General features: G+C 35.3%; 4 protein-coding genes and 2 long non-coding RNA genes across 6 annotated transcripts in view; 4 read left to right on the top strand and 2 right to left on the bottom strand.

Moving 5' to 3' along the window:
- Nucleotides 1-3,108: 3,108 nt before the first annotated feature.
- LOC123663074 (zinc finger BED domain-containing protein DAYSLEEPER-like) lies at nt 3,109-4,065 on the bottom strand. Its single transcript, XM_045597812.1, has one exon. The coding sequence runs from the start codon at nt 4,063-4,065 to the stop codon at nt 3,109-3,111; it is 957 nt and encodes a 318-aa protein (XP_045453768.1).
- Nucleotides 4,066-4,073: 8 nt separating this feature from the next.
- LOC123663019 lies at nt 4,074-9,711 on the top strand. The gene is made up of 2 exons (XM_045597764.1): nt 4,074-4,303; nt 8,701-9,711. Exons 1-2 carry the CDS (start codon nt 4,081-4,083, stop codon nt 8,937-8,939), a joined length of 462 nt encoding a protein of 153 aa, XP_045453720.1. The 5' UTR covers nt 4,074-4,080; the 3' UTR covers nt 8,940-9,711.
- An 11,159-nt stretch (nt 9,712-20,870) lies between these two features.
- Nucleotides 20,871-24,618, top strand: LOC123663022. The gene is made up of 3 exons (XR_006744604.1): nt 20,871-20,936; nt 21,061-21,119; nt 24,470-24,618. It is a non-coding gene; the product is annotated as an uncharacterized LOC123663022 (long non-coding RNA).
- Nucleotides 24,619-24,993: 375 nt separating this feature from the next.
- On the bottom strand, nt 24,994-26,925 carry LOC123663072 (piggyBac transposable element-derived protein 4-like). Its single transcript, XM_045597811.1, has one exon. It carries the CDS (start codon nt 26,923-26,925, stop codon nt 24,994-24,996), a length of 1,932 nt encoding a protein of 643 aa, XP_045453767.1.
- Nucleotides 26,926-35,202: 8,277 nt separating this feature from the next.
- On the top strand, nt 35,203-35,583 carry LOC123663071. The gene has a single exon (XM_045597810.1). The coding sequence runs from the start codon at nt 35,203-35,205 to the stop codon at nt 35,581-35,583; it is 381 nt and encodes a 126-aa protein (XP_045453766.1).
- Nucleotides 35,584-60,618: 25,035 nt separating this feature from the next.
- Nucleotides 60,619-60,948, top strand: part of LOC123662920 — an 835-nt gene continuing 505 nt past the window's right edge. Inside the window, exon 1 of the long non-coding RNA XR_006744573.1 lies at nt 60,619-60,727. This is a non-coding gene — a long non-coding RNA (uncharacterized LOC123662920). The remainder of the gene's footprint in view (nt 60,728-60,948) is intronic.

The raw sequence follows: 60,948 nt of genomic DNA, 5'->3' as shown, positions 1-60,948 counted from the left end.
TCCAACTATCCGAATAATCAGTTTACGGCAAACTGAGTCACTACGCCTGGCGAACATCCAATCGCCGCCGCCGACTGGAACCGGTTTTGGTGGGAGTCGGCCGCTCACTAAAATAGTCGGCGCGCGTAACGCTGCAAACTGCGTACAGTGAGCGCAAAACTAGCAAACTGTGAACACTCCATTTGAAATATATGGAAGGGCGTACTAAACCGATACGCCGCTAACTCAGTCGGCGGCTAACAGTTTGCCTACTGGGGACGCAGCCTAAAAATCATTGTTAATTTTGCAAGAGCGGAATTCTATTTTTAAAAGGACAATAGAAAAAGAGAAAAATGAATTTAGACATAGGAGATTAGGATTAGGAATCATGATTAGATAGGTAGATTGGACATAAGGCACTTATCTTTGATCTTGTGAGCTGGCTGTGTCGGCCGCCACGTGGTGAACTTCCGTCGTTACTCGTAATATTGAATTCCCGCCTGTCGTCCTGTCACGGTCGCCATTATGTCGATTCATCGAGATCAATTTGCAATTTGATTAAATGAAAGAGGATCGAACTGGAATCTTATATTAATAATTTTCAATACAATGGTGAGTCTTGCACGATGTGATGAAAAGAGGGAAATAAAAGGGAAAGAGGTCCATTTTACATAATGGCCGCGTGATTTATCTTTTTATCTTTCTGTCACAGTTTATATAAACAACTTCACACCGACGACCGACAAATAAGGAACGGCCGTGCTATTGTAGTGTTGCTATACGAAATAAATGGCAGACGTTCCTTAACAGTTATAATAAAAATTACACAGACATTCCAAGTTCTGGAAGGTATTCACAATGTTCTTCATCATCTGGTTCGCCGATATTTGTGCCTTCTAAAACACTTGTGTAAAATAGGAGCTCATTAGTTCCTAATGTTGAAATCCAATCTTCAGCAAAATGATTGGATAATAATTTCTTGACATCATCAAGTTTTAGAGCAGAAACTTTGTTTTGAAAAGGGGGTACATCTCTGATACCAAATTCTGATATTTAGAATACACTTGGCTTAAGTATACTTTTAGCAACTCCTAAGTAACTTTTATAATTAACTTCTCCTCTGAGAATAAATGGTCTTGGCTTATTTTTCACTCTAGTTACACTCTGCAAATTTAAAGTGATATTGGCCTGGGGGTTTCATTATGTCTTTCGAATAAGACTTCCAATCTTTAACCGAATAATCCACGCCTATTTTACGGATAGTGCCATAACATTCGTAAATATCTATATATTCAGAAGGATATAAAATAACTTCTTTAATTTTAACATCTTTTTCGATATATCCGAAAACTCTATCAGCCGGCATAAATGAATGTCCAGGTACAGGAAATATGAGTTCCACAATTTTCACATTGCTTGGAGCACAAAATTTTTTAACCAGTATCCAACCATATCAATCATAGTACTGTTTCTATTTTGAGAGCCGCATCCAACGGCCAACATTCGCATCTTCTTTATGCCAGTGAAATCTGTTTCTGAAAGAAAATTAAAAACAGCAGAGGCCACCACGTTGGGCGCCATTATAACGACTCACAGTTAGGCGTTGTAGCGCTTCCCGTTACAGGTCAACGTCCTCTTTTAACTCGCCGTTGCTCCCCACTAGTCGTCCAAATGCCCATGCCTATTTGCTTCTGTAAGTCTCTCCCCTGAATATTGTTTTTTTTTTGACCCTCCACTTGTGCCCCAAAGCATAGGTTCATTACAAAATTTTCGGAAGGACAAAAAATTGCTTGGGTCGCTATTGTGTCCCCACTGCGTGAAGATATCGTCTATATATCAACGCAGGAGATCGAGGTTGCCCTGCTGTTCCCCGGACACCCACTTGTCGATGTCCGACCAGACGCTTTCCTTAGTGTATGGACTCTTAGATCCCAATGTCTCCAGATGCATGGGGAGCATGTATGCTGGCCCCTCGGAGAATACCTTTGGAAAGGCCCACTTGCTAATCCTATTAAGCGACTGTCTCACGAAGTCGTCCTTTACACCGAAGTTAACGATTTTGGGCGTCTAAGAGAACGCCTGTATGTAGTTCCGTTGTATCCGGTGACATAGCCCCAGCAGAGTTCTGGCAATGAGTGTCTGATCAGAGGACTTGTATAGATGGTATAGTATGAAAAGTCCTGAGCCAAAAGCGGAGTCTGCTAAGGGAAACCCGGTCTTACTTTCTGCTCGGAAGCGAACCAATGCGTCTAATTTATCGACGTTAGGCTTGAATGGTCCAATGTCACGTAGAGACTTGAGCAATTCGTCGTCGACTACCACACTAGTGATGGGTCGTCGTCGCATTTTCCGTAAACGAGACTAGACCGTTCATGGACGTTCATCGACTAGTCGAGCAACTAGTTGAATTCGTCGACTAGTCGACGCTGCGACGTGACGTTTTCATCGAGTTCAAATTAAACTGTATGTTGATTTCTACGAAGAAACGGTGCAAAGACGTCCGTCGCTCTTAACTATGCTGTCTTTTTCGATGTTTTATGGACATAGATCAATTTGATGAAAAAAATTTGATCTTTCCTTCATGCTTTAACAGGCTTAGGACTGGCTGAATATAGATTAAAATTATAATTCAGGCGCATTTAAAAGATCAACTGATTTTACGTACATGATTAATTTTTTTTTTATTTTCTTTTTGTATTTTTTTACTTTGTCACTTTGTATTTTTGTTTTTGCATTTTTTTTTCTTTTTGTATTTTTTTGCATTTGAATAAATGTACATGATTAAAAAAAAAAAACTTATAATCCATTAAATCTGTGGCGACATCTATCGCGCGAAATACGAACGACTACAAACTACGTAATTAGAGAAAACTGACGTATGCTACATCGCGCTATCAGAGTTTTCAAAGTGATTAAGTATATATACAAGACCCCGACAACAACCGTTGGGCCAGTAGCCCGCCAGACATAACACCCGTCTGGCCGGAGGATCCTCCCTTTTCTTCACATCCCCTAAAAATCTATCTTTAGGAGAGTTAACGTTTTAAAACATTATCTGCTCTACCTTTGCAGTAATTAACCTTGTTCTTCTTTCATTTGATATTAATCCAGTTTTTGAGAACATTTTTTTCACACGGGACAGATGTCGCCACAACGTTTGCCCGGGTAATGAATAGTTTTTTTCAAATTTGGATATACGAATTGGTGTCTTTTCCACCACTCGAGAGGGCACGACAACTTTCCATTTTTGTCCTTTCTTGGTAACAGCTCGTCGGCTAGATACATGTCGATCTCTTTAATGGCTTTTGAAAGAGGTGTTCCCGAAGAAGATGTTGAAGCTACCATCTGGTCAAAAATACCCCATGGACTAATAATGTTGCCAGTAGATTGGGAGACAGTTTCAGCTGTATCCGCGACTGTAGAAGAAGTAGTAGGTCCATCTGTTTTTTCTTGGTCGGCAATAATAGCAGCAACTAATTTTCGGACTTTTTCTTTAGTTTTGATTGCTTCTGATTGGTCTGAAAAACCTTTCAGCTTAAATCGCGGGTCCAAAAAAGTAGCTATTGAAAACGTTCCACTCGTTTCAATTTGGCGAAACTTCTCTTCTAATCCCGCTTTTAATAAAAGAACAGTATCAGTCACAACTGGTCCAAAATTTGGTTCTAATAATTTTTGGCATGTTTCTTTCAGACATCGTGTAACAATAATTACTGAACTGCCGGTTAAATATTTTTCGCCACTCATAGAAGCAGTTATTTCTTCGAATGGTTGGAGAACCATGCATAACTGTTGGTACAGTATCCAATCATCTGGATTTATTGTAGGCAGCCCCCGATCAGCAAATGCCAACGTCGCACGAATAGCTTTTTCCAGCTCCACAAATCTTTTTAACATAATGTAGGTGGAGTTCCACCTGGTTTCAACTGCTTGGCATAGTCTTTTTGGGTCTTGACCTTGTTGCACTTGGTATTTATGTAGCCTTTCTGCGGCTACCGTACTTTTTTTAATGTGTGTTACAATTTTTTTCACTTTATCGACTTGTTGTTTTGTTAGCTGAATGTTCAGGGCATTCCACATATAGGGCATGTTCCACAATTTATAATGGCGTCGACGTCAACTCCGAGGCGAAACTTGTGTTTTCATGAAGATGATATAGACAACGAAATACTGATTGACGAAATAGAGTTGAGACTATTGCTCTACGACAAATCCTTAAAAGATTATTCTAATAGCAATTTGAAAGCCAAAGCATGGGAGGAAGTTTGTATTAAAGTATTTTTCAATATTTGGGGAAACCTTTCTACACAAGAAAAAACAGAAGCAGGTAATTTAGATTATGTATTTATTAATCATTGTTTTGTACAGACTACGTCAAAGTTAACTTAGACCTCGAGTAAAATGAGTCGAATGTACACTCTTCCCGAATTTATGTTAGGTATAGTCAGTATAAAAATTAGATTAACATACAGAGTTTTTCCACAGTTAATTAGTGAAATGTGAAAACAATTTTGTAAAAAGTAATACAAGTGAAATAATATATCTATTCGGAAGTGGCATTTGTGGCATAGTGGGATTTGGAGTTTGTTCGTTGTTGTTTTCTTTATCAGAGTATATTTAAATTTTATCGTATTGCCAAGGAATAGCACCTTGTGGTGAAATAAAGTAAGATGAAAAGTAGTTCCGTATATTCGCGGCTAATAATGTTCTTTCAGTAGGGTTTGTAGAAACACTTTCCAATGGGCATTCATAAGCGGTGTCTATAAATGTAATACCATCTTTACATCGTACGTAATTGTGTAAAATGCAACAGGCTTTTACGATTATATCACAAAAATCTCTGTGAAGATCGAGAGGTCGATGTAAAATTCGCCACTTATTACTGAGTATTCCAAATGTACATTCTACCATACGCCGAGCTCTTGTATGGCGATAATTATAAACTTTCTTTAGTGTATTTAATGACTTTTTGGCATATGGTCTTAAAATGTTTCTTGATAGGCCAAATGCTTTATCAGCTACCACACAAAAAGGCATACTTTTTCCATTTTCATCGTTTGGTAAAGGGCGATCATTGGGTATGTTCAATCGATTCTGTTCTAACCTTTTACCCATATGTGACTTCTGGAATATACTGGAATCACTTGCTGCTCCATTCGCACCGATATCCACGTATACAAATTTATAATCTGCATCAACCCATGCCATAAGAACAATTGAAAAAAACTTCTTATAATTTAAAAATTGTGATCCACTATTATCAGGCTGAGTAATGCGAATGTTTTTTCCGTCAATTGCTCCAATTACGTTTGGAAAGTTCGTTCTTTGATAGAATTGGTCGGCTATATTGATCCAATCTTCTTCACTTTTTTCTGCTATGTAAATGGGCTGCATTATATTCCAAATTTAAATACATGTACATTTTACTATTTCTCTGATTGTAGTTGGTCCAAGCAAGTACTCGAACGAAATAGAGTAAAAGCTTGAGCCACTGGCTAGATATCTGTAACAAAATATATTGTTGTAGATAATTAAATAACATCCATACTTAACCTTCCGTGCACCAGGTGACTAAAAAGCCTGCCCTGCACTAGGTGGGGTGTGACATACCCAAAAATGTAAGATGTCATAAAACTAGTATGTTTTAATTATTTGAGTGTTTTGTTTATGGAATAATATTTGTATATTGTAATCAGTAGGTTTAAATGAAAAAACGAAGTAATTTATTATTTTTATTAGTTTTATCAATAAAAGAACAAAAACACAACTTTTTTTAACTTTAAGAAAACAACTTTTTTTCCCTATACACTAATTTAAAATGGCACATGTAAATTATCACAATTCTTTAAATTTAGGAATCAACAATTAATATACTACGAACTAAACTAGAAATAAACGTAATAAACATTAATTTTAATTGAGATCATTGGTATCAAAATTGCCGCACTCTTGACAAAAAAAATCAGCATGCTCCATACATATTGGCGTGTAACATTTTTTACACGAGTATTTGGTTTTTCTATCTTTTTTTCGAGGACATTTTGAACACCTCTGCATCGTATTGGGCTTTTTTGCAGGAGGCTCTGATAAATTTTCAGATGGATTCCCAAAATATCTAGATATTCTGGTACGCAGGTCTTTTGGAAGTTTTTGATTTTGTCTTCTTGTATTCAAGTGTTCTTTTACTAAAGAAATGCCTAATTCACGAATGAACTTTCCTCTTAAATTTGTTTTATTTTTCTCTATTCCGTTGTTGAACATATGTATAATCATACCATTTATTCCGGCATGGTTGAGTAAAGCAAAAAATATCGTCAGTGGCCAACGTTTAGAATTCCGTGATACATCATAAGTTCTACTTAACTTGTCAACCATATCAACACCGCTTTTGGTGTGATTATAAAACGTTATCACAGCAGGTTTTTGTTTGTTTCCAGTTGCAGAATCAATTTCTTTGTCATGATGTAATGAAGACATCAGATATACCATTTTACGTGGCCTTGGAACGTAAGATACTATGGTAATATCTTTTTGAAATCCGAACATTGATGAATTTACTTCACGATTTTTCTTGAAAACTGGCGGAATACAAGTTTTATTAGCGCGTAAAGTTCCAACTACCGTAAGCTTATGATTTTTTAGTAAATTTTCTGTAGTTTCATAACTGGTAAAAAAGTTATCCATGGTAACATTCCGGGATGATCGTGATACGCATTGTACCAATCGATCCACCAGATCATAAGGCTTGTTACTTACAGCAAAAGGACTATTTTCAGGCTGTTTTCCGCAATATATTTCCATGTTCAAAGTATAAAATGTCTTGCTGTCAACCAAAGAATAAATTTTTATACCATATTTAGCAGGTTTTGAAGGTATATATTGACGGAAAGAACATCTTCCCCTAAAAGCAACCAGTTCTTCATCTATTGTGAGATTTTCATGCGGAATATAAGCATCTTGACATTTTTTTATAAAAAGTACAAAAATATTTCTTATTGGAGCTAATCGATCTGTCTGAATTCTCTCACTTCTTGTGGCTGTACTATCAAATCTTAGGTTGTTCAATAAAAAACCAAATCTATTTCGACTCATTGTATCGCGAAAAATGTCCATCCCAGTGCCATCAGTGGACCATAAATCTATTGTACTTTGACGACCAGAACGTACTAAACCTGATATAAAGAGTAACCCGAAAAGAGCTTTCATCTCCTCCTTTGTGGTTTCAAGTTTTTCATGATCACTAATAGTTTGCATGCGTATTTTTTCATTCGTACAATTCACAATCACGTCAATCATTTCGTCAGTGATAAACAACTCAAAACACTGAAGAGGTGACATCTTGTTTCTAGCAACCGTTTTCACACCGGGTAAATGAGTTATAATATTTTCAGTTCTACTCCGAATATTACTTCTGTATTGCTCTTTTTGCCATTTTGTAACTCCATCTTTACCTGTATAATATGAAGTTCTATTTTGGCGTAGTTCCGAAAGTGGTATATCGTCATCACTGCCCGACTCTGAACAAGGCAACTCAGCTTCAAATTCGCTATTTGTATCACTTTGGATGCTCAAATGATCGGAGTCATTTTCAGATTCTTCCTCAAAATTCTCATTTTGTGACTCAAACTCATTTGTTTCATCTAAAAGTGCTCTTAATATATCTGAGTCTGTCAATTTAGACATATTCTTTTATAAATTGAAATCTGTAACAATTAATACCAATGAAAGACACTTAAACAAGTAATAAAAAACCAAAAATCTTCAATTATGCAACATACCTTTATAACGACGCGCTGAACGAGGTGGGGTATGTGATGCCCATGCGCACTTAAAACGCGCGTAACTAGCTTGGCGGCAGTCACCGGACTAACGTAAATGCGCTAATCGAAGCGGCAACATCGCATCTCCAGCTACTCAGAACATGTACTGCCGCGCTTTTATAGTTTTCAAATAATTTTGAATTATCGAGGACTGGGGTGTGTCACACCCCACCTAGTGCACGGAAGGTTAATATTATAAATGCGAAAGTAACTCTGTCCGTCTGTCATGCTTTTACGCCAAAACTACTGAACAGATTTAAATGAAATTTGGTATACAGATAGTCTAAAGTCTGAGAAAGGACATAGGCTACTTTTTAATGCGAAAAAAAGGGTGTAAGGGGTTGAAAGGTGGGGATGAAAATTTGTATGGAAGAATAATCTATGATGTTCGTGTGTTTCGTAACTGTCAAACATTTAATCATTGTATCGTTTATTGTTAAAAGTTATCTTTCTTTCTTTCTTTTTTACAAATGAATCAAATACGAAAAATAAGGAAAAAATTTTTAATTGATTGGTCTCATTGCAACAAACATTCCAGATTATTCTGTCAATCCAATTAATATTTTCGTCGCGAAAGTGTAAAAGATATGTTTTATATATCTTAAGCTGTACTAGTCTATACTAATATTATAAACCTGAAAGTTGGTTTGTTTGTTTGTTTAAACGCGCTAATCTCAAGAACTAATGATTCGAATTGAAAAATTCCTCTGAGGTGGAAAACCTATTTAAAGAAGAAGGTTATACTTTAAGAAGAAGGAAGGCTATTTTTTGTCTCAAATCAACGCGGGTAAAACCGCGGGGCACAGCTAGTGTTATATAAATGAATTAAATACAGTAGTACATTAAATGAAACTAACATTCAAATAAATAAATAAAAATTTCATAATATTTTTGCTTTTTTCAGAAAAAGTAGTACAAAAGCGGTGGAAAAACATCAGAGCTTGTTTTTCAAGAGAACTACGAGAGCAAAAAAGTACAAAGACTGGCCAAGCAGACAAAAAACGTAAAACATATAGATATTATGAAAACTTTTATTTCTCCTCCCGAGTATGGAAACGAGAGATGGTACGGGAAACTCTATGTCTAATGCTGATAAAGACGATGAAGATAAATCAGAGGAAGAAGATGAAGCATCAGATATAAATAAGCCAGAACGTAAGAAGAAGAAAGGTGAAGGAAAGAAATCATATGAGGACCGACTCATAGATATTCTAGAACAGAAAAAGGCTAGCGATGTCAAACTTGTTGCAGCATTAGAAAAAAAATGAACCTGATAGTAACGATAGAGAAAAATGTTTTGCACTCTCTCTTGTCCCTTTATTGAAAGCTGTTCCTGAAAAAGACAAGATAAATGTTCAAATTAAAATATTACAAAATGTTCAAAATCAGCAAACTCGATGTCAAACGTCGCACTATTCACAATATCTTCAGGGAAGACAAGTTTTGAGACCAATTATAAATCAACCGTCAACATCACTTAACTATTCCGGTAGTAGCTATCAACGAAACTACGCTCAAGTTAATTCAAAGCATCACATGATCACACGGCCCAATAGTTCTCTGTCGTTACCGTCTTCAAGTCCTCGTCCTCAATAGCAATATGACCAGCATTCTGTATCATTACCACCTCCCAGCCTTCAAACCCCATCCTACATTATATTATCATCTCCTGAAGTATCTCTGTCTAGTCCTCAAAATGCAAATGCACCATCACCTGTGTAGTGAGAGTATTTCAGTCACTGGTGTCAAACTTCACATATGAATCCGGAGATTCTGAAGAAATATACGACATTTGTAATGAATATGGCATTAATCAAACTAAATAACTTTTTTTAAATAAAAATTGTGATAATTGTTTTCCTTTTACCGCCTACTTCATTTCACTATTAAGTATAGAATAAACCTCAAAAACTTACATTTTTTTTTTATTTTACTCACCTTAATGTTACAGCTAATCTCTTTTCAGCTGGGATGGATAATCTCATCCTTGTGTTTTTGTAAGTAATAGTAGGCTTCAACAAAAGTAATAATTCATCAAAGCTTGTGACACTCATTCGGAAGTATCGAAAAAATTTGTCTGGATATGTACGTAGGTTAGCAAACATGGTGTAGAACTTTCCACTTATCAGCCTATCACTCCCAAAGTGGGTGCATCCAATACCATTTATCCTTACATTTTTTTCTATTTCTAAAAACGAGTGCACAGACAACCGTCTCCTCGAGATCCATCTTATCGAATGCAAGAAAATTTCGTTACTGTCATCGCAAGTGCGCGCAGTCACGAAAAGTTTGGTGACGTGACAGAGATAAGGAATTTATTGTCACCCAGACAAAAATCACAAGTGCGCGCTTGCCCTTAAACTACTAGGTGATTATATCGGTGTCCTGTAGTTTGACCATAACTATACTAATTTTAAGTTGAAAAAATTTTATCTAATAAAAACCAACATACTATTGTTGTTGAAAGACTAATAAAGGCGTCATTAGCCTGTCAAGTCAAATTAAAATTAAGTAAATTATATTATGTGACTGTGTCTATTTTTAAAATAATATTTTTAAATATTGTTATGTTAAATAAAGGTCTTAAAAAAAGTGTAAAATACATTATAAAAAAATAAAATATGTACTCACCATTACTATTAAGTTTTATTCCTATTTCGTTCCATCGCCTCATCCTTTTTCTGATTGTCACTATACCTTTTATCACTTAAATCATAAAGGTATCTCGTACAAATTCTATGAGCTTTTCGTTATCCATTGTAATCTCGTACAAATTCTATGAGCTTTTCGTTATCCATTGTAAAAATGCAAAATAAAAAAGAAAGCACGTGTACGCAGTTCCGATACTCTATTCACACTGCCCGGCAAGGAGCCACAGACACGTACTGACATGAACCGCGCAGACAAAATATTCTTTCCGAGAATACTGGCCGGGCACGACACGTGTCTGTAAGCGTCTGTACGGCCGTGTTACGATAAATATAAATACGTTAATAGTTACTGTATGGAAGAATATCATTTTGTCTGCCACGGCACGTGTCTGCCACACTCAATGTCTGTAGATATAAATCGACCTTAAGAAGTGTGTGTCTGTGAGCAGGGATGTCATAATCCAAGAAAACTTAAAGATTAACATAGATGATAGGATATCGGTTTCAGTGGGGGAAATCTCAAAAAAACAACAAATTAAAAGTGAAATCGATGAGTCTGATATAGTCAATAGTATAGAACTTGAAAATGATACTAACCACACAGATATTACTGACCAGACTAATAAATCTATACTGCAGGATGTAGATGAGACTCCGGCCCCAGAAGAACCCAAGAGGATCAAACGACCACCACAGCGTTATGGTTACTCAAACTTGTACATGCAGTCAAATGCTGAGAATCAAAGTGATCCAATTATTATTCATCAAGCTCTACGAGGTCCTGACAAAGATAAGTGGACTGCTGCGATGGAAGAGGAACTTCAAGCATTTGAAGAGAATAATGCCTGGGTAGTGGTGATGGAGGTGCCTAAAGGAAAGACTTTAGTTCAGTGTAAATGGGTTTATAAAAGAAAGTTTGATAGTGACAAAGGTGTTCGATATCGTGCTCGTCTTGTGACAAAGGGCTTCACCCAGAAACCAGGAATAGACTATGACGAGACATTCTCACATGTCGTGCGTCACAGTACTTTAAGATTGTTATTTGCACTTTCTGTACAATTAGATTTAAATGTTACTCACTTAGATGTTAAAATTGCTTTTTTAAATGGGATTTTAAATGAAGATATTTATATGGCTCAACCACAACTTCATTTAGATAATAATAATAGTAGAAAAATTGTTAGATTAAATAAGGCTATTTATGGTTTGAAGCAGGTGTCAAGATCATGGTATGAAAAAGTTGATCAGTGTCTAATAGAATTAAGTTTTAAGAGAAGTAATGTAGAACCATGTGTATTTACAAAATAACATAATAATGTTAAAGTAATTATTGCTTTGTATGTGGACGATTTCTTTGTATACTCAAATTGTAAAGTAGAAACAGATAACTTAATTTCAGTATTGAGTTCAAAACTTCCGATTAAAGATCTAGGACAGGTAAGGCATTGCTTAGGGATGAGGGTAAATATTGATAAAAATAATAATGTTTTCACCTTAGATCAGGAATAATATATTGATCAATTGTTAACTAAATTTAATATGTTAAATTGTAACGAGGCTAGTACACCTATGGAGTCAAAATTAAATATTGATAAAAATGGTAATGTTAATGATACTAATATACCATATCAGCAATTAATAGGTAGCCTGATGTATTTGTTAACAAGGCGTGACATAGCCTTTAGTGTTAGTTTTTTAAGTCAATTTAATTCTTGTTACACCAGTACTCATTGGAATTATTCTAAACGCATTCTCAAGTATTTAAAGAGAACTAAAAATTATTGTATAAGGTATATAAAAGGAAACTCGGAGTTGTTGGAATTTGCTGATGCTGACTGGGCTAATAATAGTATTGACCGGAAATCATATACAGGGTATTGCTTTGTGATGTCAGTGGGTGTCATATCATGGGAAAGCGGAAAACAAAGAACTGGCTCTTTCCACTATGGAAGCTGAGTACATGTCAATAGCAGAGGCATGCAAGGAATTAATGTATTTGAGAGTATTGTTGTCTAAAGTCACTAATCAAGATGTATGTCCTATTACCTTATACAATGATAGCCAGAGTGCTCAAAAATTTGTTTTTAATGATACTTTAAGTAGGAAAAGTAAACTTATAGATATCCCTTATCATTTCCTAAGAGATGCTGTTAGTAGTAATATTATAAATATTCAATATGTGTGTACTAATGATATGCCAGCTGATGTTCTCACAAAGGCACTCGGTGTGATAAAGCATTACCAATGCATTGAAGCTTTGGGAGTTGTTAATTTGTAAAGTTAAGTTTCATGTGATGTAGTGGGGGTGTTAAAATAATACATCAAATGAAACTAATGGTGCCATCTATTGGGGATGTTGTAGAATAATTCAATACTGATTGTAATTTGTTGAATTGATTGAATGATTTTTATTTGTAACTCTTTCCTTTAATTATAAAAAAAAAGTTCGCTGGTCGCCACCATTGTGTTAACTTGTTAATCATTATTATATTATAATTATTACTTACTCTCAAGTAAAACTTGAACTGTAGCTAATAACACCTTACCTCTAGACTTGTTCTCTATACCTGAAGATTTAGACGCTGTCTCGACTGGATTATCAATTTTAGGCTCGCGATCAACATGAATCAATGAATGACGACGTTCGCACCTTTTACAACACGAAGATTAACGACAATTTATCACAGAGTGTGGCCGAGCAAGACAGTTAAAACACAATCTAGATTTTTTAAATTAAATTTTGTATGTCTTGCACTGACATATTCGAAAACATTTTGCAATTGTACATATAATGATAACTACTACTTAAAACACATTTAATTTGGTTATTATTAATTTCATTATGTTGCATTTGGTTATTGATATTTGTATGAAACGATTTCGTTTTCTTGACTCTAAATAAAGTTGTAATTCGGACCATGTAGCTAACTCAGATTTGACACTTATATGTTATTCCCACTGTCGCAACGACTCAGAGTCCAGTTTTGAAATGACTAAATAGTTAATAATTATATCCCACGAACTCGTATCTATACCCACATTCGTTAACGCTTTTAAACTGGTAACAGTTGTGTCTAGAAGTTGCTTTAAGTGACTCGCAGACTCCGCAGTAATCATCTTTTGTGTAACAAAATTCTCAAAATGACGTTGAGGTTAAACCTCTTGTTGGCGGAAAAATTACGTAACATGGTTACAGGCTCACCCGATAAATTTTAAAATAATGGATTTCTTGCACCGGTGACAAAGACTAATTGTTATGGGTGAGAGAATAGAATAAATCGTAAAAAAAATTCCACTCCTCTTATTTACCGGTAAAAGTTGGAGTTTTACTAACCAACAATTATATTTCACCGGCAATGGCATTTCCTTTAACATCGATTTATTGTTCATAAACATTTCCCCAAAAGCTCAAAACTTCATTCTTATAATATGGAATATTTCTATCTTCGTCTTCAGATATTTATTATAATTGCTCCAATCTAGTATCTATGGTTTTTTAATTCTCTCCTTCGGTATTTTTAGATTTTTCTCACTATTTTTTGGTTATCAAGTAACTCCATTTGATATGAAATATATTTGTCCATTGTATTTATTTCAAAATTATTCAATACTAACACCAAACACTGTATTTAACTTCGTAATAACTATGTAATAACTTTTTAACTGAACGACTCGTTTTTGCACACACCTATCGCTATGGAATGCACCTCTTTTGTTCTCGACGCGCGCTCGACGCACGCCGTCCGCTCGATAGGATAAATATCTTTCATCGCTTCAGTCCATCGCAGTTCACTGCTGAACATAGGCCTCCACAAGTTCGCACCAAAAATGGTGCAAACTCATGTGTGTTGCCCATAGTCACCACGATGGGCAGGCGGGTTGGTGACTGCAGGGCTGGTTTTGTCGCACCGAAGACGCTGCTGACCGTCTTCGACCTGTGTATTTCAAAGTCAGTAGTTGGATGGTTATGTCTCCATCGGTCGGCTTTTTAAGTTTCAAGGTGGTAGTGGAACTGTGTTATCCCTGAGTCGCCTTTTATGACACCCACGGGAAGAGAGGGGGTGTCTATATTCTTACTGCCATACCACACAGCAAATGTTTTTTGGTTTTCATTTACGTATGATTTAAGGTATTCTTTTAGGGTAGAGTGACTCCTTTCTAGAGACCTGCGGTCTGCGGGTGATATGGTGAAGATCATATTTGCTTGATTTTTAAGAATTTACAGGTGCGTCTAAATAGTTCGACTGTAAAATTTGTTCCTTGATCAGTTAGAATAGATTTCGGAATTCCAAATGGGGAAATGAAATGAACTAAACATTCGCAATAAACATTCACAGGTCTCTTTAGCCGTGGCGTTAGCGATAGATAATTTTTTGTATGAATTGGAGGGTTCGTATGAATTTAAGTATTGCTCGCCCAGATTTGGGGTTCGCCTCATCTGTAGATTGTGATTGGTCTGGCGACTTTTCTTGGTTTAGTGGTTTGGAAGGACGAGGTATAGGGTGTTGTAGATTTAATGAAGGTAAGTCATTTTCGTTTACTAAGTTATGAACATTAGAAATTATATCGTCATAGTCAAGGAGGTCTATGGGAGGTAAGTTACTGTTCCTTCTATCAGAGTTAGTAGGGAGTTAAATATTTAAATCTTCGAAAGTGAGAGGACTGAACGGAAGTGACGGATTAACATCAATTGTAGATCTTGGATCAACATCACTAGAAGTTGGAATTCCGATTTGGTCTAGTGTATTTTCGGGACCAGACTTTCCGATAAAAGGGTGGAATGGGAATCGGAATAGAGTGTCGGCGTTACTGTTAATTTTTCGTTTTTTATATTCAATATTGTAATCAAATTCCTCCAGTTTTAACCGCCATCTGATTAATTTAGAGCTGGGGTCTTTGAAGTTAAATAGCCACTTTAAGGGTCTGTGGTCGGTTTCCTAACCGATGTTAAATTTGTTGCCGCACAAATATGGCGTAAACGTTTTGGTGCCCCAGATTATTGCTAGACACTCTTTCTCAGTGACACTATAGTTGCATTAGGCTTTGTTGAGTGTCCTCGACGCATAAGCAAAATCCGTCGTCTTTTCTTATTGAGTCATAATAGCCGTAGTTTGAGGCAAAGTATAAGACAATTTTTTACTTTTTCAAAAGCTCGATGTTGTTCATTTTGCCAGATTTTGGTGTCTTTTCGTAATAGAATTGGAAGTGGTTGAGCAATTTTTGATAAATTTGGTATAAAACGGCGATAATATGAAACTAATCCCATAAAAGATCGAATATCATTTCGGCATTTAGGTCTAGGAAAATTATGGACTGCTTTGGTCTTTTTGGAATTAAGTTTTACATCCTCGTCAGTAATAATATAACATAGATATGATATTTCTTTCCGTTAAATTTGCATTTTTTGGGCCGGAGTTTAAGATTGAAGAGACGGAGTATGTCAAAGAATAGATGACTATGTCTTCGAGATACACAAAGCATTGAATACAAGAAAATCCGGATAAAGCGGTCTTCATTAATCGTTGAATTGTGGAGGGAGCATTTTTTAGCCGAAACGGCATTCGAGTGAATTCGAAGTGTCATTGAGGAACGGTAAAAGCAGATTTTGTAGCGTCGGCTTCACCTAGTTTAATTTGATGAAAGCCGGATGATAGATCCAAGATACTTGAAATATTGGCACTTACCCAACTGGTCTAGAATCTCAGAAATATTGGGAATAGGGTAGGAGTCACCAATTGCGATATCGTTTAATCGACGGTAGTCAATAACTACACGCAATTTACGCTGACCAGACGTCCATTTTTTTTGCTATCCAATTGGAGACGACCCTGGTGATGTTAACGGTTTGATTATTCTGTCATTAAGCATTTTGGTAATCTCGGATTCGACTTCTAGTTTGTGTACAGCAGGAAATCGGTATGATTTTGTGTTGATGGGTATCGAAGAAGTGGTAGGAATTTCGTTTGTTAAAGGCTTAGTACAAGTCAGTTTATCATCAGGCAGGTGAAAAATGTCGGAGAAATTGGCACAGAGATCAACAGACAATCTCGTTCTTCATTATTATTAATGCGTGATATCCTTAGGAGATCTAGTACCTTACTAGTTCGATTAATTGCGTTGTTTGCGGTGTTATTCGAATGTGACGTGTGAAATATTTGGTGTTTATAACATAAAATATTGATTCTTGAATTTGGTTTAACTTTTACAATGGAATTAGTGATAAGGAAAGATTCAATAGCGTTTCGATCTAGGATAAGTCCTTCTTCTATTTCTGGATTGTACACGTAACACTCTATAATGGTTTCAGTAAGAAACTGTTCCTTTAAGCATGTCGTTTTTGAAATCGATTTTGGATTTGTTTTTAGATAAACAACCATTTCCCACAATACCATCGTAAAGAAAATCTAAAGAACTCAGTGACTGAAATCGTATGGGTATATGACCTAATGATTTCATGGGATTATTCATAGAGTTTAGTCCAGTAAAAATAACAATGTTTTTCTTTACTTCAGGTGATTTTCTACAGACGATTTTTTCTATGAGGCTTGTGGATGCGCCACTGGCGACGAGAAGCATTAATGGTTTAGTGGATGGATGTTTGAACTTCGATATAAGGTAAGGATTTCCATAGAACGTTTGATGAAATATTGTGTATTTTTAGATCATCATTCGTCTTACAATTTGATTTAATAGGATTTCTAAGCTTGGTAGACATAGAGGACCTCTTGAGAGTTTTAAAAGGAGTATACTCTTTGGATGTGGCTGATGCAAGTGATTTAGTAATTATAATAATAATAAGATTTCTTATGGGATTTGACTCGATGCATTTGGAGTTACTGGATTTGGTATAATGATGAACAGATACAGAGGATACAGTGGAACACAATCTGTCAGTTTGAGATTGGTTACCCTATCGGTTAGATTTGTCGGATACAGTGGGTACAGTGGTGTTTGGATTAAGAAGCAATGGTCGGGAATTTTGGGCTTGGGAGACACCGTCGAGAGCCCTTCATTCGTTAAAAGGTGCGCCCCCTTCATCAACGTCATAATCTTCGGGTGAGGAGATCGCGTGATTCGGTTTCTGGTCAGGCAAAAGTTTTGCCGCACCATGTATTCTGTTTTCCCTGATGGTTCCCAAACCGAAAATGCCATAATTTTCCCTCAATATATAAAACAGTTCTGACGAAGAAATATAGTTGTCGCAAAATATTACTGCTGATTTATTTTTCATGCTTTGGCATAAGGCAATGGCGATTTGGGCCCCAAAGCCTAAAGAAACTTCGTCGTCGCACATGCATAGATTTTAATGATTTAGGCGGCCAAAATTATTTTTGGGGTTATTTTGATTCTAATAAGGCAATGGCGATTTGAGCCCCAAAGCCTAAAGAAACTTCGTCGTCGCACATGCATAGATTTTAATGATTTAGGCGGCCAAAATTATTTTTAGGGTTATTTTGATTCTAAGTTCAATTAAAATGTTTTCTTTAAATATAAAATTACATTAAAAATCGGTATCTTCAAGTCCAGATGTCTCTACTGACTCCGTGTTTGGGTCAGCAGTTAACAGTAATAAAAGTTTAACCGTTTTAGGTAGAAATGCGTTACGTGGAGGTTTTCTTATTTGTTTCAAGCTGATAATGAAGGGATCTGAAGTTAATAAAAGCCTATAATATACATCTAAGTTACATTCTTCCCTAGAAAACTTTCTGGCAAAGTTTAGCCGGCACAATCGGAAATGCTTGTTTCGGGCTGCTGTAGCTCCTTCCGATAGCTGTCCAATTGGAAGTAGCGAACTTTTTATGATTTGGCTTCCATGTACCAATATCTTGTGCATAGTAGGCCTTATTGGGTGCCAACCATATTGTTCTACGTACAATTTTGCTGTGTCGTTAGCATACTTATCATATTTTTCAGCATCACTTTTATGGCCACTAGGAATAATTTCTAAAATAACCTTGAATCTGTAAATCAGTTCAAAGTTAATACCCGTGATGTCTGAAGTCAATTCAGGGTTTTCAAAAAGCCTCCGGCTTGTGTTGCCATCATTGTTGTTGCCAAAGTTGGCCTTTGGCATGTCTATGTCATACATTTCTAGCAAGATCCTCACAGCGACGCGGTAATTCTTTGCAGGCCGCACTGGCACATAGGTGCATGGAATGACATATATATTTGAATATCTTAATCCCCGGAAAGTTATTTTTCTATTTACTGCTTACAGAATTGTACGCATCCATCATAACGTTACACCCATTTGATGCAAAACCAATAATATTTGTTAGAGGTACGTCCCGATCAGAAAAACTTTTAATAATTGCTTCATATATCACATTTGCACTGCAGCCTTCTACATTTTTGTCAAAATCGCCATGTCTGAACAGTGGGACTAACTCCCATAAACATTTTTCAATTTTTGAAGAAGTAGTATCGTAAAATTTGACCACAATACAAATAGTTTTGCAGCAGGAAATATCCGTTGATACATCTATTAAAACACTAAATCTTGTTTTTTGTAGCTTTAGTGCGAGGTCGTCTTTTTGTTGTTTGCCTATGACATTTGTTACTGTAGCCGTACATTTTGTTCGTTTAAGTTTTGTTTCCGCTGCTATTTTTGAGTCCGGATAACAGGATTGCATAAGTTCACTAAGATGATCCATAGCGAGAAACGATATGTTATGTTCAGCAACGAAAGCGCATAATTTAATTTCTGCTTCTGTCACCATCGTATCAGAATCCTTAGAGGTTAATGCAAGGTGTATAAAATGTGATTGAATTTTATTTTATTTTTTCTCTTCTTTACATTTCATATCTACAGAAAAATCTCATAGATGGCGCTGCATTAAAATTGTCTTGTCTACTTATATTCATTTAATTATGTTTATCGGCTTAGTTACTTATATTGCGTGATTTTTAGTGTGAAGCTAGTTTATATAGCATGGTTATTAACATAATAACAACAACATTCAAATATGCGTCGTTAGATTACACGTTGTTACAGAATGCGTTGAGGAAATAAAGGTTCAATGCTCGTTCCCGGTAGGTGATAGCATGATAATATGTAGCCTATATGTTGACCCGACTTCTTAATAATATTCATGCCTTTGAAGTAAATCCATGCAGTACTTTTTGAGTTTATCCCGGACATACATACAGACAAACAGACAAAAATTCTAAAAACTATATTATTGGCTTCGGTATCGATTGCAGATCACACACCCCATGTATTCTTTCAAAAAAAATATTCAATGTACAGTTTTGACTTTCTACCATTTTATTATATGTATAGATAACACTGGGCGTTTATTCTATAGAATAGAGTTAATGCACTATCTATTCTGAAATGATAAGAATATTTTCTGATGAAATATAATATTTTAAAAATATATTTATTTGTTACATATAAAAATTGCGACAGTTTTTTCTTTCGAATTTACAATTTATTTGAGAATTACTCATATATGTAAAACAATAGGCTTGTGTTGTGCTTTATATCTTGTCGTACATTAGATAATTATAATTCTATCATGCATTGTTTTAGAATAAGAAGCAACAGGGCGCAAATACGTTTTTTGTGCCATTATATGGCATAAAATCCCAGTTTTGCCGCCGGTGAGTTCCGGGCCGGGCTCTTGGGACGAAGAATAATAATGAGCAGTGGCTTGCATCAATGGAAAATATTAAGTTATTAAATTACATGAACCACATTGTTCTTAGTGTAAGTTACATTAATGAATTGAATGATTAAAATTATATGAATTTTGGGTTACAACTCGCACAAAAATATATTTCAAATCCTATTAGATATAATAAAATGTTTTAATATAAATTTTTCCTTTAAGTGTTGGCGCGATAAAAAAAAGCCAGAGAGGAGGGGGGAGCCTTGCAAGGCAAAATACACTACAGGAAATTTTGTTGTGCTCCCAACATTATCCGAAAATTCTTCGTTGGTGCTCAATGCAATTGGGAAGGAGATGGCAGTAAGTTGTGGCCCAGAGGAGTCACCAGTAGGCGTACGTAAAATATTTAGTTCACAGTTTTAGGATCAGCCTTTTTTTTAAAGCTAGGTTATTATCATATTAAATAATTTTCAATCATTAATATCTTCTGTAAATCTCAGTAACAGAATAAATAAATGTAATTGTAAGCATTAAATATGTACAAAGGTGTATTTGTTTCACCCTTGAATCTCTACCAGTTGACCTTTATTTTAATGATATTTAATTCTGAAATTGAATGTAACTGTACTATATTTTCAGTTTTAACCATTCTCTGTATTTACACTACTATAAATTCTAAAAGATTTTTTTACTGATCTTTCTATATTCAAACATCAATGTATTTTTTCCTTTCTTTGAGTTCAGTCAAGAGCCTACAGAAGCCACAACTTCAGGCCAGCAAGTAAAAGTACCGAAAGGTACCACGAAGAATTTGCCAAACCCTGCCGCATGACAGATTTTTTAATGGGCAGTTAGAACTAAATAATTTAATTAACGTAAGTTAATCTTATTCATTAAAATTAAAAATATTTTTCAACAAAACTAGTATCTACATCTGCCCCTAGATTCCTAGCTTGCTAACCATGTGTACGTACCTACTGTAAATTTGTTTGGTTTTAGGAATTAATCGGAAAAGTGCGACGCCCCAACGACCTCAACGAAAAACGCCTCAATTTCATGTGAGTATTCGAAGATATAGCAGTAATTTAAATTTCCTATTATTGTGTAAAAATAACAGCGAAATTCAATTTAATATTTTCAATACTATATTATTCAAAAGAGGTACTGTTTGTAAATTAATATCATTGGGCTAATCTCTGAAACTAGTCATCCTATTGTCAAAATTATATCATTAATGGGTAGCTGTACTATCAAGGAATATCCTAAGCTATATCTATACTAATATTATAAAGCTGAAGAGTATGTTTGTTTGAACGTGCTAATCTCAAGAACTAATGGTTCGATTAGAAAAATTCTTTCAGTGTTGATAGCCCATTTATCGAGGAAGGCTATAGGCTATATTTTTATCAAATTAAAGCGAGTGAAACCGCGGTGCACTGCTAGTTTTACTATAATAAGGTATCAGTTTTGAATATAAAATCACAATATTTGTAAATCAAGTTGGTTAAAATGAGCAAAGTGGGGACAGGTGGCTAATTGAGGCGTATAGTTGCAAAACCCCCTAAAACATTTTTTTATACAAATTAACTTATTTACATCAACGGCTAGTATTTCAAATTCTCTTTGAAATAAGAAAAAAAAAAATCGTAGCAAATTCCACTATAAGTGTACAAATTTACAAAGGCTAATTCGTGTTTAGTAGCAAAAACCGCTATAATGACATGTTTTACTTTCAAACGGCCCTAAAACCAAATACACCAATCAGAGCGCTTGATTCATTCTTTCGCAGTATGGCGATTTCTGTTGTTGTTGTGGAGAATATTGTGTGGTAATATTGTATTTTTAATATTAAATAATGGAGGAATTAATGCAATGTGTTAAAAAATCTGATCTTGGAAAATCCAGGAAACGCCCTGTTATAAAATCTAAGTGGAAACGAGAGGTAGCACGTGAAAAAAGGTATGTTGAATATTTACTAGAAATTCACGTTTTGTTACTTTAGGATGGTGTTATAAGACTGCGATAGCAGCTCTGAGCAGTGTTAGTGTATGTCACCAATTTTTCTATAGGTATATTGTCCTTTGGATTGGCTCATTGATAGTATATTGGTTTTTTAATAAAATTATTATTTATTGAATTTTATAGGGAAAAGTTTTTTTTAAAGATTTTATTAGTTGTTTGTTAGTGAGTCGAGTTTTAATTTTTATTTGTTTCTTTCAGGTACAAAGCTGCGGGTTTCCCTACATATCCTTCATGTAATCACAATCAAAAGGCATTTAAATGTAAGGAACTAACTATGCAAATGATCAGAAAATTTTATGAGAAATTCTACAAATGTTCCACCAAAATTACTCAAGACAATTTTATTTTAAAATTTTGCTCAGTACAAGAAGCAAAATGTAATAAAAATGAATCCAAACGAACAAAGACTATAAAATACTACATTTTAGGGAATGAAGGTGCCAAAGTTCCAGTGTGTCAGAAAACATTTATGGGTACTCTGTTAGTTAAGAAAGATCGAATACAAGATGTTTTGAAACGATTTCATAAAAGTGGGGGACAAATGCCCCACGAAAACCGGGGCGGGGATAGGACTACTAACAAGTTTATTGCTAGAAAATTATCTGTTCAGAGGTTTATTGAATCATTTAAAGGCATAGAGAGTCACTATTGTCGATCTAAAAATATGAATAGAGTGTATCTTTCAAAAATTGAAGAAAGAGCACAAGAAAATATGATTGAAAGTTCTGAAAGCAATTACCATAATACCTTGTCTGACTTGTGTGAGTCTGGATTTACAGAAAATAATAGCTATGTGAATAACAACTATGCAAAAATAAAAAGTTTTAATTTCTTTTATACATACTTTTTTTTATTATACCTAATGCTAATACTAATCACCATTAATCCTAAAAATTGATTGTAATATTTGAATAACAACTATGCAAAAATAAAAAGCTAATTTCTTTTATACATACTTGTTTTTAATATACCTAATACTAATACTAACCACCATTAATCCTAAAAATTGATTGTAATTGATTGTTTGTTGTTAACAACAAACTGCATGAACCCATCCAAGTTTAATTTTATGTTGCTTGCAAAGTCCCCTAAAACGTAACGAGTTAACATCAAATCCCACTATAATGAACGGTGAGTTTCAAAACCCACTTTAACGTAACAATTTTATTTAATCTACTGTTTTCTATAACTATATTGACAGTTTTTTCTTTGGTATTAACGTACTTCCTTTCGTAAAAATGTTAACAGGTACAATTAGTACCGTGTAATATTAAGTAATAAAGTAAAAAATTTACTTCCTCATTTTTTTCTGAGAATCATTTTAGGGGGTAGTGAAACTACACGCCTCAATTAATGATAACTACAAGTACAATAATTTAAAAATCTTCATTTAAATAAACAAAATATTAATTTAATTAGGAAATTCCTTCAGTGAATTTCAGGAAATTCCTGCTGTGCCCTACCTCAGTTGAGGTAGGGCACAGCAGGAATTTCCTGCTCAAAATATGGAGCAGCCCGACTGGGGTAGTACCTCGACCTTACAGAAGATCACAGCAAAATAATACTGATTTCAAGCAGTATTGTGTTCCTGTTAGTGAGTAAGGTGACTAGAGCTCCTGGGGGGGATTGGGTATTGGGTCGGCAACGCGCTTGCGATGCTTCTGGTGTTGCAGGTGTCTATAAGCTACGGTAATCGCTTACCATCAGGTGAGCCGTACGCTTGTTTGCCGACCTAGTGACATTAAAAAAAAAAAATAAATAAATAAATAAAGGTAGGTTGTTATCATATACACCTGATAGCGATCGTTACTTATATTAGCAACCCGCATTGGAGCAGCGTGGTGGATTAAGCTCTGATCCTTCTCCTACATGGGGAAAGAGGCCCTGTAGTGGGATATTACAGGCTGAAGCGTAAATATTAATTAGCTCTGCCCGTTTGATTTCACCAATTCTAATGAGCTGCCTAGGTTCCTCCATCCCTGTAGGCTCATCTCTCTGCTGCTTATTTGCTGTCTTCTTCCAGTGGTATACTATAATAAACAATACATCATTAAAAATTGCTCACAAGTTATAATAAAGAACAATGGATACTGAAAACTATTTTAATACCCAAAATGTTTCATTAAATTGAAAATAATGCAGCAAGCATAAATTATTTCCACTGCTTTTGTTGGAGCATAGTGGAGGTCGCCACCTAAACATCTTAGGCTACCTTTGAGGTAGCTATTTGCTCTTTCAACTGTATTACGAGCTTGACAGTGCCAGTCTGTGTATTTTTTTTTTTCTTGAGTGTTGAGCTCTGCATAGGATTGGCGTCATTAGCCATGGCTCTAATGGGTAATCTGAGTCACCTGCAATAATAAATGAAATTAAACATTTTTTACAGGTGTGGTGCTACTAAAGAAAATGAGGCGAAAAAATAAAAGACTCAATTTGACGCTGTTGCTGTGATGATTGTAATATTGAAGATTTATTTGAATGTGATGTTTGTAATATTGAAGATTGAGTTGAGAAGATTATATTTAGTATGTTGAATACTTTTAAGTTTCTATCTTTATACCAAAATTCATATATGTTTTTTTTAAATATTATATAACAATTAGTTATAATACAAGAGATCTATATTTAGTAAGTTAGATATTATAACACGTTGCCTGTCCGTGCATTATATATAATGCATTTTTGGCTGCTGCTGTGACGTCCGTGCTTTATCGATAATGCACGAGTCTATTCTTTTTGAATGGGGTTTTGTAGACTGGACGTGATAGCTACGTCTTTAATATTTTGCAGACGTATGAGCAGTGAATTGGGAATAATAAAACACCAATGTCCCGCGATTTTTTTTTATTGTTTGGTAACATGAATTGGGTTATTGAAAAGCATTATTATTTGAATAAAGTCCACTGGCAATTAGTGAGATTCGTTATAACATTGTAAGCAAAATGGTTTTTTACATGGAATGCACTCGGTTGTAACTTGTGAAGTCTTCTTCCTTGCATCAGTGGCTGTGAATCCGGATTCTTTCAGCTTTTTGTAGCAACTGGCACAACGTTTTTGCCAAATTTTTCCATTAGCTTTCTTGGGTATTTTCGTTAACTTGTGACTTGTAGGACGCAAAGAACTCGCAGAACTGGAACTTGAAAAGTTCTCAGTTTCAACCTTAAGTAATTTCTTTATAATGATTTGATGACCATCCAGAACCTTCAATTTTGACTGTGGGTGTAACTCGTTATAAATCAGAATGGCATTCACTACACTTATAGAAACAAGGTCCGCAGCAATTTTCTTATACCAAACAGAGGTTTTCCTCGCCGGCGAATTGTAACTTGCTAGCTGATCAGCCAAGTCTATGCCTTTCTTCCCTTCATTGTAGGTCAGCGCCATAGTAGGCTTCAAAACTCTTCGAAAACCAGTTGACATTCGCATTTCGTGGTCGTGACACGTCGACAACATAAGCACATCCCGTTTATCATGCCATTTTAGGATGGTCGCAAAGTTGTTCTGCTGCACAGCAATTTGGCCTTTTTCTAAACGTTGCTGAACCACTTCTCGGGGCAGTTCTCGACGGTTTTTGCGTATTGTTCCACACAAGTCAGTACCTTGTTCTTTTAGGTACCTTGCTAAAGGTATGCTAGTGTAGTAATTGTCCGTTATCAGGATTCTTCCTTCTTTAAGCAAATCTGTGCACAAACTAACAACAACTGACCCCGGTTTATCTAATCCAGCTATTTGGTCGTCTTGACCAGAATAAACGCGGTAACTCCAGGTATAACCACTGTCAGTACATAATTTATAAATTTTTATGCCGTACTTATGAGATTTCTGTGGGTTGTAAGTTCGAAAAATAATTCTTCCCCTAAAACCAACCATCGACTCGTCGACTACTATACATTCTCCGGGGGTAAATATTTTTCGCCAGTTTTTTGTTAGTTTGTCGATGAGTGGCTGTATTTTATATAAACGGTCGCCTTCATTACGTGGTGCTTCGTTATCTACAAAGTGCCAGCATTTCAGTATCAGCGCGAATTTATTGTAGGACATATTTATCTCGTGAAGAAGTGGATGATAATATAATTTGTCCTTTTTCCAGTAGTTTTCGAGCATTGGAAAATGTATGACTCCCGTCAGTAAATAAACACCTAAGAACTTTCTCATTTCATCTCCTGTTATTGGTTTCCATCTCCTTAGACGACTGTTGGGCCTCAAATCATTCACTGTGGTTTGCAAAGCGTATCTGTTGGTTTCGACTACCATAAATTCAATTATGTCTTCATCGAAAATGTGGGTGAAAATCGTCCATAAGTCAGATTGACCAGAAAATAAGCGTTCCTGGCGTTTGCCTTCATTATAACCAGTAAAAACTTGCCGTGGCAAATTCCTTATCTCACTCTGCCATTCAGTACTAAGCTGGGGGATATGTGGAGCAGAAAAAATGGAATCAGCAGGAGACATATGCAAATCATCAGCAGGAGACATTTGCAAAGCATCAGCAGGCAAACCAGAACTACCAGCATTTACTTCATCCGGCTGAGAAAGAGACCTAGCAGGGTGGCATACAAGCTCGTCATTATCAGAAGCAGAAGCGGTTATGTTACCCGATTGTGCAATAGCGGCGTTTACATTCTGTGTATTAGTAATATCAATAAATTGTTGAATACTAATCAGATCTTCCTCCACCGAAAGCATAGGGATATCTTGTGCATTATATACATATGTACCTGATTGTAAATCGTCTTCATCGTGTGAGTCCAGATCTTCTAGTTGGCGCGAGAATTCATCTTCGCCATCACTATCTTCCAAAATACGTCGCATTTGTTCATCAGATAGATGTTTTAGAGGCATTTTCACTTCAAAACAATAACAAGAACCAACGAAAAATTCGAATGATGTTTACCAACGAAAATATTCGTTTTAGCGGTAAAAATGACATTTATGACATATGACAATGAAAATTTTGAATGACATTGACAATGATATGAACGAAAAGCAATAATAAGTTCATAAAAATGTATTTATTTGTCTATGGACATAACAAAAATTTACATTAAACGTCCGTGCATTTTATGTAATCCATAATGTTCTAGCTACTACGTCTGTGCATTATTTGTAATGCACGGTATTCTAGTTGCCACGTCCGTGCATTAAAAATAATGCAATGCTGAAATTCAGTAAAATCAAAAGTTTTATTGAAAATCATTTGTAAATTCTTTGTAAGTACATAAAATGAAACAGTTTGGCCGAAAAAAAAAAATTGGACGTCACGACAACCTTATCCAAAGTACTCTGGACAGGCAACGTGATAATACAGACTCTGATAAAAGTAACTTTTGGATACTATTTTTGGATAATCTTTGAAATGTGATTAAAATATAAAAATATTAGCAATATTATTCTAAAGTTTTCTTTATTTAATTTTTTTTAATATTATATAACTTGTTAAAATACAAAATATTTTTATTCTGTTACATAATATATGGTATATAGTATAATATAGGCTGTGATGAAGGTAATTGGTTTTGGTTCTTTGAAATAAATATGATGACAATATAAAAATATTTTCATTCTTTATAAGTCTGTATTAATATAATTTTACATTGCTTTTATTGCTAGGCCGAAATGATGATGATGATTGCTTTTATTTTACCCTTAGTCAATATAGTTAGTGTATAATATTAGCTGACATACCCTACAGGAAGTAATTTCCAATTCTTCTTTCATGTAGCCTTTTCAATTCATTTCTGACACTCGAGAGGTGCCAAATAAAAGCATCATGTACCCACCCTGCCAGGGTCTCGGGCATTAACATTGATTACTCTACTATTTGCATCTACAACCTGTAAAATTATTCATGAAATCTATAGTGAAAAAGAATTTTACATGGCTACTTTCACTAAAATAATTCCCTTAAGTTTGAAGTTACATGTTATGTCTGATATGAGCTACTTGCAGCACTGAACACTGCAAATAAAGATTGAATTTCTTATGATAATTTCACTTGGTTGAACCGATTTTGAAAATTCTTTTACCAATAGTAAGCCACATTTATATGTGTGAGTGTTATATGTTATATTTTATCCTCATATACCCACGGGAATGGGAACTACACGGCACTGCTAGTTACCTCTGCCTCTGCGGTCTAATGGGCAACAAAAAGATAACATAGCCAGAGCTTCAATAATTATTATTAAATGAGTGTACTTATTGGCTTTCACCATCTACAATTCAATTGTTAAGTAATTACTCTTTCAATACAACTACAAAGCCAGCGTCCAGTAGACTAACATATTTAAAGAAAGCATAAAAAGTTTTAAGGTGCATTGGGGCAATTCCGATAGAAATTTCTGCGAGATGACTAGAGGTGAACAATTATTTGTGTTCCCATAACCAGGTTTTGGTTTATCTACAATAAGCCCCATCTGGTTTTTAAACTTTTGCTTTATTGCTTCCGAACGCTGCTGCACACTAGATTTGTCGTCATCACCTCTAGTTTGCCACTTTTTTATATCCAAACGATAACTAATGTGTAACAGGCACTCAAAGCAACGAATCCACGCATGCAAAGTAGACAAAACGAAACTATAGTGTTCTTTTTTAACAACTACGTCTTTTAGTTTGCCATTCATCATTTTGGGAGTAGCACCACAGATGTAACATTTTTGTGTAGAACGTGTGTCCGTCAAAGCATTGCAAACTTTTCCGTCTGTCATTGTGAGTAAAAGGTCGTGTTTTACAGTAATTTGAGATTCGCCAACGCAATAAAGTGTTGGAAGAAGTTGCGACACTTCTTCCAAGACTTTGTTAGTTTCTGTTACAGTGAATTCATGTGTTTCTTTTGAAAAAATAAACTTAATTGGTCGGCAATAGAGTGTGGATGATGGTCGCGGATTTTGCCAAATTATATTTTGACCGTCACTTAACCTCAATGGAACGAATGCAAATACAAACAGAAACTCATCGGTAGCATCGGAGTTCTCAAATCTCTGTTTATAAGTGCTTTGACCAGAGCTCCCGTCACATCCCCATTTGCTAATTAATGTGAATGACGAACTAGAAGGTACATTTTTTAGAACTTCGCTTTGCGCTTCTAGTAAACGTTCAGTAGTTTTATCCAATATAGCTTGAAGTTTGATTTCTGCGCTCGTTTCGGTCACAGAAATATGTTCATCTGAAGGGTAACACAACATTTTGGACTTACATAGACTATGATAAGATGGAAACACTTTATGTCCCGCCTTCAATGACCACTTTCGCGTCTGCTTATAAGAGTGACTGGTGCATTTAGAGTCTACATAATAAGCTAATGCCTCGTCACTGCTCAACTGCCTACCACTACAAATAAAATCACCAGATTTCCTTTTTTCTGAAGATTGCCAACTTTTTCTGATCAAAGTAGCTACGTTTCTTTGACCCGATAAACGATTTGCTATTTCAGCAGCTGTGGTTAACTCACTGGCACTTCGCGATCGCACTAAGTCTACAACCCTACGTTTTTTGGTTTTGAAGGACGAGTCTTCAAAATTCTTTTTAGGTCGACCTTGAGGCCGACTTCCTCCAGATGATGAGGAAGCACAGGGCTGATGCACACTTATGTTAAATTCTATATCTGCGCCCTCTAACCAACTTCTATTTTTATCTAAGAAACGGTCCATCATCATATTGGCTGCAGCCCACTTTTCAGAAAATTTTGACGACAAACTTGAAATTTTCAACTGTAAGTTCCTCTGTGAATCGGGAGTCATATCCGTAATATTAAATTTTCGCACAATAAAACCCATTAGACGAGAATTTCGTTCTTCTTTCTTATGCTTCCGCCATTCTTCAAATAACTCCATTTTTGAGAGAGTGCACACACGTTCTGAAAAAAAATTAATTAAAAAAATTGAGGGTAGATGTGGCATTCAATCATGTATCATTGTAGAGCTTAGGATTGTCGTTATGCAATATTAAAATATTAGCCTGGATACATGTGGATAAAAAAAACTGTATACGTTGAAAGAGCAAAAACGAAAAAAATTACATTTTCACGTAGTTATCTCATAACCTATTATAAAACACATTGTCTCTCCTTTAAATCAAATTTTAAATTAAATAAAAAAAATACCCTCTAAAGTAAAATCCATACCACCAACCAAGTAATATTTTTAACTTCAAGTCTTGTTAGATGTTATTGAAAGCACTGCAAAAATGCAACTAGCTAGTTTACATAAACGGAATTGCCTTATCACTTCACTTCAACGGGTTATGACTGATCGCCCTGGAGTGTTTGCTATAATTACTACCTGAAATTGTGACCCATGAGGGGTTGTTATTATCATAGGATCATCAATTCATCGATTCTTTGAATTGACTTTTGTCCACCTAGCTTGTACTGGGCGATTCACTGTGCGCCTGTTGCAAAATAACTCAACACTTCATTTTCGTTTTTCTTGTCTACTTGATTTTCTTAACCTTTGCTTTTTTTGCCAATACCTTTGCCTTTCTTAGAACATACATAATTTGTAGTTTTGTCAGCGAGTGCCTTTTCATTGGTTATATTTTTATCGTTTTTCATGTTTATAACACACTTCCTATCTTTTCTTGATTTCTGTGAACTTGTCTCCTCCTGGTATAAATTAAAATTATCTTCGCAGTCGTCCAAGTCTTCAAAATCGATACAATCAATAATATCAGAATCGTTATGATTACTGATGATATCGGATATACTTGTGGTATCAGAGGAAGGTTCCCGTTTACGTTTTAGTTTATCATTCGCTTTACTGGTTTTAGTTGCAATTTTCTTACTTTTCGTTTTTTTCACTTCTTCTAAAATTTTCGAAGTTGATAAACCAATCAGGACCAGGCGTATTATTCTTAAATAGTGTCTAAATATTGTTTACGCGCACATATTCAGCCACAATCTCCAATATTTCTGATCTTGAGAGCCCAAATCCCCATTTCTCCATGACTATGATGGTGCTTGCTAACTTTTTTTCGTCTTCTAAAGGTAGAACAATTGGTCTACCTGCATTCTGTCTAAGAGTATCTTTAGTTTTGACTTGGTCATGAAGAGTGGTCATTGGAATATTGTACTTCTGTGCAACAGCATATGCGGTAAGCTCCCCATTTCTTACTTTCTGTGTGGCAGTGGCTAAATCTTGAGAAGTGTATGTTTTATTTTTCTTTTTTAAATAAGTACGAGGCATGATGACACTGAAAAAAGAAATAACTTTTGTCAACACAAAAAATGCAATAATTAAGCAATAACTGAGGAATACCATAAACATACAACTGCAGAACCGTTATACACCATGCAGTGTATTAAGGGGAAAAAATGGTTACGGTTTTGAAATCGGTATCCATAATAGAGGATTGTGAGAGGCGGGGGGAGGGTATTTTTTGAAAAGTGGGGGTGACTCTACACCACTCCCTCACCACTCCCCACCTCTCCACAACACCCTTATGTTTACCGATTTCAAACCCAACTCAAAAAATAACTAGCAAAGTCGACATGGTACAAAACAAAGTTAAGAATTTTAATTAACCCCCGACCTAACTTTCATCACACATATCAAAGAGCATTCCCATTAATTCACCTTTCAAATAAAACAAAAAAAAATAACAAAATCGGTTCATCCGTTGGGCAGCTACGATGCCACAGACACACCACACACACATACGTCAAACTTATAACATTCCGTCATTTTTACGTCGCGGGTCAAAAAAACGATACACTTTGAGAACTATTGACAACTAGCTGACCCGGCGAACTTCGTATCGCCTAACAGTCGATTCTTTAATTTTATTAATTTTTTTTTTTGAATTTTTCTCTCCGTAAGAACCATCCTCGTACTTCAAGGAATATTTTAAAAAAAGAATTAGCGAAATCGGCCAACCGTTCTCGAGTTTTGCGCTTAGCAACACATTCAGCGACTCATTTTTATATTATAGATTACAGTAGAAAAACGTTAGTGGGGTTATTGCGAAACAATCATATCGAAATAAACCCGGTGGGGTAAATCAGAAAAAACACAGTTGGAACCTTATATTTCTATTATCATTAAGCACAAAACAAAAACCTATCATAAAAACAAAGAAACATTGAAATAACTTACCAGGATTTCGAGAAAACTATCTTGGGGTTATTACGAATCACCAAAATTCGTTGCGAAATCACTTCTCTTGAATAATTTACGACACTCGCGTGATGTTAGCGCGAGCGACTCGCAACGTCTGTCGCGACAAGTAAATCCAAGATGGCGCTTTGCTTAATGTTGCCAGCAGGAATATATTGCTGCGTTTGGTAGATTTTTTGTACTTTCGGAATATACCCATTTTCGAAATAGCCCCAATGCACCTTAATAATTTTAACAACAAAGTATTTGAAGAAAGGTGCTGTTTTGATATGTCAAGATATCCTATTATTGTTACTAAAGGTTAATTCTTTAGTGACAATAACATTATTTTTTACTGAAGTCATTTTCTGTTTACTGAACAATGGCATTTTAATCGTATACCTATTTGACAATTTTGTAACAGCAATTGATAATACTGCCAAGTGACTTATCAAGTAATATTTAAATTGAATGTTGTGAAATATGGTCTTGATCTTTGGTACTAGTTGTAGTGAGATGAAAACACCCATACCAATGTGACATTTATGGAGTGTGCATCCTTTCTCTTGTTTTTGTAGTGGGCGCCTTGTGGTCCAGGAGGAGAAAATATTTTTATGTGAGTACAGTCAATGACTCCCAATATACCTGGCACATTAAATTTAGCCTCAAATCCAGCAGCCACATGCCTTCGAGCTGATTCTGTGGCAGGAAAATGTACCCATTCAGGTAAGAGTCTGAAATTTGTATAATAAGATGAATACAGGAGGTAAATTTTCATTTACAATAATTGAAAATATTATTATTCGTACCTTCTATAAATAGACTTTAAATACTGGTCCAGACATTTGCTCACCGTTGTTTGAGCCTGAAACATGCTTTGGTCTTGCCTAATTTCCTTCTGGTACCCTCCATTGGCAAGAAATTGAACACAACACAATACCTATAATAAAAGCGTTTTTTAGTATTTGCAAGATTATGTTATTAATCTAAATTGGATTAATATGATATTATAAATACGAAAGTTTTTGAGGAGGTTTGTGACACAATCACGCTTAAACAGCTGAATGGATTTGAATAAAATTTTGCACACATATAGAATAAGATCTTGATTAACATATAGAATGCTTTTTATCCCGGTGGGATGTAGAGAATTTATATTCTGTGATGTTATTAATTCACTTTTCCAATAAGTAATGTAGCTACTTTAAACATACAAATGTTGAGAAGTATACAGACTTACTTTCAAATGAACGGGCAGGTTGTTGTTTTTTAGCTGAAGCTCCAAATCAACGGCAAGTTTTTTTTATTAAATAAAAAGCCATTGGTTTTGAGATCCGCCAAAGCGATTGGAATTCTCCATTGCTTAAATCAAATGGATCACATATGTCCCTTATGCGTCTGCGCTCGACTTTCGCGCTTCTTGCTCTTCGTATACCGAAATTATATAACTGTAATAGGGAAACGCCATGGTATACAAAAAATAGGCACCCGGTTTTATTTATTTTTTATTTTATCGTCTTTCTCGTCAATAATATTGAAAACGAAAAGTTTCTCTTCTTAAAACGTCAAACTCACGTCAAAATTCGACAAAATTACGATGTCATGTTAGCTCCTGTAGAGACTCCGACTAAGAGCGCTTGTAGACGTCCGTTTTTTTCACCGGATAACGGACCGTCAATAAACGGCTATCCTTGTATACATATTTTTTTTACCGGATGGATGGACTGCCGTCTATATGCGTTAGTTTTGAACTGGTAGTCAGAGATTACACACGTGTGAAATGTCGAATAATAAGAAAAAAAAACTCGTATTGGCCTACTATTTGTACAAGAAGAAACAAAAAGAAATAGAAAAACGTAAAAGGTCATCGTGGGTGCATCCTATATTATTGGAAAGGGAAAAATATGGTGCATTTCAAACTCTTTTTACGCAGTTGGAAGAAGATGAAACTAAATTTTACAATTATTTTCGGATGAAGAAAGAAACCTTTCAACTATTATTAACAGCCATATATGATAAAATAAGACACGAGGATACTGACATGCGTAAATCTATTTCCCCGGCAGAGAGATTAGCCGTTACGATAAGGTATGTTAAAGAGATGTTCAATTTCAAATTATAGAAAAGGGGATTGATTACCTGTATTAATTAAAACAAAATTTAGTAGGTAGTAATTGTTTTATTATACTCAAAAAATAAATTAAGGAGTTTTAGAAAAATCGAAATCGTAATCAGGCGATGTGATTGAACTTAATTCAGTAATAATTGAAGATTGGGAATCATCTTGCTGCATGAGTTCTTGAGGCATCCTGGATGTGGATGGAATGAGTTGTGTTGGCTGATATTCATAGGGCATCCTGGATGTCGATGGAATGGGTTGTGTTGGTTGATATTCGTGTATCCTGTAGTCGGGTGTAGCCGTAGTGTAGCCTCGATTAATATTGTAATTGTAATTTTGCTGCTGCATGGACGCTTGATTTCTCCGAGTTAAATTTCTCATAACTTTAATGACTTCATATTGGAATTCAACATAATCGTCATCACTATACTTGTCTACAATCGGAGCAATACCTTTGAAAAAACACATACTCTTACTCTTGTCTTCATCTTCAACTGATTTAATTAAAGTAAGCATTTGTCGATCAACTTCGCTACAGTCTGTCTTTCTCTTCTTGCTTGTTTTTGTTAAATCGGTAGTATTGGCTGGTGCGGTAGGGTCATTATTGGTTTGTGAGTCAGTTTCTTTGTTGTGAGATTGTGTGATGTTTTTTTCTGATGTAATACTTGCTTCCGTTGTTCGGCGAGTCACAATTTTACACAAAAAGAGCATTTGATCGTAGAATTTATATTTTCGTAGACTTTTTGCACCAGAGCCGGATTTACATTCCTTAACTTTTTTGTGATATTTCATCCAGTTATCTCTTGCATTGTTCCATTTTTTTATGATATCTTTGCCTAAAAAAGAAAAAATTGTTACAGATATTTAGCTGCAGGGAACACATTTAGTGATCTACATTACAGTTTCAGAATGGGTATAAAAACTATCAGCTGTATTGTACAAGAAGTATTTGAAGCATTGTGGGAAACCCTTTCTCCAATTTATATGAAACTACCATCGGAAGACGAATGGTTAACAATAGCAAAAAATTTCGAGACCAATGCAAATTTTCCTCATTGCTTGGGAGCCATTGACGGAAAACATATTAGAATCATCAAGCCAGAAGAAAGTGGATCAATGTTTTTCAACTACAAGCACTATTTCTCAATAGTATTAATGGCTGTGGTAGACACAAACTATAATTTTGTTTTTATTGATGTTGGAGCCTACGGCAAAGAATGCGATTCAGCAGTATTTAAAGAAACAGAATTTTGGAAAAGAATAGTAGGCGATAAATTAAATATTCCTTGACCTAAGCAGTTGCCAGGTGCAGGCAGTGAGTTACCTTATGTATTTGTTGCTGATGAAGCTTTCGCTTTACATCAACACGTACTTCGTCCTTACGGTGGGCATCAACTTGACTCAATAAAAAAATTTTTCAATTATCGTCTCACAAGAGCGCGACGCTACGTCGAATGCGCATTTGGTATTTTATCCAATAAATGGAGGATTTTGCATAGACCATTAAATGTTTCAACAGATACTGCTGTTAACATTGTAAAAACATGCTGCTTATTACAAAACATAATTCATAAAGTAGAGGGTATTGCTAATAATGCTACTGACACTGCTAGTTCACACATGGTGTCTACTCTATGCCATTTGCCTCGTTCCCATTCAACACGAGGTAATGTAATAGCAAATATGATTCGTAACAAATATGCAGAGTATTTCATGTCACCAGTAGTACCAGTGTACCATGGCAAAATCAACATGCATAAAAATAATGAAAATAAAATGTTACTTACCAAAATCATTTTTTTGTTTCTCGGACATCGTTTCAAAACCTTCATTTAGCGCAAGACAAATTTCTCTCCAAGCGGCAAAACTCGACTGTTTATTTTTATAGCACTCTTGGTTTTTGTCCCACAGTACAGGCCTATTTTCAACCAAACTTATTAACAATTCCATGTCTATATTACCCATTTTTAAAAGAACGCAGGTAGACGGCACTCAATTAACAGAAAACAGGCAATACGTCCGGCAGCGTCAACACGCACCAATACACTGGCGTGGATGACCGCCATTTCTTACACCGGACCGGTGTCCGTCGCGCCGAGGGGAAGGGGTGGTGCATCCGGCGTAAATTGTTCGCTGGACCGATGTCCGGTGCATGTACACACATTCATTATAATTCATACACCACCGCGAATCCGGCAAAAAACACGGTCCGTTATCCGGTGAAAAAAACGGACGTCTACAAGCGCTCTAAGAATCAGGGTGGACTTGACATCCAAATAACAATACCATGTAAGAGCGTGCCAAGTATATATGAAACTTCCGAAGAGTGATAAGGACAACGGCATAATTTTTTGTCTTTGTCATAGTTTATCTTTTTTTTTTGCTGGGCACGTATGTACTACGTGCCCAACAAACCGTACGTGTCCATTTGTAATCGTCATTCATTGCGAATTTCAATTGATTTTTATTTGCTTTTTATGTTTAATCTAGTGTTAAAAGTGAGTTGAAAGTAACAATTATGGTGCTTTGCTGTGTGGTTGGCTGTAACAGTCGAAGTGAGCGTAAATTAGAAAACATAAATTATATTTGTGTTTCAGATTCCCAAAAGACACGGTACTGCGTGATTCATGGATAAAATTAATAGGTCAAAGAAATTGGACTCCAGGAACACGCATTTGTTCTAAACATTTCAATACAAATAGCCTAAGAAAAACTCAGCATAAGACATTCATAACTGCATCTTCAGTTCCAACGTTGTTCATACACGGAAATAAATTAATCAATTTTTTTAATACTTTTACCACGGTACCCTTTTTTAAATTAACTAGATTTATAAAGATTAATCAAATTTCCAGGGGTTTCCGATTTGTAGCAACAACATTCAAAAGGTGGAAATCCCTTCTGCTTGTGCCACCACAGACCCAGTAGTACAACATGAGAGTTATATTGATATGTCTTCTACATCTACAAAGAGTATAAAAGTGACAGACCCCGTAGTGCATGCAACATGAAAGTTATATTGATATGCCTCCTATTTCCACGAATAGTATAAAAATCGGCATTGTGAGTATAAATGGCGGCATGTGAGTCGAAAAAAGTACCTTATCACGAGAAAATGAATTTTCCGTGATCGCTTTTCTTGGTCTAAAATCCGTATAAACTCGCTAATTATGCAACGCTTAGACATGAAACTTTAACCAGTAGTGAATAATGCATTACTCTTCAATACTGTCTGCCAATTTTTTAATTAAATAGATAATTTTTGAGAAATCTGTAATATTGAATGTCGTAAGTAAGCCGGGCACGCGGGTGTCTGCTTGGGCGACGAGGAGCCTTCGCCTCTCGGCCGTTGTACGAGGACCTTGTGTCATTCGATGCGACGCGCGCGCATTTATTGTTTATACTTTTATTTTTACTGACCCCACAATTTTGATATTTGTGTGATAGGACATTGTTTTTTTTAGTTTTATAAGTGGACGAAAGGACGCAATAACTATTTGTTTACTTGTGCAAATTCAATATGTCGAAAGTATCAAAAGTGAAATGATATCAGCAACAAAGGCTCACGGAAATAAAAATCGCATTGAAAGTACTTAATTACGTACTGATTTTTTATCTTAATTTTATATTGTATTGTAAGTTTATTACAATACTATATAACGTATTAGTAAAACTAATATAATATCAATTACACTAAACATTTTATGCGCATAGTAAAATTGACACTGTAAATAATCATCTTATTATTTTATTTACAGAGCTCAAAGAAAAATAAAGGCACTACAACAACTCGATGGAAATATAGAAAACCAAGTGGCGTGTTGGTGAGTTGGCATGTTGGCGTGTTGGTAGTTGGCGTGTTGGCCTGTTGGTAAGTTGGCGTATTGGCGTGTTGGTGTGTTGGCGTGTTGGTAGTTGGCGTGTTGGTGTGTTGGCGTGTTGGTAGTTGGCGTGTTGGTGTGTTGGCGTGTTGGTGAGTTGCCATGTTGGCGTGTTGGTGAGTTGGCGTGTTGGCCTGTTGGTGAGTTGGCATGTTGGCGTGATGGCCTGTTGGTGAGTTGGCATGTTGGCGTGTTGGCCTGTTGGTGAGTTGGCGTATTGGCGTATTGGCGTGTTGGCCTGTTGGTCAGTTGGCGTGTTGATGAGTTGGCATGTTGGCGTGTTGGTGAGTTGGTGTGTTGGCGTGTGCAATATAAGCTATAAAAAGTACAAAGTACATAAAATCTATCGCGGAAATTTCTATCGACCTTTAAAAGAAAATAATTCCACCATACATTACAATAAAACAACTTTTTCGGATTTTATCGCAATTTATTAAGATTTAACTTCAGAAAATTGTCAACTTCGAACTTGCGATGTCACACAGTAAGTAAAATAGGCTAAGAGTCACACCGCATTTTTAGACACTTCCTGACTGGGCGTTGCGGACTTGGTGCGGTTATTAAAAAGTAAATCGGTATGTGAACCTGACTGCTGAAATCGCTGTGAGTGATTTAACATCAAGGCCAGTACTCAGTATAGGAATCTAGACTGAGTACTGCAGGGCTATTCTGTAAATAACCATTTCGATATCGAGCTTCACCTGAGTGACAGTGCTCACTTCGAAAGCGAACCCACTTGAGATTGGTTTGGAATTCTGTAAACATTCCGTACGCACAAGCGATGTGAAGTGAGTGTCGAATCGAAGAGCGGCAATTTAGAGCTGTGTTTATTTTATCGATATTCTTTTCTTATGACTTTATTTTAGAATATGTGCATGAAGTCAAGTGTCGAATCAAGTCTCGAATTGTGATGTGTGAAGCGGTAAATCCCCTTACAGAATACCGAATTCATACTATTAAATGTTAACGTTCTCACGCAACAGGGTTCGACTCGTCGCCGCTCTCACAAGTGTGGCGCTACGGGACTGTCGAGTTTTAATGAATACGAATTTGATATCTCACCGCGGATTCCGCTGTCGAGACACGAAAATGTTCTTACAGAATAGCACTACTGGACTTTTTTATCTTTCTTTTCAGTTTTTATGTAGTCGGTTTTTGTATATTTCTTTTAATTTCCTTTTTTTTACTTAGGATTAGTTTAAATGAAAAATGAGTACCTAGTCAGAAAGTGACACTTTAATCGTAGGCATCGATTACGTAATAGTATAAGTATTTGTGTGTTATATGTATGTGTGTATGTAATTAAGTATTATGTATGTATGTATGTAAGTAATATTGTATTCTTTTTGTCTATATGTATATTATTTATGAATGTATGTTTTGGTGTGTCAACATACATATATAGCACAAAAAAATCATGCAGCAATAAGGGCCTAGTATTTGTTTCAGTGGATGTCTGTGTGTAGATATGTGTCTTTGTGTTATCTTAATTCAATGTGTACCAAATGTAAAAAATGTTATTATCATATAGTCTATTTCACGTAGGATGGGTACGGTGACACATGTCAAATTAACTCTATAGTGAGGTGACCATGCATAATTAATTGATGTTATTCGATTATCGAGTACAAATGCGGTTAACCTTTAATCGATTATATAAAAATAATTTTAACTGCTTATTAAAAATTAATCATCACTATAGTGAATAAATAATATTTTAAGGGTGGTGTTAAACGCGAGAAATGATTTATCGACAAACCCATTAACACAGCTCACGTGGCAAATTATTAGTCATTCGCCTTTACCCTCCGGTACTTTAGTCGAAGAATGAGCAGTGTCGTCTGTCCATACTTTGCCAACAGTATGATTGGCGTTCAACCATGTCTAGTCAAGGAATACTACGTTGTTCCAATCCGTAATGTTTTTCGCCGTTTCTAAAAATGTCACAGTTTTCACGCACTTTTCCGTTTGTTAACTTTTTTTTTATTTTATGGAAATCCAATTTCATTTAAAAGTCGCCATAACGATGTCACACTTCCATTAAATAATTTAGCACCTTTCAAAGACATTAATTATTGTAAAACTGTTGGCAACTCATTTCTCCGCTAATAATCATATTCAACCTCAACGACCAAACATTTATTTCCTTTGCCTCTTTTTGGGAGTCGATAACTTATTATCTTCCATATTGGTGTCACCATACTTTTCTTTACTTATTTTTGACACTAAGCTGTGTGGCTAAATTCTTTAGTGCCGTAGCCACACAGCCCCCTCTCTTCCCGTGGGTGTCGTAAGAGGCGACTAAGGGATAACAAGGTTCCACAACCATCTTGGAACTTAAGAAGCCGACCGATGGCGGGATAACCATCCAACTGCTGGCTTTGAAATACACAGGTCGAAGACGGGCAGCAGCGTCTTTGGTGCAACAAAGCCAGTACTGCGGTCACCAACCCGCCTGCCCAGCGTGGTGACTATGGGCAAAACACATGAGCTCACCTTATTTTTGACGTAAACTTGTGGAGGCCTATGTCCAGCAGTGGACTGTATAGGCTGTAATGATGAAGCTGTGTGGCTACGGCAATAAAGAATATAGCCGTGGGTGTCGTAGGAGGCGACTAAGGGATAACCACTACCACCTTGAAACTTATAAAGCCGACCGATAGCGGGATAACCATTCAACTGCTGGCTTTGAAATACACAGGCCGAAGACGGGCAACATCGTCTTCAGTGGGACAAAGCCGGCCCTGCGGTTACCAACACGCCCAGCGTGGTGACTATAGGCAACACATATGAGTTCACGCCATTTTTTGGCACGAGGCCTATGTCCAACAGTGGACTGCGATAGGCTGAAGTAATTTTTGACACTGTATTACGCCTAATTTCAAGTGCCTGTGCAACTCGATCCACTATGTGGTTGACAGATAATAATGGACCGCTATTTTCTCACTCCCGTTCAAAGTATTCCCGAAAGCGGACAACCAATTGACTGTTTGAAACGGTCTTCTTTTGTTCTTTTCAGCATTTTACAGAACAGAACACACACACAAAAGGAATAACTAAAAAAAATAATAACAGAACTTAACAACAATAAAACAGCAACAAATACAACTATAGCAACTGGCAAAACCAAAACACGGGAAGCATACAAGAGACAGAAAGTACTGATTGAGATATCTCGAGTCAGTGAGATGACGCGATTCACAAGATGGCCTTTACGATTATTTATTTTAGCCGATTACTACGTTTCAATCCCTATCATTAAACGTTTCGTTTCATGCCTGTAATTTTAAGTTATCATTTTTTCTGTACCTTTTTTATTTTGTTTAAAATGTAAAAACGCATATATAAATACAATTTCAATCTAATCAAGCATTATTATTTGCTTTGGAAACTAATTGGTGATTTTTAAAAATGTATATTTATCCGATTTGTTGAAAATAGTGAGCGTGTATTGGAACATATCAAATGTCACCGTACCCATCCTATGTGAAATAGATTATAGTAAATGTATATTTTTTCTAGGACTAACTTCAAAAAAGTGCCACAAGGTCTAGATTTAATTATGCCTATGGCACATAAGAATAAGTTTGCAGAGTCAACTAATGGGTTTAATTCAACCTATAGTCAGGGATTAGACAGTGAAGAAAAAGAGGTATTTCCATTTTAGTTATCACTGTATTATTTTACCTTTCACATTTTATTTCTGGTAAACAAATAAAACACGTGTTCAACTTTTTGTTCTCGATTCAGTTATTTTTTTCAATTTCAGTATACTATTACTACGGAACCGGAAGAAATTATACCCGAAAAACACGTCGGAAGAATTCACCAAAAAACTACTCAACTTTTGTAAACATGGCCCTCTAGGGTGTTCATCGAATGATATAATACTAACAGGAGAAAATCAAATTGGTCTGATACATTATTTACTTTTCAGTGTAAAATGTATAACGTAACTTTTACAATCGAAAATGATACCTGTGAAGACAATTATTTAAATTTGAATGCATGTGCAGTAGCTGATACCATCGCAATAGGATGTGGCGGGTCACAACTTGAAGAAGTGTTGTCAGCTATAAATTTGCCTAGTCTCACAAGGTTATTGGCAAATATCGTCATCTCATTGAGGTGAAATATCCCATTACAGCGCATCGAATCGGCATAGACGAAGCTATTAGGAAGAAAAAAATAACCTTCTGGAAAATAAACAAGAATGGTCAATATCACATTTTAAAAAATTGGTATTACTAAATTCAAGGTCAATTACATGTAACACAATGCACAAAATGTATATATGCGGTATGGGGCAGTGAAAATGAATCTCTTAAAATCGAAATTATTAATAAAGACGATAATTTTTAGCAGAAGGAAATGGAACAATAGTTGACAAAATTCTATATCGACAGCATACTTCCACAACTGATTGATCCGACGACATTATTTAAGAAATACACTCAAATAAATAAAAGCAAAAATGTAACCGATTCATATTTAAAAATAAAAATCATAATTTAAAATCAATGAGTGTATATTTAATCATGTGTACTCAATATAATAATTGTGTTTGCAGGCAAACGGAGAAAACCCGACTTCAATTATATCGACAAGTAATAAAACGCAGGTAGACGAAAAATTAGTCAAGTAAATACGCATTATCAAAGATTACTCCAAAAGTTGTAGTCAAATCTCGATGAAATTTAAATGTGACCACATGATAAACATCGGCTTTCGATTAAATTAAAAATTATCAAAATCGGTACACCCAGTAAAAAGTTATGCGGATTTTCGAGTCGTTCCCCTCGATTTCTCTGGGATTCCATCATCAGATCCTACTAGTTTACTTATCATGGTACCACACCAGGAATATCTCTTTTCCAATAAAAAAAGAATTATCAAAATCGGTTCATAAACGACGAAGTTATCTCCAAACATACATAAAAAAATATATGTAAGGTCGAATTGAGTAACCTCCTCCTTTTTTAAAGTCGGTTAAAAAGAGTAGGATTTTTTTACTTATTCGGCCCGCTGACTAGTTGGTCTCTTTACAATCGACTATTCGGCTAGTCTGCCAAAGCTATATAATCGGCACATCTCTACTAATTAAATTACTTACCAACAAATACCTATCCAGGTATTTCTTTTCAGTCCATCCCCAATTGCAAATTAACGCTGTAGCGTATTTAAATAATTTACAAAGTTAGTATTCACATATATTTGAAAGTGAATTATAAATAAAATCTATTTAGGTATTTTAATCTCTTTGCGTTGTCAACTCTCGGCCTATAAAATCGATTGATGACTGCGCGTTGTAAAAATACGTAACAAATTCGCTAGATTTCGATAGTTTACCTCACGTGCTTAAATACATAAAAATTGTCAGGTGAAGAGCGGTGAAGGGGGGGTCAAGCGAGTTCAAACGCGCGAGGTCATTCGGATAGGAGACGCCCTTCATCATCATCATCATTACAGCCTATACAGTCCACTGCTGGACATAGACCTCCACAAGTTCACGCCAAAAATAGCACGAACTAATGTGTTTTGCCTATAGTCACTACTTAGGGGACGCCCTTAAATTAAATTAAATAATGTTTAATTATACAAAATAAAAATGCTACATATATATATATACGTGTGTATATTTATGTTTGTATGTATTTAGGTATAATTTTATATTCTTTAGTAATTTATTTGTCATTTCTATAACAATTATTTGTACACTTCCTAGCCGCTTTTCTATGCCCTGTCCTATACCCAAAGGTTGTTTGGAAGAAATCGCTCTTTTGCGATAAGACCGCCTTTGTACATCTTCCTCTAATTGTACTACTTTTGTTAGTATCTTTTAAACGTGTGCAATTAAGAATATTAAATATTTTAACAATTAAAACTTGCTATACTTATGTTATTAGCCATTTATTTGTTATAATATTACATCACAATATTTAATTTATATATTTATGGCATAATTTTAATTTATACATTTATAGATAATATTTATAACATATTAAAAATTAGCAGTTGGCTTTCCAGCCGTATCATTGTTACTATTCTTTTTTTTTTATTACTGAACTAACTTTGCGAAACAAAGATTGATACAACATCGGCATTGTTTACTGTTCAATACAAAAATTTGGACGATTTGGAAAATGGCTTAAACACATAGGCGACAATATCCGATTGCATCTCATTCAAAAAGGACAGGAAATTGTTCAGAATATTGATTTCGTTGAAACGACAACAGTAACACGCTAAAATTCGCGCTCTTTAACATTCAAATGATGGATAAGACGGCTTATTAAAGAGTGGTTTTACCGTACATTGACTAACCGTGAAAAAGTTTTACGTACTTCGATCGCTTATTCACCATCCAAAGTATCATTATTTTGCTTCTGCTGTCGTTTATTTGAGAACGTAGATACACCGAATAGGTCAAAATTTTACTAATTTGATGGATTGACTTGGTAGAAATTAAATTCTAAGATTAAAAGTCACAAACGAAGTACAATTCGTAACCAAAATTATTGCAAATGGAAGGACAGGCTTCAAAAAGGATAGACTATTGACAAAAAATAGCAATACATAAAGGGAAAGGAAACAAAGAAATGGGAAATTCTTATCAGAATGTTTGATATTATAAGATTTCTTGCCAAACATAATTTGGCTTTAGGTGGATGGTATGAGTAGGTAAATTCACATGTGTCATATCACTCTGATAAAAAAAGACGATCGGTCAAGATGGCGCCTCGATCGGGCTAACATAAAACATGGTGTCAGAAGTAATTCGTGATCTATGTGTGTTTTATTCATATTACATTGAGTCATTGTGAACAAAGAAACTTTTTGGAATGTCCAGTCCGCAGCCCATGGTGATGAATGGTAACGTGGCTCAGCAATGGAAAAAAATGGCTGCAGTCATTTAAATTTTATCTACGTGCGTCTGGTTTGAATGATGAGAGTGATGGCAGAAAAGTAGCTTTATTTCTGCATGTCACTGGTGAAAAAGGCGTTGATGTATTCAATACATTTAGAAAAGACGAGGATTAGCTTATAAAGTTATTTCAAAATCAGTTTGCCCCAAAAGCTAAAACAAAAAGGGTGAAAATGAAACCGTAAACGATTTTGCTTGCACATTAAAATTAAGGTCACAAAACTGTGAGCTAGAACAGTTGCAAGAACGCCTAGTCAAAATAATGTTTATGTGTAATATGCATCAAAAATACAACTATGGCAGAGAAAAATTATTGCTTGAAGATAAGCTGGATCTTGATAAGGCCTTAAAGTTGGCAAAGACCATGCTTGCTTCTAGACATCAAACGGATGAATTGACAGCAACACAAAGTCCAATATTTAATAATACAAGTCAGTCACGATCAAGATCAAAGTCTAATTCAAGGAACGTCAGTCAACATAGTCAGCAGTCAATACATGAAGTTTGTACATGGCAAGGCTCGGAACCGGTTTAAAAAATACCGGTTAATACCGGTTTATTTCGGTTTTCCTTCGAACTTTTTTTAAGAACGTGAACGTTTTAAGATCTTAATTTTAACCTAAATTAACCGGTTTATTCGAAGAGCAGTATGTCGATAAACGCGTTGAAACTTGTAAGTCACATGTTTTAACGCGTTTACACTTTACAGTTGTGACTACCTACAAGGTAGGAATGCCATGCGCAAGACGGCGCGGCACGTAGGTCGTAGACGTACCAACGCTATTTCTTTTCATTCGATTCATAACTTCGTGAGGCGTCTGCTGCGCAGTAGATTAAATCATAAGTTAATTTTATTATTTGTGTTTAACATGGGTAAAAAGCGAAAGAATTTAAAATATACATATTTTGACTACAATGAAAACAATAAAACTTCTAAGTGTCTAATAGAAAACTGTGAACAAGTTTTACGGGTAAGTAAACTATTGATTACCATAAAATTATTTGCTTAAATGTTTAAAATTCGCAGGTAATCCGGTTGGTGTAATGTTACAGCAGCAGTATAATAGCTTAAGTAATTATTAAAGTAGGTACTGTCCGCGAGGCATAAGATAAGCTTTGCATTTGTGTGAGTGTATCAATTGATACAAGCTGTGATGTGTGCTTGACAGTTATTTTTTTAACAAATTTTTGTGTTTATCAGCCTTCCAGAAACCGTAGGTTTTTTTCACGATGTCAATATTAAGGTGAAATATGTTGTTTAAATACAATATTTTTGTGTAAGGGAAATCATGGTGCTAATTTAATGAGGCATTTCTATACACAAACATCGACGGGTGCATGACCAAATCCTTCAAGAAAATAATAAAAATAAAGAAAATGAGAAAATGTATCACCGCACAAACATAATAATCATATAAAAGTAATGAAGCATTGTTGTCAGTTAGTTACGATTCATGGTCGGCCGTTTTCTATTTTAGAGGATAACGCTTTTAAAAACTTATTATCATTAATCCCAAATTCAAGTCCACTATCTGTGAATATCAAAAACGTTAAAGCAATGATACAAGAACATGCTTATGATATACGCAAGAATGTCCATGATGAGTTAAAGGATCAACTTATATCGTTAAAAATAGATGTATCCTCGGTAAAATCTAGAAGATTTCTCGGTATATATATTCAGTATATTGCAAATGGTAAAATTGTGCTTAGAAACTTTACTGACCATGAATTACATGAGAGAAACACTGTCGATTTTCTAAAAGAAACAGTGATGATAGTCCTAAGTCACTTCGGTATTTGAGCTGAAACAATTATATTCCGTAACCTCTGATAATGGAGCTAATATGATTCGGATGTCAAATCAGTTAGAGGAAGATATGCAAGAGAATATATCTGAGGAATATGACTACTTTGACAACGAAGATTCTGAGCATGAGACCGGATATGAGATGTGGTTCGCTGAAGCAGGTAGCTTAAATCTCAATATTGATAATCAAGGCCAAAACAAATTGATTAAGAGTGCGTTGTGCAGCGCATACGTTGCAGCTCGCTATAAGAGATGCTTGTAGCGAGCTTTGTGATCTGTTAGAACAGTGTCGCCAGATAGCTCGTGTACAAGCGATCATCGATTGTCCTACAAGATGGGATTCTACGGCAGACATGGTTGAGCGCATATTATTATTTAAGGATTTCTTGAGTGAACGCATAGAACCGGTGTTTCAGACATTTGCTATAGAAGATACATGGCAGAAACTTATTGAAATAATTTCGATGGTCTAGATTTATCAATTCTAAACATAAATATTGAGGAAGAAAATTCTTTTGAAATTCGATCATTTCCTTATACAGCGCACACTACAATTATATAATTAAGATGCCTTTAAAAAACTCGTGATTCTGAAATGACAATAGACAATTGTCGTAAAGCAGTAAAAATCTTACGACGCCCTAATCGTCTATCCTAGATTGTCCCACTCGTTGGCTTTCAACTTTTTTTATACTAAAAAGCCTAATACATTTAAGAAGCATTTGTGATGGTTGCGAAAAAGTAGCCCAATTGCTAAATGATGATACGTGGAATGACATAACTGATTTAATTTTGTGTCTCGAACCTGCCCAAGAAGCAACCGTACGTCTTCAGTGTGAAAAAAATAGCGTTGAGTGATTTTTGTTCTATATGGCTAATGCAAAAACAAAACGGAGAGGATCCATTTCGATTTGGCTATAAATATTGTGGCTTCAATGACAGAACGAGAGAAAACCTTACTTGCGAACAAAGTGGTGTAACCATAAAAAACGTAAGTAAAAAGGAACTAGACAGCTCGAGGTATTGCCAGTATTAATTTTCATTTCCCCCAGCATTTTTTTTTTTTGGATTCGCGGCTTTAAATAATATTGTCAGATGAGGAAAGCATCACTGATAATATGTTAAACAATATGTAAATCATAAAAATGTTAATAAAAGATGTATATCAGCAGCTTCTTAAAATACGTCCAGATCGTAGTAGTGAATCGCAAGACGATACTCCAGTTGACCTCGTGATACCAGATTGCTCTCGAGGTTCTATTGCTGTATTGCCAGATTTATCGTGTAGTGATAATAATTATAAGGCTGATTTGAAAGAAACTCAAGATTCACCTCGGTCTTTTTTACTAGATATCGATACTTTATTGAATGAGTACCCTTCGATTCCCAGACTTGCAATAACTGAAAATGCTTTGAACTTTTGGTCATAAAAATTACCGAATAATGTACTGGCAGGTTTAGCTCAGATAATTATGGCGGCACCCGCCACACAAGTAACAGTAGAGCGGCTTTTCTCCACCCTTAAATTTATTTTGACACCTTTACAAAACCGCTTGCTAGACCAAACTGTCAAAATGTTATAGAAGTAAAATGCAATCAAGATTTACTTTAAAATAAAAGGATAACCTAAATATGTCTAACTAATTGATTAGTTAAAAGCTTAAAGTTTTAATTATAAAGTAAAAAAAAATACTCATTTCATAATAACGTTTTTATTGTTGACAACAAATCAAAGTAGTTATTGTAACATTTGAAATATAATATTATGTTTTGTTACAAAAATTAGAGTAATTGAATTTTTTTTTTATATTTTACGAAACATCAAAATTCAAATCAATAAATGCAACACTTGACGCTAATAATAAAATCTCTTTAATATCTGCTGATGTTATTATAAAATCAAATAGGCTAAAATATTATATTTATATGTATAATAAAGGATAAACACAGGGTTTCTGAAATAATAAATACTAACTTCATCATTATTATTAATTGATTACTACTAAACTTTAAAGCACTTGGAAACAAAATTAATTGATAGAGTAATTAGGGGTAACCGTGCGCAGTGGGTAAGTGAACGGTCTGTGTATATTTTCGGAAGGAGTTGCGCGGGAGGAGTGGTTTGTTTGGGTGAAACAAGGACGCTGGAGTGTCAAACTAGTTGTGACATGACATTGCGCCGCGTGACGTTTTATTTACTTTTTATCCGTTTTTAACTAAATTTATCAGTTTCATTGTTAATTTTTGGCATTTTGGAAACTCGTGTCGTTAAATCCAGTAAAGGTAAGCCATATTTTGCATGATAATAAGCATATTCTAGTAGATTTGTGAAAAAGAATATTGAGGTTATGTTCGCAGCCTAAATCCTTTATCAACATTTATTTGTATTTTGGCTTTCTGGGGTAAGTTTACGCGGGTAAGCGTACGCACGCGTACACTTACCTGCGAATTGGTATCTTCGAGCATGAGGCGCAACCCATTCTTCGTAATACAACAGTACCTACATTTATGTGATAGTACAGCTTTACCAGAAATTGATAAACTTGCCGTACAACCTGTATTTCGACAATTTTTTCACCTGCTTCCCTTTGCTGAAATATTTACATGAGAATAATATTGGAAGGACTGGAACTATTAGGAAAAACCGCCTGGAAAACTGTGACCTTAGGAACGCCAAAGAAATAAAATAGAAGCCTAGGGATGAGCTGGTTTACAAGGTCTCAGAGGAAATCATTGTCGCTAAGTGGCATGACAATAGTGTCGTGAATGTAGCCTCTAATTGTCACGGACTGTCACCAATAACAAAAGTGACAAAGAACAAAAATTCAAGTAGACTGCCCATCGCTCATAAAAATCTACAACAAAATACATGGGTGGTGTAGATCGCTTCGATGAGAATTTCGATTCTATGAGGATAGGTTTACTAGGAAATAAATGGTGGTTTCCACTGTTCGCTTTTGGACCGGATGCATCATGTCAAAATGCTTGGCTGATCCATAGAATGCGTAACAATAACTGGACCTACTGCGAGTTTCGTGGAGCTGTCGTGACATCCTATCTACAAAAATACGGTAAACCCCGTTATGGACTATGCTATCAACGTACCAGAAAAATGTGTTCGAAGTCTAATGTCGGCTTCATGCTAATATCTATATCTAAAATGCTGGTATAAGTTCCGTAATAAGTAAAAAATAAAGCACACACTTTACAATTAAACATATTCACTACATACAAACAAACGTTCACAATTTACACGCACTACATTTATCATTTTCGTGTTTCTTTTACCCATAATAAAACCGTAGAAAAGAAAATAAGTCGTATTCATTTAACTATCGATATTATGTTAAAGGTATAAATTACGCCCAGTGGTCACATCCAGGTGACACACCACTTAAAAAAATAAGGGATGTTTTTTTTTATTATTGTTATTAATTATGTTTTAAATATCTAAACACGTCAATTAACACACAAAAAAAAAACAATACTTATCCATTTTTCCTGAAGCTTGGGAATTGACGGGTTAAGTTGAAAAATGGCAAATTAAATTAATAAAAAAGGTGATTAGCTTTTCTGAAATAAGTCAAAATGACTAAAAATCAAGTCCAGTAATATGTCCAAAAGTCAATCACAGTCTTTTTCATTACAGGCAAGTCAGTCACAAAACATAAATTTAAATAAACTTGTTCAATGTAATAATTCTGTTTTTACCGCTCTTGGTTATCTTCTGAACTCATTGACATGATTGTTACCATAACAAATCAAACAGCTGTAAGCAAAATGGGAAAGAATTTGCTACTGACTATTGACGAATTAAAACTTTTTATTGATTTGTCTGTGATTATGGCATGTCTTGGATACCAATTGGTAAAGATGTACTGAGATTCTCAGTCTGAAAACTGAGGTGGCGCTTTGCAATTGTGGCAGATAATATGTGAAGGAACAGATATTTAATAATACGAAACTCTTTGAAATTTGTTTTTGATGACGATGTTACAAAAGAAAATAAAAAATTTGGATAAATTGTGGAAAGTTCGTCCACTTCTTGACAAAATAACAAAGTTTGCAACAAAGAAGTCAAGAAACAACACATCTCAATAGACGATTTTCTCATGCACCATAACATGTTAGTCAACTTGAAATTATATTTTCTATGGTAGGACGCTCGTTCTTGCCAACGGATCGCATTTTTGCAAAGATTGAGAAGGAGACCAAGAACAAAATCCATTACACACATGTATGTTAATTTATTCAAGGAACATGCGACAGTTTATCATTTAGGCGATGACGACGTCGAAATGCATGATTCGAAGACAGAAGTTACTACAACACTAAAACCTCCAGGAAGATGACATTTCAGGTTCAACCCTTCAAAACGTTTTATGCTGCGCAAGGGTCGATAGAACGTTATTGTGCAAAGCGAAGAAAACTATCGGAGTGAAATTGGGCAACCTAAATATGTAACCAAACGAGGAAAGAAAATCTCTAAATTGGAACTAAAGTAAACATTACTTTAGTTCCAGCCTTACTTATAAAAATCTCGCTAAGCAATACTTAGCCACCGCTTAGTTAAACCGCTCTTAAACTATTAATCCATATTTAACTTTTTTTTACTTATAAACGTTGATTAGCTGTTGCTTAGTTAAGAAACGAATAAAGAACGATACATAAATGGTTCGCACAGATTATACCTAAAATAATCGATTAGATAGAGAAATTGAATGAACGAAATTGTTAAAAGTTCTATTTTTTCCATATTATATCATCTATGACAGTGTCTGAGTGTCGTGAATTTGACAGATAACGCTCATTTAGTTTATTTTATAGTGGGAATTTATATCTAAACAATTTTTTATCTTTCATTTTTAATAGTAGTACTTATTTAATTTTCAACATTTTCATTTAATTTATTAAAATTAAAAGAAAATGAATGAGTTTTATTGTAAATATTTTATTGAGTTTTAGTGTGATTATTGTATTCTAATTAAATTGTCATCTATACAATTAAATAAATTTGGAGGATCTGTTTGTAATATTAAAATAATTGGAAAATTAAAAGAAAATGAATGAGTTTTGTTGTGATTATTGTATTCTAATTAAATTGTCATCTATACAACTAAATAAAATTGGTGTAGCTGTTTGTAATATTAAAACAACCGCTTTTTTATTCATAATTATGTATGCATACATGGTTCATATACCAAAATAACAATTTTTATAATTTTCTTCTCCTCAAAATCAGCTACTATCTATCTAGCTTAAATCCGCTACGTCGTTTTGGAAATAACGAAGATCTTCCATCCATCCATCCATGTTTTAAGCACAAATATAATTATTTTACAACACAGTAAAATAATTATATTTGTGCTAAATTATATTATAAATATTTAATACAACAGCTGATGTATGTGAAATCCGCCATCTTGCCGCTTAGCGAGAGTTAAACTATGTCTCGGCAGCGTTTAATTTTGACGGCTATTTAAACACTACTTAACGACTTCTTAACGCTAAATAGTGTTTATAAGTGAGGTTTTTGCTAATCCGTTGTTAAGCAATTGATTAAATATTAAGAAACGTTTATAAGTAAGACCGTATGAAAATACATGATGTTGCTAACCTTTTAAAGAAGCACTTCGTTGAAGACTGGAAGAATATCGACTCTTTGAAATATTTTAAAGACATAAAAGAATATAATAATAATTTTGCAGAACATGAATGCATTCAGTGTGTTGCACTAAAAGAAAGTGAAAATTTTATATCATAAATTACATTAATACAATTTCTTGTTCTTCGGGATGAATGAATGTCTTTCAATAGTGCCAAATGAGCACAGAAAGTTCTGCCAATGTCAGGTAGAATGAAGAATACACGAAGGAGATTGATCGGTGCGGTCGAGGTTAAAGCCTTCGTTAGTTTATTTAAAAAGTATAAAGGAAATAGTAGTAGTAAATGTGTATAATATAATATGTCACTTGTAACTGTGAAAGAAACGAAAAGTCATTTAGTGTGAAATTGATCTTTCTGGATCTCGCGGATTTTGATACTAGACGACACATTAATCTGATTAATGCTTTGCTACAGCATTGTCATATTCTTTCTTGTGAAACAATAATGGCAAATCGGATACCAGCAACTAATTTTAAGGAGTTTACCTAATTGAAAATTGTCGTCGTTGGTCGAAAAATATTCCCCCTATATTGAGATTTTACAACCAGATGTAGTTAAACGTTATAAAAAAAACATGGGTGGCGTTGATCTGCTAGATCGAGTAATTGCTAAATATGGTACGAGGAATCAAAAAAAAAAAAAAAAAATAGGGCTGGTAGAGTTCTGTATCATTTCTTAGATTTTGTCATAGAATCTTATGACGGACACCGACGCGTAGCTCAACTGAATGGCTGGCCAAAAATATAATGAAATACTACATTTTTAGATTAGACATAGCTGAGCTAGTTATCACAACGATTTTTGTCAATTTGATGAACCATGCGGAATCTCCGCTGCAACTACCAATACCATCTCCAGTACACAATATCAACGATACGCCTAATTCTGTAAATATTAGTGACATTGTTGCAATTGCAATGTTTGCAGCTTTAAATAAAGACAACAAACTTAATAGTATTGTGTTTTGCTACCTAAATGTTAGAAATTAATAAAAAGTATTGAATTCACTAAAGTTTTATTTGTAGTATGCAAAAAAGTACGTACCTTTAAATAATTCTCCAAATAAGTAAATATTGCATCCATGACTTCCGGTATAAGCGATGATATTGCAGCCCGAGATACTCAGTAAAACGCTTGCAAAACGGTAGCTCGTCCCAGTCACCTAAATAGCATAATGCTCATGCATGATTTTTTATTTTTTAGTAGAAAATATGAAATAAAAAGACACGTGTTTCAGAATTTTTAAATTTATTGAAAAAAAATAAGAAAATTAACAGTTTTCCAGTTTGGTACATATTTGTCACAATGAGCATAAATCACTCATAATTATAAATAATTTCAACTTTTAAAATTCCTAATCATAAATCGCAACAAAAATCATATTTTATGTTGTATGAAACCGCAAAAAACAATTTCTTTTGTCGTTGTGACATAGGCTGACTTTACACTTTTGGCACTCGACATGTGACCTGCCATTACAATCTGGTACCTTTCAGCGCGGCCTAGTAGTCCAGGTGGGCAAATGGTCTATTTTATCTAGCCTTTCATCCATAGAAGGCTTAATAGCAACATCCGTCTTAGTTTTTTTGCTTCAATAGCATATTCCAGCTCATAAGAAGGCCTCTCACGTCTGGCACTAGTGGCGTCTGCGCTTATTTACTTGGCATAAACCTTCAGCTACAGCGATTTTAAAATCTGCTAAGGGCAGATGTGGTTCTGTTTCATCCAGCCCACGTCTATAAAGCAACCACGCATTGACTTTAACCACATCTATCATATGAAAAAATATGCGATGGTAAAACTTTTTGGTCCTAATTTGGATCCTATGGTACCCAAGAAGAGCGTTCAACAAGTCCACACTACCCATATGCCTGTTTTACCCATACCATATCATTACCCATATCACTGCTTTTGGACATGCCAAATTTTGATATACTTTTTCTTTTTTTTAAAGCGACGAACCTCTGATGCCGGTGTTCTGCCAACGTACGTTGAAGCCAGGTTTACCACTATTGTCATACCAGGTTATGATTGAAATATCAGTATTATCCACAGTGATTAATTTTTCAATAGTTGCACCTCTGCCCAGTTTTTCAAAATTAAATCCTTTTCTGCTGGGACCTTGTAGCCCGGAATACAGTTGGCTTTGATTGTGCCTAAAGGTAAAATCGCCTTCTTATTTAAGTAAATCAAAAGTGGCAATGATGTGTACCAAATTTAATTTAAGTTATCAAAAAATAGCTTATAGTTAGCTCCTTCAGGTATCGTTCTTATAAGATGAACTATAAAATCACTAGAAGTACTAATTTTTAGTAAATTACTGTCAGACTCTGCACAACCTTGAGCCTTGAGCTCGAGTATAAATTTCGAAATCGTATCTAAGTCCGGAGCTGCCGCTAAGCACAAAGTTTATGTAGCCCCATTTGTGAGTTTTTTTGGGTTGTATTGTCGCATAGATAACCGACTCTTGGTTGGTATTATTTGTTTATCAACAGCGGTGTATTCTTCTTTGGGAATTGTCAAAAGCCTCTGCCTTGTAACGTATATTTTTATTCTTCGTTCATTCTCCTAACAATTATTTCGTTTCGTCGAATATATTTTTCTTCATTATTCATCATTTCATCATCATTATTTCGCGGTTAACCTACAGATTAGGCTCTCCTATATAAGCGCTGGTGCTGTGCGGCTCCTTCCTTTTCTTTGGTCTTCAGCCTCGGTCAGGCGCGGGGTGCGATTTTGTTGGGTGAGTTGTTGTCATACTTTTATTTAATTTTAATTACTAACTTACTTTTGTTTCAATTGCGAATATGTGTGTGGATTAATTTTATTTGCTCTGGGGTTTATTGTTTTATTAAATTGAATTATTGTACAATGTTAGGATGTGCTTGTCTTTGTGGGCCATTTCCGTGTCAACCCAGAGACGTTGGGGGTTGACTACGGAAGGGCTCACTTTCTGGTTTGACCTTCCAGGGTCCTTGGTGTGGCGGACACGTACTGTTGTTGCCGGTGATACCACGTGGCACGATTTTATGGGATGGCTGCCAGGACCCCAACATTCTACGATAAAGAACTGCCCAACATTCTACGCTAAAAAACTGTTCAACCTCTTCGGATTGAGATTCTTCCCTCTGGCCAAGCAAAATTTATTTAATCCCAGCTGACCTCGTGATGGAGATGGCAGTCGTGGTCTTTGGACTACTGAACTCGAGAGACTGGCGGGAGACCATCCAGGGAGTTTCTGCGAGCCACGTGTCACGGAGACAAGCTATGGTAAATGACCACAGTTAACCTCCACCCACGTGTCAGAAATAATTCGAACCCTCACTGTAGTTTAAATTAATATAAGATTAATCAAAAATGTATTTCGGTCCATTGTGTAGATTTAAAATAATTTGGGGTCATGTTAAACTCGTTCGATTAATCCATAAAAGGAAGATAAGGTTTTTTGTTCATTCAAATTTGTATTCAGCTTAAAATTGTGTTTCCTTGCATTAAATTACTTTCTACGTTAGTCTAATTTAATTTTGTTCTCCAATCCAATCGGATCGCTAACTTTTTAAAATATATACCTATTTACCTCTGTGGTTTAATTCGTCGCGCTAAGAAGAATTAATATTCTCTTATTCCATGCTCTTTTAATTTAATTACATTTTGTCGCGGCTTAGCAAGCAACCCCATCTAGTGTGCAGATGGTGGGGCTACACGTGAAGTTTTGAATGGTTACCACCGTTGTCCACTGTGTGGCGCTGAAGCGATCGATTCGAATTATTTTTGTATAAATTCTTTTAGACGGTGACTAGAAAATATATTTCGAAATTAAAGTAAACGCTCCGAACTTTTCTCTTTGCATAAAATTAAAAATATTGTAAACCGCGACATTAAACGTAGTTCAGAATAGTCTACGTTGTTTTATTCGAAGATCTCCGTAAGTTGACTGATCGTTGTTGCCCCACATTTACATATATTTATTAGTACATATTTTTTTTAACGCGTGACAGCCTTAAGTGGTCCAAAAATGGTGGAATTTTATGGAGGGGGTTGTGTCCTGTCTGGCTTTTCGGTATATGCAAAGTATTATCATTAAAATTAATAAAGCGTTTAATTTCTTTGAAACGATTACAGGACATTACTGTAATGATCTTCGGGTACCCCAGTGCTTCCAATAACATCTCGTTGATGGTAATTGTATTATTGACATGTAAAGGCATATGCCAACAAATTTTTCCAGCTCTTTTATAGAAATATTACTAATTCTTTCAGGTCATTTTTCAGCTGCATATTTGTTACTTTCTTCATAAATATATCTAAAAATTCTTTAGTGCCGTAGCCACACATTTAGCCACCCCCTCTCTTCCCGTGGGTGTCGTAAGAGGCGACTAAGGGATAACAAGGTTCCACAACCACCTTGGAACTTAAGAAGCCGACCGATGGCGGGATAACCATCCAACTGCTGGCTTTGAAATACACAGGCCGAAGACGGGCAGCAGCGTCTTCGGTGCGACAAAGCCAGTACTGCGGTCACCAACCCGCCTGCCCAGCGTGGTGACTATGGGCAAAACACATGAGTTCACGTTATTTTTGGCGTGAACTTGTGGAGGCCTATGTCCAGCAGTGGACTGTATAGGCTGTAATGATGATATCTAAAAATATCATCGTTAAAAAAATATTTAAAGATTTGAAAGGCTGTCTCCAAAACTCTAATATCTGCAGGCAAAGCCACATCTCCAGTAAACTGCAATTCGGACTCAGCTCTTTCTAAAAATCCATCCCTTCATTAAGGTCTTTCAGCCCTAGAAGCCCTCGTTGAAGATGAGGCCAATTGAGAAAAAAGTATGTTATCGTCTGGTTCAGAGTCAGATTCATCAGATTCTGGTATGAGTAGGGGTGTGAGGTGACGGCCTCTGTTCCTCCGAAGATCGACATTTGATAAGTCTTCGTCCATGCTATCATCTGCGAAATTTTAATTTATTGTATGTACACTTCCGTAAAATCGACATGGGTCCATGTTATCAATCTTCCTGTAACAATATTTTTACACATAAAGCCAACTAGATTTCTCTGAACTATATATAGTAACTATTATTCGATAATCTAATAAACATTTGTCGAAAGTACATATTGGTACAAATAAGGTACAATAGAATTAGAATATTGTGAAAAATTTGATCCATACCATTAACACTACATAAATATTTACTATGACTACATAAAACAATAAAACTTACCTTATAAATATTTTTTATATGTTTATTCGTATAATAAATATATCTTTTTGCAATAACACGAAGTTTTACATTTATTTTATAATTTTGAAGTTCGTCGTTCGTCGAACCAGTCACAGCTTGATCGCCAAGTTCGGTTAACGATTTAGTTCAAACAAGTTGCTAGTAGATGGCATTGATTTTACGAATAGTTGATGAAACCTATTTGACAAGGTATACACAAAACGACAGAAAATATGAAATGTTCAAAAATATTGCTGAAATTATGATTTAGTACAAATATGGTACCAATGCGGTAAAGGGTTGGTCTTTGCAGATATCGCTTCTATCATGTGCGTATCTCCTTGTATCAATGGAGTAATATTTTCTAATAATGTGTCGAAATGTTGTCACGGTGTCGTCGAGGTGTTTAAATTTTGAATCTCAAAACCGTTGAAAGTATTAGGATTAATGCTATTGTTTAGTCACAGCGTCGATTGGAATCTGTCCGGTTACGTACGAAAATGAATCTTTCTAAGGAAAATGTTCGTGCAATAATTTTCTACAACTTTAGAAGAGGCCTGACACGGCTTCAGTGTTTTAAAGAGCTAACATCTGTGTTCAGTGATGAAGCCCCACGTCTGCGGACTGTCGAACACAATACTGCTTGAAATCAGTATTATTTAGCTGTGGTCTTCTGTAAGGTCGAGGTACTACCCCAGTCGGACTGCTCCATATTTTGAGCAGGAAATTCCTGCTGTGCCCTACCTCAGTGAAGTTTACCACAAGTCATCGCCGAACTTCGAAAATCTAACTCAAAGCTACTCATAATCCTGCACCACGACAACGCAAGCTCACACAGCGCTCGTCAAACGATTGAGTATTTGAAGCAGGAAAAAGTAGAAATTCTTGACCATCCTCCATACAGTCCTAACTTAAGGCCTAGCGATTTCTTTACATTTCCTAAAATTAAGAAAAGTCTTCGTGGTCAAAGGTTCCAGTCCAGTGAAGAAGCAGTCGACGCTTTCAAGTCAGCTATTTTGAACACCCCTACTTTAGAGCAGAATAAATGTTATAATAACTGGTTTGAGCGAATGGAAAAGTGTATTAAGCTACGTGGTGAATACTTTGAAAAACGATAAAAAGTAAGGTTCTAGTTGTGTTTTATTCTTCAAACGACAAAACTTAAAAGGCATGCCTCGTATCACTGTCTCGGCCGAGAACAATTTTGCCGTCTCGCCTGACTACTCGTAACGTGTGATCAAGGCTTTTGTGTGTATCTCACGCCAGTAAAAACGCCATACGAGCTTTTAACCAAATAGTACAGGAAGTTTACGGCTATTTTCACATTGCTACTGCAAAGGACAAAAATAATTTATTGAATACTAAGATTTTATTGGCGCTGAAAATCATAAAATATTAATGCATTACGAAATTCTCTGGCTAAGTTTGCATGCTTGCATTAAAAGAATTGTAGAGCAATGAGATGACCTTTAAACTTTTATTTTGGACGCAGTTTTCGGAAGATAAATATTTCATCTAAATTTTTGTTTAATAGTTAGAGAGCCTTTCCCAAAGTGGGCGATAACACTCCCTTGGTACCCCAGGTAAGACCCAGAAAAAAATGGTGGCGTTGTGTAGAGGCTTGGGGGGCGATTTAAATCATCCTTCAAATTAGTTTTTATATTAGAATAGATTGTTTGTTTTGTTTTGAATAAAAGATATCTCTGTCTAAAAACTATAAAATTGAGTTTCAATAATCATTCTCATCGGCAAATGTTGCCGCTGTGTACTACCTCCTACACTCCGGTCTCAAGTTAACTTTTGCGGGTAAGTCTCGTTTAGAATTAATGTTTAGTCTCAGCTAACATATCTCGCAATGATTTATTTAATTTGAAGTTATATTGGTTTTTAAGTTGGTGAAAAAATTGGGACACTATAACATAATTACAAGGAAAAATTATTTCCTTCGTTGATGATACTGCTTTACTGTTTGACGGCAGTACGTGGGAGGATATGTATGATGCTGCACACCGTGGATTTGACAGTGACAGTGTTAAAAAATAAAAACCTGACGTTAAATGCAACTAAGACTAAGTACCTAGCTTTCTCCGCCACTAAAAAGGGTTTATCATCTTTTGGCACCATTCGAACTCATGTTTGCAACCCAGCTTCATACAGCAGTTGTTTTTGTCTGGTCCTTGAAAGAGTGGACAGTATCAGATAAGTATCTGATACTGTCAACTTGGGGGTCATTATTAACTGTGCGTTCACCTTCAAGTCTCATATTTTATTTTTTATGGCTAAACTAAGGAAACTTATATACATTTTCAAAATGCTTAAGACATGTAGCTGATCGGAAGACTATTAAATCTGTCTAATATGCGCTCTGCCAATCCCTTATAACATACTGCATCACTGTGTGGGGTGGTTCGTGTAAATCAGCCCTTATTGGTGTAGAGAGAACCCAGCGAGCAATCCTTAAAACAGCAGCTTCACTTCCTTTTAGATATCCGACCGATGATATCTATAAATCCTGGGATGTCTTATCTGTGAGAAAATCTTTTATATCTCATATTTTGTTAAAAAAGGAAACAATTTTGTCAGTGATACGGCAGTGGCTTACACATAAGTCTGTAAGTATATAAAACCGTCATAGGTAACCTATCTACTCAAATGGCAAGCTTATAATATCGCACCTTTGGGAACAAAGCGTCACTTCTGCAATTTTTTCTAAAAACGACTTAAATATTATGTAGAAGAAACCGCGATTATCGACTTTATATACACAGCAAAAATGGTGACAATCGCATGAATAACATCGTTTTGAGGGACGTTACATTATTTCGCGAGATTGGTCCGTTTGCTTGAAACGTAACGTCTCATCCTGTCAGTAGTGTTTTGACAGCCGAAGTGTGAACTTGCGCATTTGTGACGGAGAGGCACTACGGTAAGTAATGACTATTTGTTTACATAATTCTTGCAATAATAATGTTACTTCTGGTTAAGAATCACGTTTTGTTACCAAATCTTGGTATTTGTTTACTGTAAACATAATGTCACTTCTGTTTTTAAATGATATTATAGCATAAAACTTTTCTTATCATTGGAACCAAAACGTTACTTCTTTAAACAAGTGACATTATTTTTGTAATGATTAGTATTTATATG

This window comes from Melitaea cinxia, chromosome 19 (assembly GCF_905220565.1).
Source record: "Melitaea cinxia chromosome 19, ilMelCinx1.1, whole genome shotgun sequence".
NCBI classification, from domain to species: Eukaryota; Metazoa; Arthropoda; class Insecta; order Lepidoptera; family Nymphalidae; genus Melitaea; species Melitaea cinxia.
The sequence above is the reverse complement of the archived record's forward strand: the minus strand, read 5'-3'. Positions and strand labels throughout refer to the sequence as shown.

What these genes read in the sequence shown, in the direction of transcription:
- LOC123663019 (XM_045597764.1), top strand. Translation starts at nt 4,081, where the DNA reads ATGGCGTCGACGTCAACTCCGAGGCGAAACTTGTGTTTTCATGAAGAT. An exon ending in ACAAGAAAAAACAGAAGCAG is followed by an intron (nt 4,304 to 8,700) that starts GTAATTTAGATT and finishes TGCTTTTTTCAG; the next exon opens with AAAAAGTAGTACAAAAGCGG.
- LOC123663072 (XM_045597811.1), bottom strand. Translation starts at nt 26,925, where the DNA reads ATGCCTCTAAAACATCTATCTGATGAACAAATGCGACGTATTTTGGAA.
- LOC123663074 (XM_045597812.1), bottom strand. Translation starts at nt 4,065, where the DNA reads ATGCCCTATATGTGGAATGCCCTGAACATTCAGCTAACAAAACAACAA.
- LOC123663071 (XM_045597810.1), top strand. Translation starts at nt 35,203, where the DNA reads ATGGGTATAAAAACTATCAGCTGTATTGTACAAGAAGTATTTGAAGCA.